This window comes from Rhinolophus sinicus, chromosome 6 (assembly GCF_057876585.1).
Source record: "Rhinolophus sinicus isolate RSI-liver-muscle chromosome 6, RSI-T2T, whole genome shotgun sequence".
NCBI classification, from domain to species: domain Eukaryota; kingdom Metazoa; phylum Chordata; class Mammalia; order Chiroptera; family Rhinolophidae; genus Rhinolophus; species Rhinolophus sinicus.
In genome coordinates, this window is record NC_142506.1 from 13547685 (window position 1) to 13619773 (window position 72089).

A 72089-nucleotide genomic window follows, 5' to 3' on the forward strand; every position below is an offset into this window, starting at 1 on the left:
TCACTATAAAACTGCCTTAAGGAGCAATGATGAGCACTTACGGACACATTTTTTAAAATGGAAAGTTTCAAACAAGAGAAAATTTCAAAAAAGAAATAGAAGACACAAATAAAATGGAAATATACATTTTAGAATTGAGAACTACAAACCAAAATAAAGCCATCAAAGGTAAAGTTTCAACAGCAGAATGGAGGGACAGAGGACATAATCCATGAACTGGGGAATAGATCAATAGCTATTACTCAATCTGGAAAAACAGAAAAACTACAGACTGAGAAAAGGAAAAAATTAGCAGAGCTCCAGGAACTTGTGGGACTATCACAAAAGATCTAAAATTTGTGTCATTGGAGTTACGAAGGAAAAAACACCAAGGGCTGAAAAGCACTTTGTGTCTTCTCCCCAAATATCAGTAAGCACAAGCCTCAGCCATCTGAGAGGATAAATTTAACTTATTACCCATGTCATGACTAATAATTTTAAATGAAGGCTAGGAGTTCTCTGTTTATGTCTCTCTGTTTATGTGTGTTGTGTGGTATTTTCTGCCTCTAGGAGGTATTGCTAATTTGTAAAAGAGCTCTTTTTAATTGGCTTAGACAAACAATCAGTTTTGTAACAATTCTCAAAAATATAATAGAAACTAACCCAAATGTAAATGGAAAAGTTTACTTTCATGTTGCAAAGTTCGAGGCCAGAACTAAGGAATTGGGCTTTTGCTGAGTTGACAATGGAAAGCGGTGATATTTTAGAATAGGAGAACGGTGTACTCAGATTGCACAGGGGAACAATTTAGCCTTATATGGAAGCCCTGGCATGGTCCCTGGCAGTGCCATCCTTAAATCCAAGTATAAAAAGCCCTTGTACTGAGCCTATTTCCAGGCCAGCATAAGCTTCTACCCTGGGTTTAGAGGTCAGGGGCCCAAGGAATGGTGCAGTGGTGCCTGATTTTTGTCAGGGGCCCAAGGAATGGTGCAGTGGTGCCTGATTTTTAGGAACTGTGGATGAGCTTGGATGTGCAAGCTGGTGTCTTTAATGAATGTGTGCAAGGCCCATCACATTATAGAAGGTAGCCAGGGGTAGGAAAAAAAAAAAGGAAGCACTGAGGACCAGAACAGGAAACTGGCACTAGAATGCTGGTGGCTGGCAGTATGTTCTTGTACTAGACACGTTGAGGTATTAGAGAATTCTCAATTTGAAACTGGACTTAGACATTTTTATGAAGGTATATTTGTCAAGGTAGAAATAACTAATTTTATTGAATACTTAGGCAACTTGATTTATGAATATTAGGCTAAATTTAGCCCGCTAAAATTCAGAACTGCTAAAAACCAAAATTCAACCAAGTAAATTTGAAGGTCTAATGTGCTTTTTAAAGTGATTCCTGAATGGGGCAGCATCCCAATTAGCTACTAGAAGAGTGCTCTGAGGGGTTTTACAAAATGGAAGGTTTTTATAGGAAGAAGGGTGGGTTATGGAGCTATTAACAAGAGAAAAGAAAGGATTATTTTGGGGCCAGGACATCCTTTGGGGTGTGGGGGGGAGAACAGAAAGGTTTTTTTTATCATACAGATTGTCTCTTCTTTCTCTGGGGAATGGAGAGGGTCCCTATGAAAGATTACCTTACTGATGCTTGGCCAGGAAATTCCAGACTGGTGGTTAAGATTACATTTCTGGGAAAGGTTGAAATTGCAATTAGATTATGTATTAAATCTAGGTTCGATATCATGGGCTTTTAGCACAAGCCATGCTCTTTTGAGCCTGTGTTTTTATCTTTAACAAAATACATGGCATGTGAGGGCCGGCCCGGTGGCTCAGGCAGTTGGATTCCCACATGGGCCACTGGGCTCTCAACCACAAGGTTGCTGGTTCAACTCCTCGAGTCCCGCAAGGGATGGTGGGCTGCACCCCCTGCAACTAGCAACAGCAACTGGACCTAGAGCTGAGCTGTGCCCTCCACAACTAAGACTGAAAGGAAAACTTGAAGCTGAACAGCACCCTCCACAACTAAGACTGAAAGGAAAACTTGAAGCTGAACAGCACCCTCCACAACTAAGATTGAAAGGACAACAACTTGATTTGGAAAAAAAAGTCCTGGATGTACACACTGTACTCCAATAAAGTCCTGTTTCCCTAAAAAAGAAAAAGAAAAAAACCATGTGCCCTGTGTCTCATTTAAAAAAAAAAAATACGGCATGTGAGATTTTTTTTAGTTCTCTTGCACTGAGCACTGTACAACAACAACTTGACTTGGAGCTAATGGGCCCTGGAAAAAACACACTGTTCCCCATTAATCCCCACTTAATTTTTTTTTTTTAAATTTTGGTGAATGAATACTTGTCAGTAATGAACACAATGACTCAAAATGAGGAAAGATAGCAGAGAGGCGACCAAATTGACGAGAATTTCCAAGAAAAAACTCTTCTGCTATACTCCATTTCAATATAGTAAATCAAACAGTATAAATTCAGTTATTTGGAAGAGAGTTGGGTAGCCACATTCAAGTTATTATATTTAGAAATTTAAATTAAATTAAGACATGAAAAATAGCAAATGTATCCTTCTCTTTGTCCTAAAAGCAGAGGCATAAGGATTTATTTTTAGTTAACTATTTATTTTTGGACATTCCTACCAAAGAAGCTTGCAAGAAGCCCTGACACAAGAATACTTGATTCAATCTTCCATGAATCACTGACTCCTTGTGTGTGACCTGGGGCAGGTCATTTGACCCCTGTGCACCTTAGAGCATTCAGCTGGAAACTTGGGTGTAATGGAAGAGTGTCCTGAACACCAGATGCCCCACCTAAGTTAGTTTCCCTGGGTAAATACGTTATGAAAGAAAAAGAACATTCAACTCTTTCAAAGAAGTATTTTAAAATTGACTTTTCATTCTTCTTAAACACAGGACTTTCTATAATTTAGGGAGATTTGGTGAATACTCATATAGCAAATTCCTTCTGACGTACATACTGCTGGTACTCAATTAGTACATTAAATGGATTTTATTTAGAAAATTTTTAAAAAGCTCGAGCTTTTAAGTCTTCAGAAAGACTTGAACAGTTTTGTTGTTGTTTTTTAACTTTTGAATACTGAGTGTAGAATGAACTTAGAGTCAGGAGGCTTTGCTAGAAATAAACGATAAAGATTTATTCAAGGGCCTTAGGGTTTGCAAAGTGGCAATACTAGTAGGCAATACCCAGAGTGTTCTGAAGAAGAAAGAAAAGCTAAGAGTTCTTATAGTAAAATGTGCATTCTTGAGAAGATTAAGTCTTACCTTTTTAACCTCTGGATTGGTCTGACCTGGTAATCCTCAAGCCAACCGGTGGTCTGGATAATGGATGTCCATTATCCAGCCTGGATATATGAACACTCTTTCCTCAGTCTTTCAGGGGGCAATCAGAGGGTATCTGGAGGTTTGATCCAGGCATGGACACAGGACTGGAAAGTTAAAAAGTTTAAGTTCCCAGGCTAATTAAAACAAGAACACATTTGTTTTCCCATACTTCAAGTTACTTGATTCTAGTAATTTAGCAGCTTGACTATAGTGACTCCATTTTATTTCTTTACTATATTCCTGATGAGCATAATCTATAAATATATAGTAGCAAGAAGGCCACCAGAACAAGGGAAATGGAACATCTCCACAGCAACCAAAGAACTGAATTCTTAGGCATTTGTTTTTCAACCTAGCAATGTTTTCAACAACACCAATAATGATGGTTAACATTTATTGTACACTTACCAGAACTTTGGATGGATAATTTTATTTACTCCCCACATGAATTTCTCAGGTACGATTTTACTACTATTCCCACTTTACTAGAGAGAAACTAAAGATTAGCAAGAATAAGCAATTTGTCCAAGACCACACAGGTAATAAGTGTAGGGGTGACCAAAATAGGGAGTTTAGTCTAAAGCCTTTACTTTTATACTTAATATTGCCTCCCCTGTGGTAGAAATCACTGGATTAATATGCCAGCAGATAATCTATTGATTATATAAACTTCAACACGTGTAAGACAAACATGAGGTCTGACAATTACATTCACGAACTTGTCCCCATGTGCTTACATTGGCAGCATTGTACAAACAGTTGGGTAAGGTTTCATAACCTTGGTATATCAGTGTCTCACAGCTGTGTTTGTGTCAATGTGTGGCGGTGTCTTGCTGAGTGGTGTTCATTATTGTTGTTGTGTTTTTGTGTGCCATTGCGAGAATGTCTGAGTTTGAATTAGAGCAACTAACAAACATTAAATTTCTTGTTAAACTTGGCAAGAGTGGAAGTGAAATTGGGGACATGTTAGTCCAAGTTTATGGGGATAATGCCATGAAGAAAACGTCAGTGTACAAATGGATTAAACATTTTTCTAAGGGAAGAGAATGCATCACTGATGAAGAGAGGTCAGGGTGGCCAGTAATGAGCAGACCTGATGAAACATTGCAAAAATTCGTTGAATTGTGCATCAAAATCGTCGGCTGACTGTGAGAAGCATAGTAGACCAAGTAAACATCGATAGAAAAACAGGTAGAAAAATCTTAACTGAAAATCTTGGCATGAGAATGGTGTGTGCAAAAATGGTCCCGAAGGAGCTCACCGATGAACAAAAGCAGAGGAGAGTCAAAGTTTGCCAAGACCTTTTGGAGAGGCAAGATGATGTTTTGGATCATGTTATCACTAGTGATGAAACATGGGTGTACCAATACGATACTGAAACAAAGCATCAAAGTAACGATGGAAGTCAGCCAATTCTCCACGACCAAAAAATTTCCGTCAGTCCAAATCAAGAGTCAAAACGATGTTGCTAAACTTTTTTGATATCAGAGGCATTATTCCTTATGAATTTGTACCAACTGGACAAACAGTTAACCGATTTTACTATTTGGAAGTGCTGAAAAGGCTGCATGAAAAAGTTAGATGAAAACAACCTGAACTTTCCACCAACAATTCATGGTTCTTGTATCACAACAATGCCAGCTCACACAGCACTGTCTATGTTGGAGTTTTTAGCCAGTAAACAAATAACTGTTTTGGAACACCTTCCTTACTCACCGGATATGGCCCCAGTGACTTCTTTTTTCACCCAAAGATAACGGAAATACTGAAAGGAAGACATTTTGATGACATTGAGGACATCAAGGGTAATATGACGACAGCTCTGACGGCCAGTCCAGAAAAAGAGTTCCCAAATTGCTTTGAAGGGTGGACTAGGCACTGGCATCAGTGCATAGCTTCCCAAGAGGAGTACTTCAAAGGTGACCGTAGTGATATTCAGCAATGAGGGATGTAGCACTTTTTCTAGGATGAGTTCACAAACTTAATTGTCACACCTCATACTGTCATTAAACAGAGAAATTCTTTGGAATTCACAATTGCATTTTGCAAGAAATGCATGGTTACTCTGTTGGCATCCAAGTAGATTTATGGACTAACTTCTAATTTTAAAAGGCTATGAGTAAAAAGCCCAGGACAGTAATTTCTTCATCTACAACATCTCTAAAGCAAAAGTTCTCAAGCTTCAGAGTGCATAAGAGTTACCTGCGGAAGCTTTCAAAATAGGCATTTCCTTGTGACTCACCATTACAAGTTCTGTTAAAATCAGTCTGTGGTTTGGACATGCAATCTATTTTTAAAAGCAGCCAGGTGATTGATACAGACGCCCCCCCTAAATCCACACTTTGAGAAACACAGCCTTAAATTTCTTTTCACCTCTGATACTTGGAGCCACCTGGCATTTCAAAACAAACAATGAGATGACTTCCTAAATTGTTTCACCAGAAGCCCAAGCATCTTGCTGTGAACAAACAACAGGTGCTGTCTGCAAGAGGTGAGTCAGGAACAAAATCAAAATATGTCCTGGATCTTGGCTTAAGGATAATATATAAATGGAATCATTGCGTACTACATCCTAAGACCCATGCCAATCTGGGTTGAACTCTGAAACTTTGAAATACTAGAAAGAAAGTGCTATGGGACAGGACATTCCTGTAATTCAGAAAAATGTAACTCCTTTGACTATCACAATTGCTTGCTTTTATCCCCAATTTACCCAGCCATCCATGGTAGGCAGGATGTGACTAATGAAATGCATGGAGTCACACTTCTGAATGGCATTTTTAGGACTGAGAGTGGCAGTACCAGCCCTTAGGTGCCATTGAAATGGTAATTCGGTCTTGGAGTTAAGCCTCTCTTGGATAAAGGTAAGAAGTCTCACTTTATTAAATTGGCTTAGGGTTTTCCTCCCAAGGATTTCACCAATTGTGTGTATTTGAAGGCAGGCTTCGTATACTGAAAGGTTGGAATAGTTTGAATTTTCTTGTCCTACAAATACTAAATCAGGTTTCAATGCCTAAGGAAAGCGAAATGTAACGGATTCTTGAAAAATCTTATATTCCCAGATTCCTATTCCCCTTGGATTGCCTTCTCCAAAATGGCTGATTCCCTTCATTTGAGATCCCCTTTCCCCAAATGGACTTTAAAAAAATTAGTGTAAGTCATTAGGGAAAATAAAAGTTTTGCTTAGTTTTCCTCTGTTTTTTCTTCTTGTAAGTATATGATGTGGTTTCTAATTAATTAGGAAGATTTAGACTTTCATAGTATTTCCCAAGACTGCATAATGCTTCTCTTGGGAAGGGAATTTTTAATCTGTCCTTGAACAGGTTTGGGGGAAAACAATCTGTGAACTCCCTGAAACTGTATGGGAATTTTTAGTGTATATTCACTTTTCTGATAAGAAGCTCATTTAAAAGAAACTATCAAGAAAGGATCCCTCTACCTGGAAAAAAAAATTAACAACTACTTCTGCTAATGAGAAATAAATTAGTTTCCAGAAATAAAGCATATTTTTTATAAGGTTTTAAGAAACTGGAAAGTTTGTTAAGCTTTTCAGGAATCACATGAAATGCCACATAACCTTCAAGGAAGTTTATTTAAACAATGTAGTTACTGAATCTCTTTCTACAATCAAGACTATTGGCAACCGCTTGTGGACAAACATTTCAAAATCTCCATCATTGCAATTGAGACTATTAAAATATCAAAGATCAATTAGATTACAGACTTCCACCTTCAGTAGCACTTCTGCTTTTATTGATTTGTCTTGTAAAATATAAACCCTTGTTGACAAAAGCTGTTGCCATTTAAATAAAGGATAATTAGGTTTGTCCTTTTCTGTAATCTGGGTCAGAAAAAATGCAAGTGATAAACATGTCATTTTGGCTATGTAAAGTAACGTTTCCCTCTCCAATCAGCAACACATAGATCTAGAGATAATTCTTAAAATTTACATAGTTCAATAATGCGAAAGTAAAGTTCCCAGAAATTTATTTAGTGATTTAAGGTAAATTTCCAAAATATAGGGTTTTCTTTTTCTTTTAAAATAAATCATTGAGGTGGTTGTGTTTGTGGGTTTTATTGTCAATCAAATCATAATCACTAATCTCAGGTACTTTTGAGTTTTCCACTTTAAGGTTTAGACTAAGTCATAGTATTTTAAAGTTAGTTTTCTAATTTATGGAGAGATGTTGAAAGACAAACAGAGAATGTCTGATGATGACTTTTGGCCGTTTCCTTTCACTTGGGGTAATCTTTAAAACATAGCTCTAATAATATTCAGAATCCACTTTGAAACGATCAATGATTGATAAATTTACTCTATCTGATATAGCAAGATCTTCAAAACCTATAATGAGAAATAAAATTATCCTTTCTACCTAAATCAATGAAGTAACAAGTACGTCATTTGATCTCTTCCAATCTGTTCATTCTACTTTCCTGGGTGTCTGATAGATGCTTCAATATCTCCCTCTATCCACATCTTCAAATCTAGTCATAAACATAGCCATGCCGTCTTCAAAACTATGTCTGAATTAACCCTAGAACCTCAAGAGGTCAGCCTTGGAATTAACACTAAGACAAGTAGCCCACTCTCTCACGTGGCCCTGGAAAGCCCTTTGCATCATCCAAACTGGGAACTGGAAAACTGAATTCCAGGTCAGTCTCCTTTCATCTTTGCACAGCTCAGACTCTTACAAAATTCTACCATTTGTGAAGCTGAAATACGATGTGTTTTAACCCTCACTGATGTATAGTCTTCGGATCATAGAGAACAGGTTAAATCTCACATGTCTATACAAGCCCTATGTTTTCCATTGCCTGTTAGGTTCTCTTGAGTCTTCTCTGTGTTATTCTAAGCATTTCTATTTCCTATAATCATGCTTCCTATGACAGCTTTACTATTGATATTCCTCTTCTCACGGCTAGATCTCAATGTGTAACAGTTTGTCTGCGTTCTTCTTAAAGTAAAACACCCAGATTTGCCTACGGCTGTATTTGGTATGTTTAACATAAACCTGTATTTTCCAAAGTGTGATGTGTAGACCCTTGGGGACCCCAAAACCTTTTTAGGGCATCCACCAGATCAACACTATTTTTATATAATACTAAAAAAGTACCTACACATTTTCCTTTGTTGACATTTACATTGCTGGTGCAAAAGTAATGGTGAATAAAGCTGCTAGTACCTTAGCATGAAATATGGCAGTGGCACCAAACTGTATGCTTTATCCCCTCACACTCACAGGGAGATAGAAAGCAAATTTCATTTAAGAAAGTTCTGGACAAAGCAGTAAAAACTACTAATTTCATTAAATGTCAACCTTTGAGAAGATGTCTTTTTAATATTCTGTGTGAAGAAATGGAAAGTATACAGCTTGCTGTCCACCAAGCCACCTTGGTTGTCTGGAGGCAAAGCTTTCATGTAATTGAGTTCTGGGCTGAGCCGGCCGCTCTTACCGTGGGGTACCATTTTCACCTGAAAGGACAACTGACAAACTACTATAATCCAGACTTGGGTATTTGGAAGCCATTTTAGTTTATTGAAAAATGAATTAAGTGAACTTGTCACCACACACACACACACACACACATATGTGTGTGTGTGTGTGTATATATGTGTGTGTGTGTTAGTTTTTGTTGAAGTATGTATATATATAATATAATTGGTTGAAGTATGTATATATATAATAACTATATTATATATATACATACTTCAACCAAACAATAATTGAATGAACCAGATACAAAAATCAGCTGACTTCTATTAAGCCAGATAGCAGAGATTTGCAAAAATGAAAAAAATGCCACATTTCATAAAAATATGTTAAGTTGACAAATCACTGCATTTCTTACTATTTTACATGAATTAATAACTACTATTTCAAAACTTTTCAGTCAGCTTTTATTTTTAACATGGTAAATAATGATAGCTATGTCTTTTAAAAACAAGTTTTTTGAAGTCCTCAAAAAATTTTAAGAGTGAATAGAAGTCCTTTATGCCAAAAAGTTTGAGAACTACTAATACAGAGGATTATGAAGGCATTAAATTCTTGTTCTGCATACTTTGTCTGTCATACATATGAGCACTTGTGTTGTGTTGTGGGAGGGAGGCGTGGGAGTTAAAAAAAAATTCTTTTCCGGCCACTTTTTAAGTTCTATCTGGGCTAATAATCAAATTGACAGATTAACAGGAGAAAATAATTTTAATAAGTGTGCATGGGGCATTCACGTAACATGAAAATTCCAAAGACAGGCATAATAGGATATATATATGCTATAATATATAATTAATATTATATATATGTATATATCTTTTTAGACAAAGGAGAAAGGAGTAGGAGTGATGGGATTTCAAAGGCAGTAAGCAATTTACAGGTAGTTGAGGAAGGCTGGAACATACTGGCAAGCAAATTCTTGCTTCAGTGGGCCACAGGGGGTGATCTAGTTACCAAGCCCCTACCTGGAGCCCTTTCACCCATCATACTGAATTTAAAAAAGGCTAAAAAGGAATATCCTAAGATTTCCTTCCTGAGGCAGGCCTTTCCATCTGAATCTCTGAGGCAGGAAAGAGAGGAGAATCACAGGTTCTTTCTGAGTCTCTTGTTTGTTAGTGACCTAAAATCAATACCCCCAAAAGCAGGCTCAGGGTGACAAAACTTTGGTTCCCTTCAGCAAATACTAACTGCTAGCTCACATGGATTTACTCCTATTTCTGAAGTTCTGTGCTCTGTTGTCTCGTATAGTTGAAAACATAATAGGTATAGATTGGAGAAGGTATGTCTTAGGATATCAAAACCTGAAATATCTGCCATCTTCTGATCCAAACAGCTCATGTTTAAAATAGAAGTTATAATTTAAATTAATTGTGGAGTGTTATTCAAGTGGTTGGTGCCGTAGCTTGTCTGTGAAGGTGGATCTCACGTCTCCTAATTTGTTGCTTATGAATCAATACTAGATGGCTAATTAGTAGTCGTAATTCAGGCCTGGGACTCAGAAAGGAATTTCGAGTAAGTGTGATGGTTTGAGGTGTAGCCATGGGCACACAGAATACGTCAATCTATAAGAGACAGTGAGGTCAAATAAGAGTACAGGATGAAACCTTAGTTAAAGCTTATCAAGAATCATTCAAGGAATAGGAAGCGAGGAGCAAGGCACTCAAGTTTTTTGAATACCTAAGAAGAACCATTGCATTACAGTAGGAAGCTCTACCTAAGCATAGAGCTTCTGCACTATGCTAGTCTCTTAACATAATTTAACACTTCTATCATCATAACCGCTCTGTAAAGCAGGTATTTTCTCATTTGTCAACTAGGAAATTAAGGTCTAGAGAGGTGAAATAGACTTCCAGGATCACATAAACACATCCCACACCACATAATCCCACATCAAAGGTGGGATTTGAATTTCAGGCTTCCCCCAGAAAATGTGGTAAATACAATATTCTGCCTTCAAAGAACTTTCACCTATGGCTTTAAATTGTGCTAGTTGCTTCCCTATTCTCTTTTTGGGGGGTGAGTGGGTGGGGTGTGGGGAACTGATAGAAATGCATGGATGTGTACTTAGCTTTTATATTCATCCACAGTCAGGGACCATTTTACTTTGGCTCTATGGGCCATGAATTACAAGTACAAGGGGACAAACAACAAATGTGTTTTTGTTTAATAAAGAAACCCAGTTTTTACTAAATGTTCTCATTGCTTGAACTATTAACACAGGAACAGTTAAATGCAACCAAGTAATAACCCTCGATCCTGCATTACATATAATATTCATGGAAGTTTAGAGCTGAGGTTAAGTGTCCCCTTGGGGTCCCACAGCTAGACACTTGACACCCACAATTTCCACTGTACCCCTAAATCAGTTTAATCCACATGATATGTAAGAATATGTAAGTTAGATAATATATTTTAAATTATAACTGAGCATTTAAAAACTACCATAAAACTAAAAATCAAGAAGTAGGAGACTGATTAAGTGGGATGGAATTGTGCTCTGAAATTTAAGCCAGTTGCTCAACAGTTGAACCACCTAAGGCAAGGTTCAAACAAAGGCTGAAGCCTTGAAGGTTTGTAGGGGAAATTAGTAAGTGGGTCTCCCCGGAGCGGTGTGAAGTCATCAGGCCAAGGTAATGATTGCCAGAGGTGTAACCGCCCTGTCGGGGGTGGGGGGACGGAAACGCGTAGTACTTTGCAGGTCGGCCCCTGGGGACTGGGTAGGCTTACTACCTGGTATTTCAATAAAATACTTGACCTGTAATCACATACCCCCAACACCACTCCCGCACAACGTGTTGAAAAGCATCGCTCTCAGTTTCCTCAACTTTTCTGTTTTGACTTGTTCATTATTGTCTAAGACACGTGTTAAGGAGCAAGAACCCAGTTTTCAAGGCTTAATAGAGTTCGAAAGAAGTCCATACCTTAGAGGAAACTTGGAAAGGAAATAAAGGAAGAAATCTCTTTTACCCTGTAATAATTTCAGCGGTATCTCCAAAGACCAAATTAGTTATTTGTAAACTCACTCTCATTTTTTCCTAAACAGTGCCACCTACTGTCCATTTTAAGTCATCAGGCGGCTTGTTGACGAGGACCAAAGAGAAATAAAGGGGAAAAATGTAACGGAGAAAACGAACTCTTTTCAGCCTTGGGGCAATGGAATCAAGATGAGAAAAGACCATCTCGTAGCAAAAATAAGTATTTTGACTTATTATCGTTTTAGAAGGCTCGCAAGACGCCAAAGCTATTTAAGCCAATCCCTTAGAAATGGGTTTTTTTAAGCACGCTATTTTCGAGTACTCCTGAGGATTTTAATTTTATTTATAATGCTTGCTGTTTGCGTATTTTTACATTAGGGGACCAGGCTAAGGGAAAATATACAATTTACCCCCCCACACACACACTTTTTCCGCCCACCCAGAGTGGAAACATGTGTAAGGGGGACTTGAACATTTGACATCAGAAACTTCTGAGTTGGAGGGAAGAAAGGGTTAATGGACCAGTCGCCGACTTTTTAGTGGCAGCCGGCTTTGCGAGGGTCCCGGCCGCGCACACACACACACCTCCCAGCTCTCTCAACCCCGGGTGGTTACTTAGCCTAACCATCTGGCCTTAAAGCAAATTACTTAAACACCAAGGGGAGTTGATCCCCAGGAGGGAATCCTGGTAACTCGGAAAGAAGTTCAGGGATGTCTACAAAGCATGGCTTCCCGGCTCCACCGCTGGAGACAGGAGGGACTCAGGTGGTGGCCAGCTTGTGTGCACTGCATCTCTCTGCACACGTTAGCAATCACGTTAATTGAATTCATTGGAGTTTAGAACCGGCCTCGAGCTCAGAGAGGGCTTTGAATGGCCAATTTCTCTCTCTCCCTTTCCTCCTCCCCGCCTCCGGCCCGCCCGCCCACCCGCGCTCCCAGTTCCCTCCCCTTCGGGTTCCCCAGTCCGCACCTCCCTTCTCCACTCCCCTCACCCCCCACTCCCTTCTCCGCCCTATTAAAACACCCACCAGCTCACTAGTTAAGACCCCCTTAAGTTGGAGGAGGCAGAAAGGCAACAACTGCGAGGAAGGAGAAGTCAAGACGTCTGGAAAGAATTACCCAGTCCTGGCTTCCAGCAGCCCATTGAACCAGGGACGTGAATCAGCCCCAGCCAAAGACTTTCTCCCGATTCTGCGCTTCCTGGGTTCTGCTGAGTCTTCACCCGTCTTTCTTTTTTTTTTTTTCTGACACGAAAAAGAGAAGAGACTTTACGATATCAGGGGAGAGGGACTGGAGCAAAAAAAGAAAAAAGAAAAAAAAAGAAAAAGGAAAAAAAAGAAAAAAAAAGAAAAAAGAAAGAACAACACTCACAAAATAATAATAAATAAGAAAGTTAATTTATTTTTAAAGCACAGACTTTTCTTTTAAGAATTAATAGACTGAAGTGCAACGGAAATATCAAAGAGAATAGTAGTGAATTTTCCTTTTAAAGTGGGGGAGAACCAAACCTTGAAGACGCCCCCATCCTTTTTAAATGTTGTTTTTAAATTTTTTATTTTTTTTGGCCGGTCGTCTCAAATTCATCTGATCTCTTATTACCTCAATTTTGGAAACTGCCCGCCACCGGCCCTCCGGGACCACACAGACAGGCTGAGGACAACTTTATGACCAAGAGCTGAACAAGGTACGTTACACTGGCGCGATTTGGTGAAGGATGAGGGTCCTCCAATAGGCCAGGGAGAGGGAAGAAATTATCAACGTAAGTGTTAAAAATTTTAAAGTTAGTTTTCGACAGAAAAGTTTGAGATCAGAAAATTTCCAACAGACTAAAAATCAGGGAACTTCAGACCACTGTCAGGCTTAGCAATTTATCTTTTACCATCCCTGTGGCGCTCTCCAGAAATCCGCTGCCTTGCTAGGAACACAGGTAAACTCTGCCCGGGAAAGACTGCACGTCCCGGGATGTACTTTTCCATTCCGCATCTTCCGGAGCTACCGAGTTAGGGAACACGAATTTCGACTGTGTAAAGAAAATGTATTCCGCATAGCCGCTTCCTTCCCCCTTACCTTCCCATCCCTTTCCTTCTTTTTTTCCCACACTCTCGATGTGGGGAGGAAAACCCTGGAACAACCCAGCGCGTTTTACTTCCAAGTGGGAAGCCTGCTTCTTACTTGTAATGCAAAGGGTTAAAGCGATCCGGGCTCCCAGCTTCGGAGAGCTGGGACCCCAGAGAAGGAGGGCCCTCCGCTACCTCGTCTCAGCTACCGGCCTCGCTCGGCCACTCCCCCCTTTTTCTCCCGCCTCCCCTCTTTTGCACTGCCTGCACCCCCATTAAAATGTCAGGCTGGGTCTGTCCGGGCTCAGCTGGGCTCCGGAAGCCTTATTCGGGCCAGGGGTCCCTGAGGCCAGCGGTGGCTGTCGCAGACTTCAGCAGGAGGAGGGCGCGCATCCCTGCTCCGCTCCGGGCCCGCCCGCCGGCCGCCCGGGGGCAGGGCGTGCCTGGGGACCGCGCGCGGCGCGCCGGCAGCTGCAAAGTCCCGGGAGCCAATTCCGACGTGGCACCGAGCACGCTGGCGCTTCTTTCCGCAGCTGCAGCGCCAGGCACAGCCGGGTGGGGGGTTTGGGGGCGCCGTTCCGAGAGCCCAGTCCGGGGTTGGGGGCGGGGGTCTGCGGGAGCCAGGGGTGAAGGTGGGAGGCGAGCCAGAGGCTGGGTTGGGTGGGATGATCAACACCTTGGGCAGAATTCGTCACGCTGGTTCCCGCCCAGCTTGAGCCAGGACTCTGAAATGGGTCCATGTGAAGCGGAGGGCGGGTCTGAAAGAAGGGTCTGTGTGAGGGCGAGAACTGGGAGGCGAGGGAAGCTTTTTCCTCCGGCCAAGGAAACGCGCTGAAAGGATAATTAAGGCTGGAAAGAGGATCTGGGAGCGGAGAGGCGGTGCCTGGGGAGGAGGCTTTACACGACCCGGCTCCTATTACACAGCCTTAGGTGCCAGCTTCCCCTGCGCCTCTCCCTCCGTTCCCCAAACGCCGGCGCGCAGCACTTGGACTCTCCGGCCCCGCGCGCCACCGGAGCCAGCGAGCTGCTAGAGCCGCGCTCCTAGGAGGTGCGTGTAAGAGCCCTGTCGGCCCCTCCCTGCCCAGCTTCCCACCCTTGGGGACCGTTGCTGCCGGGTGTCTCCCGAACAGCTGCGCAGAAAAGCTACTCTCCTCCAACCCACGTGGCTAGCTTGGGGATTGCCTTTGACGTCACGCTCAGCGGGGAGGTGTGACGCAATAGATCGGGAAGCGCTGATTGGCCATGAAGGGCTTCCCCGAACTCGAGGTCTGATTATATAGAGTTTCAGCTCAGTGTCAAAGTTAAGGTAGTTCTTGGTTGGGCTTTGCTGAAGACAGTGCTGCGGTTGATAAGAAAGAGAATTTACCCGTTGTAGATTTCAAGGTTCCCCTCCCCCGTTTGCCCCTCTCTCCCCGCAGATTACTCATTACAGAGAATGCATATGATAATGTATCCTTGGAGGTGTTAAAAGGGATTATGAACTTTTAGAAAAGGTCATTTTAACAAAAAATTTAAAAGGTCAACACATTCAAACATGCCAATGAAATGTTTAAAATTAAAATGTGTATTTATATAGAATTGGCTGGAACAAATATATGCCCAACAAACTATTTGTAGACACAACTTTAAATTTTACAGAAAAGAACTCCTAAATTCTAAACTTTTTCATTCCAATGTGTGCAAGCTGACACATTCATTATATTAATTTTCACTGCATTTTTCTAGAGGCTAAATGCATACCTCATACAACCGAGGTAAAGTTTGTTTAATACCCATCATAATCCATCAAAGGTTTTCCTAGTATTTTGACTATTCTTTTACGTTTTTAATAAACGTTTAACTCTTTAAAGTACCTGTTTTAGGATGTATGTTATGTTGTATATGTGTTTGCAATTGTGGAACAAACCAGAATTCTAAATAGACATTTGTGGATTACAGCATTGTAATTAGGATATTATCACTCCTCCTTTTCATTCATATATTACTTGACTTGGGTGAATAGAAAAATGTATTGTAGACGTATTGACAAATATATATTATCTTGAGTTGCTTGTATTGTTCCTAGAACTGAATCCTCACTTTACCAGAGAAAGTTATGCAGCTTACAAAAATTCAAGGCCATAAATTGGTGGCTAGTATCAAATTAGAATGTCACTCACCACAAAGCAGAGATGATACTTGGCCAACTACCTTCCTGGAAAAAAGGAATTGTGCAACAAATGAATAAGAAACTTACTAGAAAGTAAGGCAGATTGGGTAATTCAATTTATAGAATAACCCCACAATGTTGAATTTCATGAATACTTCCTCACACATGTTTTCCATACCAGTTAAGATTTCTTTCAAAACATTTTTTCCCTTGAATTTTTAAACACACACCTTTCCCTGATTCATTTACTTTCCATTCATTGGCACTGTGGGGTAAACGCTTATCTATGGATCAATGTGAAGATCCCTTTTGGCAAAGTCAGTTACATTTTAAATCTAAGGACAAGTAGTTTGTTACATTATTAGCTTCCTGACTTTCACGTGTGGGAGCAATGAGTTAATGAAATGGGAGAATAGAGCATAAACCCCACTAGCCCTCCCTGGGTTCTCTTTTTATCCATGCACACCCAGGCTGTGTTCCACCAAGAGGCTGAAAGGACAGAGCCATTGGCAGCTGGTATGACAGCTGAATGTGGGGACAGCTCCCTGAAGAAAAATCACTTCCATCACCCCAGCTTAGTTTTAATCTTTTCCTCTCTAGCAGCAATCTGCATAGAATAAGTAACATCTTATTGCATGTACCTTAAGTTATCCAAGTCTATTTTGAATGTTATTTAGGTAGACATACTATATACTGCCTTGCTCACAATCTAGAAAGATATATATATATATATATATATATATATATATATATATATATATATATATATATATATATATATATAAAACAAGGTTATACTGTTAAGTATTTTATTATTTAAAGAAATATTTATGAATGAATGCCTCTTAAATGCATACAGCTGTACTGCAGATTATTAAAAATGAGTAAGATGCAGTTCACATTTTAATGGGATTCATCACACAAAAAGTGTACTCAAGTCTTCAAATAACCATAGTGTAAGGCAAAATAGGTTCTGGCCCATAAGAAAAGTAAAATAATAGCTACTGTTTATCACATGTCTAATATGTCTTAGACAGTGAGTTAGACACTTTCCATACATTGTATCTAACATCCTCACCCCAACCCTGCCCTAGAAAAGAAAACTTTATAAATAAAGGATCCTTGCCCAGAAAGATTAAGCAACTTTATCAAAGTCACAGTGTTAGGAATATGTGTGGATGGAATTTAATCCAAGAAACAGTGAATGCTAGAATGCCTTTGAACTGGATATGTATGCTGCAGCTGGATTAGTCACGTTTTATGGAGTCCCAAATAGACAAGAAATCACATTTGATTCAGAGAGATCAGGAAAGACTCATGAATAGACTTGGCATTGGTGGCACCTAAAGACATCGTGCCCAAGAGCCAGTGGAGGAAAAGACAGAACTAAGATTCCATGTCAAGTCTTTTTGTAATGTTTCCCTTTGCCACACTGAAACTTTTGGATGAAGTTTAGCTAGTGAAGTTCAAGAACCAATAGGGCAGTTAGGAGAACTGGCATCCTAGGAGTAATTGACTCATATTAATGGTGCAAATGAAGAGAAATCTGAAACCTAAAGCTCTAGATCCAGACACAGCTGGGGTGACCAGGCCTTTGAAAGGCTTTATCACCTGACCCTGCAAGCTTGGCTCCAGCATCTCTGCTAGGATAACTGCAGTGAGACTGGAGAAAAAGGCCCACTTCAAAGTGCAGAGCGTGGAAACCAGAGTGTACTCTTTCCAAAGGTCAAGCTGAGCTGCTTCAGTATATTATCTTAACTGGGCATTCTGATTTCTGGACTTTTAAAATCTGTGCTGACTGATCTGGGTGGGATTTACTTTGAAAGGAGTCCTGTGTAATATCCTTGGTTTTCTTGATCTGTTATAAGTAATCAAACATACTTTAGACACCGCTACATTAATCATCCCTCCCTCTCACGCCTGAATTCAACCTTTGTAATTATGGACTACTTAGCATTTGACTGAAAGGTTTAAATGTTTAAGTGAAGGTAAGATTTTTTTTTTCTTTCTAAATTTTACCTAGAACTTAAAATTGGGCACGAATGAATCAAACAATGTATGGTTAATAGTTTTACTTAATCCTTGAGCTTTCTGTTAGGAAAAAAATTGTGACTAGTTGCTTAATTTTGTGCAAATATCTATAGTGCATATGTGCACACAGTTGCTTAATAGCAGGTTATCTTGAAGGATCATGCCGAAATATTAAAACAAAAACTTACCAAAAATGATAAAATGCAAAAAACAAAAAGTCCTAATGTTCTAAGATAGTGAAGGAGGAATGAGAAATGTCTGTTTTGAAAAATAAAATACATGGGGAAAATTGTGTCTGAGGGTAAATTTTTATTAGGGTTCAACTAGTTGTACCAAGAGGCTTGTTAGCTGCCCCAAAGTTACACTTCTGTCTAGCATAGTAAACTGGTATCATCTCCCACATTTATAAGCATGTTTTTATTAAAAGGTGTAATAAGGTGTCGTGGTCAAGATCATAGTCTCCATGGTCAAATAATGGTCACACTCCTTGGTGTGAATATCAGCTCCACCATTAAGCCTTTGTGTATTTTTCTCTGAGCCTCAGTTTCCTAATCTGTAAAATGGAGCAGACAGGAGCTCCTCAGTTTGCTGTGAAGATTAAATGAAATGTAGTAAAGTGCTTAGCAAGATGTCTGGTATGTAGGAAGTGTTAAATAAATATTGATTATTATTATTTCAGAATATAGATGCTAAAGACAATTTCCTAATCGTATCATCATAGGATATTATGATATTTTAAAAATCCAATTTACTTAAGTTAAAAACAAAAAACAATTCACCCACTTCTCCCACCTCCAATCCTCCCACCTCTGTCAAGCACCAGTCTGTTCTCTGTATCTGTGAGCTCAGCTTTTATTTATTTATTTACTTACCGATTTGATTCCACATGTAAAAAGTCACACAGTATCGTCTCTCTGACCCATTTCAGTTAGAACAATTCCCTTGAGGTCCATCCATGCTGTCACAAATGGCAAGATTTCATTTTTCTTTATGACTGAATCACACACACACACACACACACACACACACACACACACACACACACCTCTATCCTTTTATCTATCAACGGACACTTAAGTTGTTTCCCTATCTTGGCTATTGTAAAGAATGCTACAATGTACATGGGGGCACAGATACTTTTTCAGATTAGTGTATTTGTTGTCTTCTATTTTCCTTTTCTAGCTTTGTTTTCCAAAGTTCTCCTAGAATTGATCTGGTACTCAACCCTCGCCCCCATTATCTTTAGATACCTGAGCAAGAAATTATGGAACTGTTTTTTTTTAAAGAACAAAAACTGCTGATTGAGGGGCACTCTTAATGGCTCTTATATTCACTGCAGCAAACATAGGGGAGGGATCTGTGCTCTGTCAGTCTGCGCGGACTGCCTGAGTCCAGATGGACTTACTCATTTACTCAGGATGTATTGTTGAGTATCTACTATGTGCCAGAACCTGTTTTCATTTTTTGGTACAGGAATGCACAGTTGATTGAGACTCACAAGTCCTATAGCCGTACAGTGTACATAGTGCTATTTAGAAAATCAAGCAGGATCCAGGGGAGAGAGTGACAGGGAGTGAAGATAAGGGATTGATAAGCTAAGAGGTGTCTTTTGGACTAATGTCTGCAGCCTTTCCCGGATGCTGACTCTACTAATTTGAATTCACGTCAGCTTCCCCCAGATCCAAAATGAAAGGACCACTTTATGAAGCTATGGGGACTCGGTTCTTGCCACTGCACTAGGGCAGTGAGATCAGCTGTCATTCTCTCTCATCCAATATTTGCCCTCTGGTTAATACGAGAAGGTCAAGGGGACGGAAATGGCTCTGATGCCCAATGACCCATAGCATCCTACTTGGGGTATATAATCTAACAGCAAGTCTTGTATCTGCTCTGTGGGTGGAACCAATGGAAACCAGTGCCTTTATTATTGTAAAATAGGATTTGGGCAGCACTGCTGTTGCATAGATGGACCCACCAGCTTCCTTTACGACAACCTCATTCCATGTGCCTTTTGGCTATACCCATATAGAAAATTATACGAGCTCAGGTATCTTCTGAGTAGTGGCTGGTTTTTGTCTGTACCTTAGTGCGTGTCAATTCATCATTTTTCATAACAGCAGAAAGACAGTTTTCAAAGTTCTTTTCTAATCTTTTTTTTGTTTTTAATTTTATTGGGGAATATTGGGGGACAGTGTGTTTCTCCAGGTCCCACCAGCTCTAAGTAGTTGTCCTTCAATCTAGTTATGGAGGGCGCAGCTCAGCTCCAAGACCTGTTGCCGTTTTCAATCTTAGTTGCAGGGAGCACAGCCCACCATCCCATGTGGGAATTGAACTGGCCACCTTGTTGTTGAGAGCGTGCGTTCTAAGCAACTGAGCCATCCGGCTGCCCCTCTGGAAGCTCAGCTGTGACTCGTTGTCTGCAGTCTAGTTGTGGAGGGCGCAGCTCACTGGCCCATGTGGGACTCGAACTGGCCACCTTGTTGTTGAGAGCTTGTGCTCTAACCAACTGAGCCACTCGGCTGCCCTCTAATCTTTTCTTATACAACACGTTTTACTTATCCAGAAACGAAAGGATGCTGCCTATTTTGTGATGAGCGTTCAAATCTATTTAGCAAATATTTACTGAGAATATTCGAATCACCTGGCATTATGCCAGCTTGTGGATACTACTCCTGGTTTTGCGACTTTGAGCAAGTTACTTAAATACTGGGTCTTGGTTTCCTTGTCAGATGTATATGTTATTTGTAACATGAGATTAACAACCTATTTACCACTTAAAGTTATTAAAACTAAGTAGGATCATGCTATTCAACAAAACAAACAAAACTTGCTCCACTGCCTGGAACCTAATGAATGATGAATAAATATCAGCTGACATAACAATGATGCCGATATGGTATTGATAAAGTTATATCCATTCATTCAGTAAATACTTACTACGAACCATAAGTCAGGTTGGTAGTCAGTAAATATTTATAAAGAATATAACTCAGGTTTTTGTCCTTGGGACACATTAGTGAAAACAGATAAAAAAAATGCCTGTTGGCTCTGTGGAACCTACATTATAGTACACCAAGCCGTTCTTTAACACTTGGTTTGGCTTAGAATTCTGTGAAGAATAGTACTTAGTGAATAACTGTTATGAGGGCCAATAGCAACCGAAAAAAAAAATCAATGAATAAGGGAAAGTCTACTGGTCCAAAACAAAAAAAATCCAAGCTTTATATTTTAAATATGAAAGTTAGATTTCTAAATCATCTTTCTATCTAGCAGTAAGGTCTTATGATCTAGGATGAAACTAACCAGATTTTCCAATTTAACAATAAAGCCATATGTCTGACATGGAGAGTTTGCTTATGAAACAGAGTGTTTGAATTGGGGATTGTCTCAGAAAGTCTCACACATATGGTGCCCATATCTATGAAATCACCCAGGGGAAATTATAAAGAAACACATCCTGTGTGTCCCTCCCTGAGATCAATGTATTCCCTCAGTTAAGCCGGCTCTGAAATATGCCATTTACCCTTTGGCCTAGACTGAGATGCTGTGTGTGTGTCATACTAGGCAACAATGCGGTACTGCGCAGAAATAGAAAGGTTTGATTCTAGCCACATCACTGCAAATTACTAGCAACTTTTCCCAGGCTTCAAAAGGACATTCTGTAGACTCCTATGATGTAAGAGGGTGTTCCCACTTCAGCTGTGGCCAGCAGATGCTATGTGAACACTCTCTGTCCACGTGCTGATAAAAGCAAGGAAAATGTGAATAATGGAAAAAGAATAGCAGGCAGTTCTTTTGCTGGCTATGGTGATTTTAAACACAAGTGAAACACACACTTCAGCTTCTCCCTGGCAGAGGGTTTTAGTCCCCTTGAAAATTTTCACTCTTGTGCGAATGACTCACGTCTCAGACACAGAGGAGTTCCAAGTCTGGTGCTCCCAGCACCTTTAGGCATTGGTTAATGCACCCTTTGGGAGTTTTCAGCATCCCGCCAGCTGTTTTCATTAACAAGGGATGCTGTGCTCTCTTGCCTTTCACTGAAAACTCAGCAGTTCACCACTCCCCTAAGCCTGAACTTTTCCATTTGTGCTGCGATTAGCTTTATCAAGGCTCATGTGTTACGTATTATGGTGTCCTATATAAGAGCTAGAAGTGGAACACACATTTTTTTTTTCTTTTTTAAGGAGGGCGCAGCTCACAGTGGCCCATGTGGGGATTGAACCTGTAACCTTGGCGTTATTAGCACTGAGCTCTAACCAACTGAGCCAACCGGCCACCCCTTTTGTGTGTGTGTGTGTGTATTTGTGTGTGTGTGTGTGTGTGTGTGTGTGTGTGTGTGTTAGCTTCCTTGTTAGCCGATTCTTTAAACTACATTGCATTTCTGATTTTTAAAAACACTTTCACAAACACTGATTTTGCTCCTCCCTGCAGCCTTGGGTGGGGTCATTGACAAGTACTACCATATCATCTCTACTTAACAAAAGAAAACAGTGTACACAAGCTCAAGTCCTGGTCTCCAGGCTATGTTGCATGACCTAGGTTATATACATATATATTTTTAAGATTTTATTGGGGAAGAGTGTGTACTTCCAGGACTTTTTTCCAAGTCAAGTTATTGTCCTTTCAGTCTTAGTTGTGGAGGGTGCTGTTCAGCTTCAAGCTGTTGTCCTTTCAGTCTTAGTTGCAGAGGGCGCAGCTCAGCTCCAGGTCCAGTTGTCATTGCTAGTTGCAGGGGGCGCAGCCCACCATCCCTTGCGGGACTTGAGGAGTTGAACCAGCAACCATGTGGTTGAGAGCCCACTGGCCCATGTGGGAATCAAACTGGCAGCCTTCGGAGTCAGGAGCATGGAGCTCTAACTGCCTGAGCCACCGGGCCCGCCCCAACCTGGGTTATATTCTTAGGGTATACTAAACCCAAAATGCATGATGGGTAAACAAACAACAACTCAAATTATTTCTTGGTGTCAGAGTCTAGGGGAGGAATTCCTGATTGGTGGCTGGCTCCTCCCATGTGGCAGTTCAAGAACCAAGCTCCCTATAACTGTGGGCTGTGCAATCCCCTAGGACCTTGTTGATCTGAGCATCAAGGCTATGGAAGTCAAAGAGATTGCAGGAGGCCCACTCTACTCTCCCTTTCAAAAGTCTCTATTGAGAGTGGCCCATCTCCAGTTTGCCAAGGCTGGACCATCATGGCCACATTGACTAGTCTGTGCTCCAAAGGAAAGAAAACAATTGGTGAGCAGCTACACTAAAGTATTCAGATTCACTCAGGACCCCTTCAGTGTGTGACCCCAGGGATGAGAAGGTGAACGTTGCCTCTTGGAGCTGCTCAACTGGATGGTCAAGTAACAGCCAAGATCATACTAGGTGCTATGTGGACATTCAATTTGAAGCCTTAATGTGGAATAGGACAATATAGATAGCATATCCAGCAAGAGATTTTGCAGAGATAATTGCTTAGCTAATGTTTCCATTGAAAATAGATTTACTTAGCTTTCAAAAACTAGTTGAATTAAAGAAAAAGATTAAGTATTCATTATCTGTAAAGGTGACAAAAACCCTGAAGTTGCTGTGAATGATTGAAGATGGGGACACTGCATTTGTACCAATTATATCCCTTATTATAGTTCAGTCTTAGAAGAGGAGGAAAATAAGCTTTAGGGGGAAAAACAAAACCGTGATCATTGTGATTTATAATAAAAAAATATACAATTGAACCCTTGACTAATTCAAGGATTGGGCTACCCACCCACTCAGAAATCCCAGTATAATTTAAGTTGACCCTCCACATTCAAGGGTAGAAAATCCATGTATAAGTGGACCCACACACAATTCAAACCTGTGTTGTTCAACGGCCAAGTATATGCTTCTAAAGTCTTTGGAATTTCCTAAGTGAGGAGAGCCATGGAGGTGTGTTTTGTTAAGTTAATGAGGTGACTTGGAAAGCACCTAAGGATGAGAGAAGACTTGTCAGTGGAGCCAACCATGTGATTGGAGGATATAAACTTCCAGTCCCACCCCTAGTCCTTTTGGGAGAGGAGAGGGGTTGGAGATTGAGTTCAGTTGCCAACGGCCAATGGTGCCTATGTAATTGAAGCCTCTGCAAGAACCCTGAAGGAGAGTGTTTGGAGAGCATCTGGGTTGGTGATCTGGAGAGAGTAGCAAACTCAGAGTAGGGAAGCTCTGCACCCTTCCCTACACATTGCTGTATGAATCTTTGGCTGTTCCTGGGTTATATCCTTTTATAATAAACCAGTAATGTAAATAAATGAGTTGCCTGAGTTATGTGAGCTGCTTCAGCGAATTAACTGGAGCCAAGGAGGGGTCTTGGGAAGCTCTGATTTATAGTCAGAAGTACAGGTGACAATCTGAGCTTGACACTGGCATCTGAAGGTGGGGGGCGGAGGTTGGAGCTGCTTTGTGGCACTGAACCCTTAACCTGTGGAATCTGACACCATCAGGTAGATAGTGTCAGAATTGATTAAATTGTAGGACACATAGCTGGTGTCCAGAGACTTGTTTATTGTATGTGTGGGAAACCTCCTCCCCCACACACATTGGAATTGGGTCCAGAAACCCAAAAAGAAAACTGAAAAGAAAGGTCTACCAGACATCTCCTTTTTTTTTTTTTTACACTTAATGTTGGAGATGCTTTAATGGTCCTCCTAAAGTCCAGTTGTTCAAAACCTTAATCAGGAGATACAAAAACTGTAGGGGGGAGTACAAAATTGGCTATGAGTAAGAGCTGAAATGTGTTTCAGGTTTAATGTTACAGCTTTTAAAAGGATGGGAAACTTACCTATTGAAGTTAAGCATGATGCTACTTTATGACATCTTTGTGCAAACATTTATTGTGTGCTTTCTGTATTCCAGTAAGGTTCCTTCTCCCCAAGATCTAACCATCTGGTGTTAGTGATGGTGGATGGAGGGGACGGCCCTCTGAACAGAATACTGCAATTCAGAATTGCAGGGGCTTTGATAGATGACTATGGGATATCCAGGCATCAAGCCTTTTCATGTCAGCAGAGACTTTGGAAATAATCGAGTCTAAACTCCCTCAGTTAACAGATTAAAACAATGGAGGCCCAGAGAGGTAACCTCTAAAGCTTACATAGCTAGTTGATGCAAGAGCTGGTACTAGAATCCAGGTGTCCTGATCTCCAACCACGGCTGGCTGCATGGAGAAAGGGTGTGAGCTGAGGGATTTGCATTGGAGATGAGATGAAATTACACACGAGCAATTGAGCAAAATCTCCTGTGGATGTTTTCCTGGTCGGTATTGGGGGTGAGGAGACAACATGGTGTAGGAAGAAAGGTTTCCTTGATCACTAGGGGAGTTCGGATCTACACCTCCCTAGCTCTGACGACATACGTAGACCTCCCGAATGCTCCTGCTCTAATACTGTTCCCACGATACCATGTATATAACAAGTGTGGGACGAGAGTCGTTCACCAATGTTTTGTTTGCTTGTATTACAGATGCATTGTGAGAGGTTTCTATGTATCCTGAGAATAATTGGAACCACACTCTTTGGAGTCTCTCTCCTCCTGGGAATCACAGCTGCTTATATTGTTGGCTACCAGTTTATCCAAACCGATAACTACTATTTCTCTTTTGGACTGTATGGTGCCTTTTTAGCATCACACCTCATCATCCAAAGCCTATTTGCCTTTTTGGAGCACCGAAAAATGAAAAAATCCCTGGAAACCCCCATCAAATTGAACAAATCTGTTGCTCTTTGCATCGCTGCATATCAGGAAGATCCTGACTACTTACGGAAATGTTTGCAATCTGTGAAAAGGCTCACCTACCCTGGGATTAAAGTTGTCATGGTCATAGATGGGAACTCGGAAGATGACCTGTACATGATGGACATTTTCAGTGAAGTCATGGGCAGGGACAAATCAGCCACTTATATCTGGAAGAACAACTTTCACGAGAAGGGTCCTGGTGAGACGGAAGAATCACATAAAGAAAGCTCACAACATGTCACCCAGTTGGTCCTGTCCAACAAAAGTATTTGCATCATGCAGAAATGGGGTGGAAAGAGAGAAGTCATGTACACGGCCTTCAGAGCACTGGGACGAAGTGTGGATTATGTACAGGTAGGTTTCCGAATTGCTGCCAGGGCAAACATACATTTAAATAAAGCAGCTTTTGTATCTCTCCAGTCATATGCTTATATCCCATCCGTGTCACTTCTGAACACAGTACTCCTTTCAGTTCATTTGAAAACAGCATGACTGTTGAAAAGCACATTTTGAAAGAGAGGGGAAAAAAATCTTGTAAAACTGTTAAGACTATCTATGAAAATGCTTAACTTGTGCAGTGTTATTGGTGGGAAATCAAGATTATTTTGAACAGGAGACCCTTCCTTCTTTTCTCTCCCCTTCCCTTCCCTTCTCTGCCCCCTTGTTTCTGCCAAGTCAAATCCAACGTCATTTTCCACACTCTTAAAATCTCGAGCCTTGTAAGAAAATAGTGTCTGCCGAGCAGAAGGGTCTTGAGAAAATCTGCAGCCGGCCCAAGGGAAGGCTATAAAATGTGTTTCATGGAGACCCAGCAAAATGGGGGGTGATGAGAACAATTTTGATTGAAAAGGGTAAGGAATTCAAAACTGAGACAGAGAGAGAAAGAAAAGGAAGGAAAATGAAAAGGGGAGAAAGAAAGAAACCTTCCCAGAGTAAAACCCAAAGTAATGTTTATTTCACTCCCCAAACAGCATTACCTCACTCACTGCAACTTGACCTTTGAAAGCGTTTGTGATGGTGTTTGCTTGCATGAAAATTAGACAGGCTGGTCTCATTAATTTCCTGACTGCTCACTCTAGGGTTTCTTTCTCCTCTCCTAGTTCTTATTGAAACTTTCTTCTTTAGGATGTTAGTAGGGTCCCTGTGAGTTTTCAAGGTGTAAAAAATTTTCTCAAAATACTCCTACTTTAGTTAGATTTTGGCCGTGGAGAAGGGAGAAATGTCTCTGGTTAAAAAAAAAAGAAAGAAAAGAAAAAAATCCACTGGGACACTTGTCCCTTTCTCTTAAAAGTGCAATCCTGCTTTTCAGAAGCCCCATCCTATACCTTGGGGACTTTATTGCTGCACAGTCATGCCCAGTGGGTCTGTCTGTAATGGGATGACAACGGGCGCTGGCTTTGGAGTCAGTTGACTGAGGTTCTAATCCAGATACTCACTGGATGACTGAGCAGGACCTCCTCCAATCTCACAAGGGGTTTGAGGTAACAATTTCAAAAAATGTTAAGTGTACAAAAATTACAAAGGTAGCATAAGTTGTTAATGATGGTATTGTCCATATTATGAAAACATTTGCTGTTTATTTGACTCGAAAATTTTTGTCCAGGTTCATCATGACCACAGAGCTCATTTTGGTTCATCTAAAGAGTTTTGAGGCAATTCTTCAATTGATACCAATCTGCATATTTACTGATCTCTGTTTTAGGGAGTTTATAGAGTTTCAACCCCAAGTTTCTCCTAATTTCTACAACTTTCAAAATTAAGGTAGTTTCAGTTAACTCAGGACATTTTTACCTATGAATATAGTGCCACTTCAGGCCCAGAGGAGGGATGAAATGACCCATGTAAAGGAAGGGGTGACTGGAGAACTTACAGAGAGGATTTGAAGAAGGCAGCTCTGGGCCTAAAATGAGAAACCATCTGTTTTGATTTTTTTGCTTTTAATTCCAGTTAAAACAATTGCTGCATTTGTCATTTCTCATCAAGACAGTGATTTTGTGGGTGTTCTTCTTTTTTTTTTTTTAAAATCTGCTCCTCCCAAACCCCCTTTTCTCATCATTCTTGTTTTGAACTTTGTTTGTATCCTTGACAACTTGACATTGTGCCTGTCCAGGAAAAAATAATACAAAATATAAAATACTGGAGTAGGCTTTCTGCTGGAGCCCTAATTAGGCTGGAGAGCTTTCCTTTCTTCAGGCTGAAGCCTCTGGATAGACTGATGGGAGCAGCAGCTGGTAACCCTCCTGGGACTCTCAGTCTATTCCAAGTGCTCAAACAAGGGTGAAAAATCTTGTGGCATTCTGTAACCAGAATGTAATTCCACCCTGCCATCCCTCATCAAATTCCCCAACATTTAACGATGTGTGCCCTATAAAAATGGCAATGTTGTAAGGTTCAAACTAATACACTATCATCTAACATTCTGACTGACCCAGGGTCTGAGGGTTTCAGAGAAGAAGCCACAGAAAGATAAAAGAGAGCCCGTTGGAAGATGTTGGCCACTCAGCATTACAAGCGATTGAGAGACCAAATTTGGAGCTCAGGTTGATTAGGGAAGGAAGGAAGCAAAGTTCAGGTGCTAATACACAAGAGGAAATGGGGGCTACAGGAAGAAATTGACCATCTGGTCACATATTTGCTAACCTGGCTGGAAAACACTGCTTCACTGTGCAGAGAAATGGCCAAAATGATTGGTTTCCAGTTGCAGCTGGGTCTTTGGCACCAGTCAGTACTCTTTTTACTTGCTCCTAAATAGATGTCTTGCTTATTGCTCTCATGACCTATTATTTCATACCTTCACCACTCTTCCAGCTCCCTACCCAAACTCCTCCCTGCTTAACTACTAACAGATGACCTTGCCTCTTATGAAAGAGAAAATCAAAAGTACTGGTTCTGAATGCCATCAAGAGCTTTACTCTCTCCTTCTTACAGTGTCAAGGATTCCCAACCTCACGTCCTATCTCCAAGTTAACCTTTCCACAGACACTCCTGGGACTTTGGGTTGCCTCCCTCTGGTCTCCTCCAGAACAAAGCTTTACATCAATTACTACCTCTCCCTCCATCTCTTTCCTTTCATTTCTACTTCTCTCTGACGACTCCCTTAGCTTTAAAGTCCTTCAAATAATTAAAGCTGACATGGACTATGGGGAGAAGCTTTAGTCTAGGAGAAAGCCAGTGAGTGTGGTATGATGCTAGTGGCTGCTTTTAGAGATGGAGGAGCTAGAAAGACAGAAGAAAAACAATAAAATGAGAAAAGAAGATGAAGGAAGTGAGAAATAAAGAGCATGAGGAAGATTTTCTTAGTTTTGAATCAAAGTATTTTCTGGGCAAACTTACTTTTTTATTTCACAGTAGGACAGATCCAGAGCTGTCTGGATATGGCTTAATTAAGGTAGGGCATAAGTCTTATTTTTTTTTGCCTTTGAAAACAAACAGTATTTATAATAGCATTTTATTAACCAAAGTAACACGTTTATGGCAGTACGTTTTAAAACTATAGAAAAAAGCACAATGAGCTAAATTAAAATGAGCTGCATCACAGACATGACCCACAGATTATCAAATTTAATACTCTCCAGTGTATACATTTCTATTTTTCCCTTATTTTTGGTATTATATTATATTGACATTTTTGTGGGGGTTTTTTGTACTTAACAATATCGGGAGACTTTAAGTATCCTTTGATGTCTAGATTATACAATTGCTTTATTCATATCTCTTATCACCGAACGTGGATAATAAGTGACCAACATAAGTGGTCACCATGCTGTGCGACAAAGGACAAACTAATACCCCTGATGTGTACATTAGGGATTTTGCAGGTGGAAAATGCACAATACGTATGAACATTTTCTAAAGGGAAGAAGGCAATTTTATTGTTAATGTTAATTTAATCTGGCAGCATCCTAGGTACCCAAGATTCTTTGAGCAGCAGAAAGGACTAAATCATTCATAATAAGAGTTGATCCTTGTTATTCACGGATTCTGGATTTGCAAATTACACTCTTCACTAAAATGGATTTGTAACCCCCAAATCAATACTTGCAAGTGCTTTTATGATCATTTACAGACATGCAGCGTGGCAAAAACTTGGATTCAGTCTAGGTGCATGTTCCTAGCTGAGGCCAAACAAGACCAAGCTGGGCCTTCTTGTTTCAGCTTTTCTACTGTCACCAAGTCACTTCTTCATCGTCTATGTGGTATCATATTTTTCACATTTTGGAGATGTATCTGTTTAACATGGCTCCAAGTGTAGTAGTGCAAGAAGGCTGTGATTGCCTATGGAGAAAATGTTAGAGCTTTGTTTAGGCTTGAGTTACAGCGCTGTTAGCCATGAGTTCGATGTCAATCTCACACACACACACAGTGTATAATATTTATATATATATATATATATACACACACTATGTACATGTATACTATATATTATATATACTATATATTATATATTTAATATATAGTGTATTAAAACAGATACAAATAAAACAAGGTTAGGTATTGATCAGCAGACACAATTGTTGTGACCCAAGGCTCGGAGGAACCTAACCCTGTATTTCTGCTAGAAAAAAGTTTTTGCTATTTGCTAAGTCAGTGTTCACAGAAACTTAGTAGAACATAACTACTGAGAGTAATGAGAGTCCACTGTATGCAATATTTGATTGGTTCCTGTTCTGTATAGGAAGCCTAAGCAATGGGAAATATTCTGAGCACCGATGTTGAGAGTGTTATATGTCTCTTTGTATCCTTCATTTTAGAGGATAATATTAAGGGCACAGTGAAATAGAAATGGGGAAATATGAATTCTAGACGGAACTCTGTTGTTTACTTGGTATAGAATGAATGCTCTCTGAGATCGCTCCCAGCTCAGGACTCTAATTCAGGACTCTAACATTTTAGTTTCTTTCTAGTAACACACTGTGTTTCCCCGAAAATAAGACCTAGCCGGACCATCAGCTCTAATGCGTCTTATAGAGCAAAAATTAATATAAGACCCGGTCTTATATTATATAATGTAAGACCGGGTCTTATATTATAGTAAAATAAGACCGGGTCTTATATTATAGTAAAATAAGACTGGGTCTTATATTAATTTTTGCTCCAAAAGACACATTAGAGCTGGTTGTCCGGCTAGGTCTTATTTTCGGGGAAACACGGTAGTCTAATTGTAGATCGTTTCAGACACATTTGAATTTGTTCATTGTGATAAGAGAATTCTCTATAGGTAATCAATTCCCATGTTCTTTTAGAGATTCTACTGGGTCATCTATTTGTAGTAAGGGTCATCATCCATTAGGTAGGTGTTTACTTAGGGAGCATAAAAATGTAAAGATTATTACCTAAGACTAGTGGCTACTTCTACAGTCCCTTGTAATTTACAAGGTACTTTTTAGGCTTTGTCCCATCCAGTACCATGATGATGGTAAGTGGCTTGTTCAAGGTCATAGAACTAGTGAGATGTAAGACTCAAGACTTAATTGAGGCCTCTTGATTCTGATGGCATTTCTTATCATACGCAAATCTTGGCTAAAGAAAAACATCTAATTTATTAATATTTTATATTTTTTTATGCAGTTACTATTTATAACATGGAAATGGAGATAACCTTTAAAACAATCTATTAGAATTGGGGCCTAGAATACATTAATCGCAACTTTTTTTAAATTTGCTTTTTATTATTTTACCTTTTTTTTTTTCAATTTTAGGAAAGAGATCCCTGCTCCTGTAACCAATTATTTTAGTCCCAAGGTTGGCAAACTTTGCTTGTCAAAGGCTTGGTAGTAAATATTAGGCTTTGTAGGCCATGCGGTCTCTGTTGCAAATTCATCAACTTTGCTCTTTTAGTGTGAAAGCAACTGTAGATAATAGGAAAACGAATGCGCATGCCTGAGTTCCGATACAACTTTATTTATGAAGATTGAAATGTGAATTTCATATTTTTCATGTGTTACAAAATAGTCTTTTGATGTTCAACTATTTAAAAAGGTAAAAACCATGTTCAGCCCAGAGGCCTATCAAAACAGGTGGCAGGCTGGACTTGGCCTACAGAACTAAGTTTGCCACCCACTGTTATTGATAGGAAAGGAGAAGCACTGAACTCTTGGCTAGGATAGTGAAGGAGGAAGAGCCATGGTCTGACATACTTTCATTGATGATTTGTTGTTAAGAATGAGGTGGCTGGTTCCTCCCAACAAGCTCTCTTTGCCTTTACATTTTCCACTAATTTTAGTCAAAATTTGGTGACTTCGTTTCACTTCAGAATCTCCTAGTGAGAAATCTTAGGACTAGTGATCATGTGGCTTAAGCAAATTCCAGTGACAACATTCAGTGTGGACAGAAAAACGTTTTGATTTGTTCTCTGCTTCTGGTGTGCAAATCATGTCCTGTAGTTTCTCTCCATGTGAGGTTAAGCTCTGTGTGAACTGGTGGATATCCCCCCACAGCGTCTTAGCCTAGAGCTAAATAATCAACCAGCATTCATGACATTACATATTTGTTATTAATTGGCGAGGAGACAATTAAACATCTTGTTCCTACTATACTGACTTTACGAGGAGCTAAAGTTACTCTCTTTGCACACTAAAATGTAAATACTATTAGGTTCATGAACATACATGCTTGTACATACTTTCAAAGATTCTGGCTTTCTAGTTGGCATATTCAATCACCAAATAACATCCAGAAATTGAACTTCACAAAGCTCTTTAAATCCACTGTCACAAACCCCTTCCCAAGACGTTTCTCAGAGCTTTCTCTTCTGACAGTTAAACTCCCTATGCAAACAGTCTCTCTCAGAGAACTTCTGGTGAGGGGCAGGGCTAATTTAAATATGCGGAACCTCAGAAGTTTGGTTCAAGTTCAGTCATTTGTAAGGGGCAGTTCCCTTGGTCTGCTTATGCTCACAAGCATGCGGGGTTATTTGAACATTAATTCTAGATTGCCCCCTTCCTGTTGTTTTTAGACTTATTTTAGCTTTCTGGTTTTACCTTTCCCAGCTTGAGTCAACATAAGTGGGTGTGGCCATGAACTCTCAGGATGTTGGATTCTAAAGGTGGACTGAACTTCTGCCTTTAGTTTCTCTACCCTCCTCACAACTCTGCCTGCTCTGTAGCCACATTCAAACCAGTGATAGACAAGGCATGGCAGAGGCAAAACATTGCTTTGGAGGAATTTCTTTAGGCTTCTGAGGCTTGAGATGCTTGGGTAGAAATCCAAGTATTAGTAAAATCCTATTTTTTACTGTGAAAAACTAATGCCTAGCTGCTGTCAATTTTTTTTCCTTCCCTAAAAGAGACCATGCTGGACCAAACTAGAATGCTGAAAAATAAGAATAAGTAAATAAACAAATACATTAGTACATGGGTTTTTATTTAGAAAATGGATGCTTCTAAATAAGTTAAATAAAATAAAGAATTCAGAAGTTAACCCTAAAATTGATATAGTTAAATCCAGAGAGGCGATAATTTCATTTTTTATAATTGGATACCCCATAAACTCCAATAATGCATTTAAACTGCTGTTTTCACAAACATGTATACCCAACAAAATGTATACACATTTTAAGAAAGGAAAAACCTGTGTTAAAATTATAAAACTCAATATATACCAATAACAAAAGATGAATACAAGTCTACGTGTATACATTTTTTGGACACCCCCGGTATATACACTTTTAAACAGATACCAGAAATTTATTATTCTTCTTCTTAAATTTTTCTTATCTGTATTACCCCATTATAGAAAGATCTAAATGTTTTATTTTAATTTTTTTATTAGATTCACGTGTACAAAACAACCTAGTGATTAGACATTTATATACCTCACAAAATGATAACCCCAATAAGTCTATTACCCATCTGCCATATAGTTATTACAATGTTATTGACTATATTTCCCCATATTGTACTTTATGTCTCTGTGACTATTTTTTTAAAATTACAGTTGACATTCAATATTATTTTGTATTAGTTTCAGGTGTACATATAAATATAGTTTTCCAGAAAAAATAGCTATTAGTAAAATTTAGACAGGCACATTTTTAAAAATATTGAGATTCCCTAGCTAATTATGTGAAGGACTCTATATATATCTGTATCCCCTTCAACTCTGAGAGTTTCTTTTACAAATTGTTTTCTTAGTTTTTTGTTTTCATTTAAAACTGGTGTATGAAATCCCTATTTCTATAATGCAGTTGAGAACTGTAAAGATAATTCCTTTTGATATAAATAAATAGCATAAATCTTGATTAAATCCATCCAGTATAGCCAGAGTTGATGGTAAAATAATGAGAACTGCAGATTACACCTCAGTTGCTGCCAATCATGTCATTTATTGTTTCCATGGGGATGTTAAACTGGTTCATTGCATGTCAACTTTGAACACTTTATATCTACTAGGGCCTTGCTGCATTCCCCAGAAAAGAATACTATGTCTTATTAGTATCAATCAGGGAGAGCGAGGTAGCAGTACTTTTCCTACTGCTGATTTCTTTGATCATGTGGAAGAACCTCCATCCACAAGTATAACTCACCTGTGGGAAAGGTAGTAGCCGTTCCCAGTTGTCTCATTTCTCCCTAAGAGAAGTGACTTAAACTGATTGGTGAGTATGGAAGGAGTAAGGGGTAGCCCAGCTCCTGCTTCCTCCTTCCTTCTGGGAGTAGGCTACCACCAAGGTGCAAGCATCTGTGATACCTTCTGCAGGAAGAGGCTGGCCCCTTTGGATGCTATTGAGAATAGATAACTAATACTGGGGAACATAATTATGAAGCCCGCTACTCTACAGAAATAAGCCCTGTTCTCCACATCAGCTTTATGAGTATACAGCTGAGATTTTGGTTTCTCATCTCCTTTATTCTATCTCATTTTCCAGTTGGTTCAGAAATCAGCCTGGAAAGACAAGTACTGATTATAACTTTGTCCCATTGGGCCACCAGTAGAAATGCCTGTCGCAGGTTCGTGGGTATAGACTAATCTGAATAATTTTCTTGAAATCCTAGTTGATTTGGTTTCATAATTGCTTTTTTTGATTCATATAAGCATTGTACCATTAGCATTTCTAGAACAGCTTAAGATAATATATATCTGCTTTTATAGTCAAAGGGCTAGATGAAACTTAATGCTCTAGAACAAAAACATGAGCTGAGGGTTCTGCTAGCTCCCTTTTTGATGCTTTGTCATCTGCCAAGGTCATATGGACATCTCACTTCAGAATTATACAGCCAGCTGTAGGAGATTGTTCTGTCTTTTACTCATCATATTAAAATGGGAGGGGGAAATAACTTTTCAATAAACCTCCCTTTTAGTACAGTAATAGCAGTTTTTCTATCATTATTCAGACCTGAAGGACAAGTTGCCTAAAAGCCTTATTTAAGCCAATTGAAAAAAAAATAAAATCTAGGGGTGACCAAACCAAGATGTTTTCCAAATCCTAGAAAACTGGGATGTTACTGCGACATGAGACTTTTCATTGCCCAAATTGGGAACATCCATGGCAAACGGGGACATGCTGGTCACCCTATAAGACATACCTAGTGCCTACATTCCAGCAATGTCATGAATTTAAATAAGGAGCTTGCTGTAAACAAGCACGTTGTATGGGCCGTGATATGTAACAAACTCTGTCATCCCTGTGATACGTCTTATTGAGGCCTTGTGACAATAAGGCTGAAGGCATAATGTGCAGGCCCAATTTTGATTGTACAGAGCACACTCACAGTTCTTCCATTCCTTTAACTCATTTTCTACTTTCTTTGCAGGTTTGTGATTCAGACACCATGCTTGACCCAGCCTCATCTGTGGAGATGGTAAAAGTTTTAGAAGAGGACCCCATGGTTGGAGGTGTCGGTGGAGATGTCCAGGTGCATATGGCTGCACGTTTTTCCCGAGTCACTTTTAGTAGCACTTCTTAGTCATTGACTTGATGAACATATATTTACTACTCACAGAAAGCTGTGCCAGGAATCATTTTTGGTGCTAAAGATACATAAGAATGTGCTTTGGACTACTTTATTGCCTCTTCTATCAAATTGAAATAATTTAGGATTTCTTTGCTTATCCTGGGATATAACCCATGTCTGTAGTGCCTGATAAGTTATATATAACATACTGTAAATGTGTAATGATTTCCACCAGATCTTCTTGAGCCATAACTTCATGTTCTGGAAGAATCTGATGTTGGAGTTCATTTAGTTGCAAATGAACTAAATTATGGCAGGAAATGAATTCTATATCTTATATATTTAAAAGCTGATCAATATGTGCTTGATGAAAAAATACAAGTTGGAAAACAAAAGGAACAGAAACTACAACTCAAATTTGTACTAATAAGAAAGGCAGAGAAGCAATGAATTAATAAGTGGGTTTTCCAATTATTATTTACTTCTCACTAATTATTACTTATTTCCCATTATTTGCTATCCATGGAGAAACAATTAGTGCAGCAAAGATTAATGAAGGCGATTTGCAATTTGTGGAATGGGAAACTGAATACGTAAAAATACGTCAACAATAAATTGAGTCCTTTGCTAGTGTGAGATCACATTTTAGCCAAAGGTGAAAAGCACATTGAAATTTTACTTTAAAGTTTAGGTGTTGTGTTGCTGTATGATGCATTTTGTATATGCATGATGAAAGTGAAGGCAAAGAAAAGATACGACAATGGATAAAAAATAACCTGGTGATAAAAATGAAACGTGCAGCACCCAGATGAACACTGAACAAAATTGAAACAGGGTAGAATTTAGAAATATTGCCAAGAAAAAGCTTATAATTTTGAATATTCTTTACACGAGCATTATTTCAGGATTCAAGTTTTCGGGGGAGGCCAGAGCAAACCCTTTTATCACTGGCATTGCAAAAAGCGGGGAAGAAGGAAAATTTATAGCCAAGGGTTGGATGAGTCGGAAATGAACCAGAACAGACGGGAACAGGCCTTAAACCCTTCAGATCTTAGATGGTAGAAAAGAGTGGCTGGGGAGAAGAATTGAGGGATTGAGAACTAAAACCTAATTTAAAAAAAAAAACCAACAAAAACCACCTCAGTGTTATAATAAGAACAAGAACAAAAAGCATAGCAAGAAGAAGTCAGAGAGCGATGAAGTAGAAAATAATGTCGGAGTCCCAACACATACCCCCAGCTTATCAAATTAATCTAGTAATATAGACTCAGAGAAAATAAAATATAATCATGTCAACAAGAAGAAGGGAGCCAAAATAATAGGCCAAAATAACAAACCTCTAAATAGTAAGTAACCTCACAACAGTACAGATTTTGTTGGTATTTTAAGCTAAGGTTTATCTTTTATTTACTTATTTTTCCCTTTTTGCAGATTTTAAACAAGTATGATTCCTGGATCTCCTTCCTCAGCAGTGTGAGATACTGGATGGCTTTTAACATAGAAAGGGCCTGTCAGTCTTATTTCGGTTGTGTCCAGTGCATTAGCGGGCCTCTGGGAATGTACAGAAACTCCTTGCTGCATGAATTTGTGGAAGATTGGTACAATCAGGAGTTTATGGGCAGCCAATGCAGTTTTGGGGATGACCGGCATCTAACGAACCGAGTGCTGAGTCTGGGCTACGCAACGAAATACACGGCTCGATCCAAGTGCCTTACAGAAACGCCTGTAGAATATCTCAGGTGGTTAAACCAACAGACCCGTTGGAGCAAGTCGTACTTCCGAGAGTGGCTGTACAATGCCATGTGGTTCCATAAACATCACTTGTGGATGACCTACGAAGCAGTTATCACTGGATTCTTCCCTTTCTTTCTCATTGCCACAGTAATCCAGCTCTTCTACCGGGGCAAGATTTGGAACATCCTCCTTTTCTTGTTAACTGTCCAGTTAGTAGGGCTCATAAAATCATCCTTTGCCAGCTGCCTTAGAGGAAATATCGTCATGGTCTTCATGTCCCTCTACTCAGTGCTGTACATGTCAAGTTTACTTCCCGCCAAGATGTTTGCAATCGCAACGATCAACAAAGCTGGGTGGGGCACATCTGGAAGGAAAACTATTGTTGTTAATTTCATAGGACTCATTCCAGTGTCGGTTTGGTTTACAATCCTCCTGGGTGGTGTGATTTTCACCATTTATAAGGAATCTAAAAAGCCATTCTCAGAATCCAAGCAGACAGTTCTAATTGTTGGAACGTTGCTCTACGTATGCTATTGGGTCATGCTTTTGACTCTGTATGTGGTTCTCATCAGTAAATGTGGCAGGCGGAAGAAGGGACAACAGTACGACATGGTGCTTGATGTATGATGTTCCCTTGTTTGACATTTGCAATCACACATGCAGACACACAAAACCTGAGTTCCTCTAGGGACTGTCCAATATTGTGGCATCAGATAATGCCACCAAAGGAGACATATCACTGCTGCTGGGACTTGAACAAAGACATTTATTTTGATTCTGCCAAAGTAAAGTGATACACCAACAAGAAGAAACTCAGATTTAACTTGTTATTTCTATGAAAATGGGAAGAATTCTTTGTTTATGCACTTTTTTCCTTACTGTACATCTGCCTAACAGTGTTTTGCCCTATATACCTCACTAGCCATGCTTTATGTGGGTTATCATGGAAGAAAAGGATTTTGGAAACTCAAGGAAAAGTTCTTACAACATATACAACCTAACTTATGGACTGTGTTGATAGCTAATTTTTTTTTTTAAAGGATTTTCTGTTTAACTCTACCAAATGAAATGCCAAAGGAAATTTTAAAGGCCGTTGGCTGTGCTGTATTTTTATATAATTGTACTGTGTTTTAAAATTTTGTATGCCAATTTTTAAAACAAATTCTGCATATTCTATATTTTACTTCTCTGCCAAAATACACCTGTTCTTCCTCCTTTTAAAAATAAAATAGGTTCTAAAAAAATTCAAACTTATAAAAAAACCTACCCAAAATGTGAAGCTTGGTTGACTGATGTTCATGATAGAAAGAATAAACTGTTTTTCTCTCTCTCTACCTTTTAAAATCGAATAGTTTATTTCTGTGAAAAGTATTTAAACGTTCAATATTTTAACTTTTTTTTCATTCTTTTAGAAAAGGCCAATATACCTGTCACACTTTGGGAGTAAAAATACATACTTATATGTACAAAAAAAATAAATCATTGAAAATCAAGGCCAAAGGGGTAGAAAAGTGCAATTTTTTCATAAGATTAATAAAAGGGAATGCTAGTCCTCAAAAGAAAACACTGGGCATCCAGCACTGGACATAACATACGTATCAAAGATGAATAATCGATGGAGATTCTGGCAGTGTTTTCCCAGGCTGAGTAAAAAAGGAAAGTGGAAAAAATTATCTGTATAATTTGGACAAATACAATGTAGTTCATCATTTTGTTCTGTGGCCTGAATTCACCAAATCCTGTCTATATATTTAACATTTTATACCTGTCTTTTTTTTTCAGTTTGCCAGTTCACTTTACATGTTAGTATGAGATTTCCATGTTTGAGTTGGATAAATTATAATAAATATAAAGCATTTAGATTCAAAATAGCAGATTCATGTTCTATCCTTTTACTTTCTAGGGAGGAATTTTTTTTTCTGAATTATACAGATAATTTCTTCATCTCTTCTGTTCTTGGCCTACGTAGATATGTTTACATAGCAGAAATGATATCAAGGTTTAATAAGTGTATCAAGAATTGGCACATAAAAAATAAAAGATGAACCAGGTACCTGTAGTCCAGCTAAGCTTGCTTCTCCAGAGCCTTGGTTATCCATTTTGACCTTTGACACGACCCATCTTGTCTTGTAGCTGGTGCCATGCAGACCTGTGTTTTAAAAACAATCGAACACATGAGTAGTTGCAGAAAAAGTATTGTGATGAAGCAGTCATGCGGAGAAGGGTTGGACTCTGTTTCCTGCCTTTCTGCTTCTTTTCCATGCAGACCTCTATGTTCCATCTATCCTGCCTAAGAAAAAGCTGCACATTCTACCTTCGGAATACAAAAAGGTACATAACATTCTGCGACTTGCTGATTGGAGAGCTTGTGGGAAACAAACACCATGCCAATAAATGAGACGAAAACTTGAGTTTGCCTTTTTAACTATTTATGTTCTAAGTTAAGCTTTGATAACATTCAAATGTCAAATTCGCTCATTCTTATAAAAGATTGAATTAATTGCCTGTATTTATTTTAGCAATTATTCAATGTATTTCCAGTATAGGATGTAGAGTATAATTAATTTTTTTTTGTAAATAAAATATTTTTGATAAGATGATTGTGTTTTTTTCTAAGGGAAGGGGGGAATTTCAAACAAAACAAAAACTTTTGTTTTCCTTATATATGGATTTAAGTATGGGATGTATAAAAAACAACAACACATGGTTGGTCAAAAATAACAAGTAATTTAATTTCACTAAGAAGGTAGAAATCTTCAAAATTGGTGTGGTTGGGGAATTAGAAACTGGAGACTAGTCTTAACACAATCTTTGTCTCTAATCTGATTCTACTTTTCCTTAAAAGCAGCCAAATTTAGACAAAGTTTGTTTTATTACAGTCATTTATCATAGCTGGAAAGATTCACAGATTTTCAGAAAAATCAGAAGCAAATTTGTTATAGTATTTACAAATAATTAAACCTTCAAATAATAATCCAGTACTGAGAACAACAGTTAAATGAACTACGGCATTTCCAAACAATGGAACATCATTACCCATTAATGTTCTCAGAGAATAGGGTATTAGAGAAATGTTACATGAAAAATATATATAACCAATTTGTACGGTAACATCCCAGTTTTGTAAAAACATGTTTAAATGTGGTTACCTACAATTGGGAATATGGCTGATTTATATTCTGTGTACATTTTTGTATTTTCCAAATACCATAATCATGTATGACTTTTATAACCAGAAATAGAACAATAAATATTGCTTAATAAAAAGAGGGTTGAGGCATCTCATAGCATTTCCTGGTTTGAGGAGCTTTGGTGATAATTTTTCCATTTTACCACATATCCCTCAAATTTATTTCCCAATTCTTTTTATTGGTTCTTAAGAATCCTTCACTACTGTGGTATAGTTATATTATCAAAAAATAACTATAGCCACCGAACAGTATCGACACTCTAGACACTAGAAATAGCAATGGTTCTAGTCCCAGTAATTCACTGGTAAAATCACTTGGTGCTATATTTGAGGTCAGCAACCTTAATGTAAAGAGCCACATAGTATCCATTGTAGGCTGTCGTGGCCATATGGTCTGTCGTATGACAACTCTGCCATTGTAGCACAAAAGCATCCATAGGCAGTATGTAAATGAATGTGTGCCTTGTTCCAGTAACACTGGACACTGAAATTTGTATTTAATATAATTTTCACATGGTACAAAATATTCTCTTGCTATTTTTCAATCATTCAAAAAATTTTAAAACATGTTAGTTCATCAGTGTTATGAAAGTGCCCGATGAGTCAGATTTGGCCTGCAGGCCAAAGTCTAATGACCCTTGTTTTTTAGGAATCTACTGGCTTCCTTGTACTATTGTACACTGACAACTAATTTTGAACACATATCATTTGTCAGATACTGCCAGAAGTACATGTTCTAGACCCTCTATTTTAGTTCTCATATCAGTCCCATTGGGGTTCCTTTATTAGTATTACCATTTTACAGGCGAGGAAGCTGAGGCTGAAAGAGCTTTTGTACCTTGAGATCATAAAGCTGGCTAATTGTGGTGGAGTTCAATGCAGGCTACCTGATGTCAGACTTAACCCTTTAAACGAATGTACGCATTGCTCCGTGCCACTGTCCAGCTGCATCAGCACCTCCTGGGAATTGGTTAGAAATGCCAACTTCTGACCACTAATCAAATTCTCAGGCTGGGACAAAGCATTTGTGTTTAATAAGATCCCCAGATGACTTTTACCCACATTAAAATTTGAGAAACATTTCTAATTTAGTCTCTTAATTGTTCCCCTCAGACTAAGTACAATTTCTATGATAGCTATTACAGAACAACTCAAATATTTGTATTTCCCTATTGAAGTTTTCTACTGTTAGTGTCACCTATGGATATTGGCAGATATCTGGTTTTAAGTTTACTGAACACCTGTTAATGAGCAAGAAATCAAGAGGTGTACATTTTCTCTATATTCAAAGGGCTTGTGATTGAGTCAGAGGGTAAGACAATTACACAAACACTAGATGCAAAACGGAATATGAGGTGTAAAGAGTGGCATGAGGATATAAAAAGAAGGAAGGAAGTGTACAATCAGCACTGTAAAGATAGGCTTCAAGATAGTGTGGGGTTGGGGTGATTCTTTATGGATGTGCAAATTTAGATGGGAACTAAGGAACTAAGAGGTGTGATTTTGATATGACCTTTAAACAAATGAATAGGTTTAAGTATGTGCGGTGTTTAGCCAAGAGTTCAGACTTAATGATAGAAGGTAAATTTGAAGGTGGATCAGAGAAGACCATCATCCACTGGGAGAAATACAAGAATGAGGTGTTTAAACTAAAATTGATAGATCACAGTACATGTGATACTTTTGAATAGGGTGCCACCATTATTGGATTGTCCATTATTATAAACGGAGCTACTTTATGGTGGTTTGCATTTCAACATCCCACGTAAACAGTCATATTTAGAAATATGATTTGGTTCAAGTGCGCTTATAATAAACTGGTATTGTTCTTCTGGCACTTGACTACTTTCATCATATTCACTCCAAGCCTGCTTCCTGTTTCACATCCTCAGTTAATGAATGTCATCATTTCCTGCCAGTTGCCCAAACATTATCTTCAGCTTCTTTTACTTGCCATATAACTTGCTAGTCACTATAACCATGTGATTCCACCTTTACCATGTCACTCAAATTCATCTTTCACCCTCTGAAGACATTCTGTTCAAAACACCTCCTAAGTGCCTCTCTTTTCTCCATCTCTGTTTCATCCACCAGATTCTCTACACTTCTGTCAAAATGATCCTTCTAACAGTTAACTCTGAATACAGTCAACTCTTCGTATCCCTGAGTTCTGCATCTGTGGACTCAACCAACAGGGGTCGAAAATATTGGAAAAAAATGTTACATTGTTGCTGAAGTACACTAGTATTAGGTTGGTGCAAAAGTAATTGGAGCCTTTGCAATTATTTTTAACCTTTAAACCACAGTTACTTTTGCACCAACCAACTTTTTTCTTGTCATTATTTTCTAAATAATACACGATAACTATTTATATAACACTTGCATTATATTAGGTGTTATAAATAATCTAGAGATGATTTAAAGCCTATAGGAGGATATGAGTAGTTATATGCAAATAGTATGCCATTTTATATAAGAGACGGGAGCATCCTAGGATTTGGTACCTGAGGGGGTACTGGAAACTGCCTTCTGGACACCGAGGGATGATTGTACAAAAGTTTAACTTCATCTCATTGTCAACAAGTTAAAAGCATTAAATCTTTAAGAACATTCTCAAAGCTGATCATCTATTTATGTCCCTTTTTGTAGGTCTTCATCTTGCTGTTTGTCATGGTCTTACTAGATTTTTTTGCTCTCTTGTACACGTTTTACTCTTCGCCTTTATCTGTGTTCACATTTTGCTTTCAACCTAAAATGGCTTTCCTCCTCTCCCCACCACCCAACTACTTGTCAAAATTCTTTCATTTCCTTCATTCAAGGTATAACTTTATCACTATCTCTTTTCCAAACAACTCAAAGAGATCTCTCACTCCCCTTCACTCTCATAATATTTCGTTTTATCTCTGCCATGCAGCCCAGATTTTTTCTTCTGCCCTGTGTTATGACTATCCGTGCACATGATATCCTGGTTAGACGAAAAGGTTTTTGAGCCTGAGGCTATGTTTTCATCATTTCTGAATCCTTCGTGGTGACTGGTACAGTCAGCTGCTTAATAAAATTTGGTGAATAAACAAACAGACACATCAAAGAATAAGGAAGGAAGAATAGACTCAAGTAATGAATCTCCTTTCAGGAAAGTTTACGGCATTCTTGAAGCTTTGCTGCAGGAAAAGCTTTGGGGTGTGAGGCCTCTACTTTCTTTCTGCTTTGGGCAATGGGCTGATGCCTCTGTCTACCAGAAAGAAAGTACCCTGGCACTGTCTCCCGAGTTAAGGCATTCATTCAACAGACAGTTTTGGAGTGTGATTATGTACCAGACTTTGCTGGCATTTAAAAAATAAGACATTATTTTTTAATAATGTCTTTAATAATAAGGAATTCTTTTAGTTTCTCTAGCAAGCCATGCTCCTACCTTCCCGTGGGCATTTCCAAGAGCTCTTGCCAACCCCACTTTCTTCCCACCATCACTGTTGCCTAGTTAACTCCTAGCGTAGCTTTCAGCCCGTTCCATCACCACTGCCTCAGGGGTGCCTTGTACAACTACCACGACCGGGTTCATTCCTCTACTGCATTCTCTTAGAGAACACCTTTAAGGCTTATTTTTTATTTTCATCTCTGTGACTCCTTGTTAATATCTGTCTCTCTCCTTAAAGAATAAGCTTAAAAGGGGAAGGAAACATGTGAGATTGTGGTGGCATTGCACCCTCTGATCTTGGTACACAGTTTGTCAGTGGGTGGAAGCTCCATACAATTTTGTGGACTAAATAAATGGGCGAGGGAATGAAACTCCCAGTACAGGTTGACAAATAGAGTCAGAGTGATATGAAAAAGTCAGACTCCTAGCTTTTCATTTATAAATGACTCCTTCATCCCTGGCTAAGCTTATTATTAATGATGATAGGAAGAGAAGGTAGAGATGGTGGAGATTTCATCAGTTTAGGGAAAGGACAATATGGGGAGGAGGTTGTCTTTCAGTCGTGAGAAAAGTGGAGTGGCAGTTCACTTAAATTCCTATAATGCAGATGCACAGACCCTGACAAAAATTACAGTTTTAATTCACTAATTTAAGTGTTAAATGCTACAGTTCCTTTTTCTCTTTGTGGTTCATGGTTTCCTTGATGTAATTTGGATATGTATTGTTGACACATGGTCCCATGTTATTTTGTTTCCTGGAATATAAAACTAGTGCTCTCATTGAACAAAAGCATTTCTGATACTGTTGTTTTGTCTTCCAAATATAAAATATATGTGTATGTATGCTTGACAATCACTTAAATGCAGCACATGGGAAGCCTTTTTTAAACGTGCACATCACACATCTTTTTGGAGCCACCTTTTATTTGTCATTTAAGTCTCAACTCAGATATCAGCTTCTCCAGAAATCTTCCCTGCCACTCCTGCTACCTGTATGCCATAGCACCTTATACTTACCTTTAGCTATCTCTCTTCCACATAGATATTGTGTTACCATCATCGTGTTCTAGATTCTGAGATCCTCAAAACATAATATAAGTAGGGCCTCTCACATAGCAGAAGCTCAATAACCATCAGTTGCGCGATGCTAAATGTGTTTCCATAAGAAAAAAATATTTACAGTACAAGTCTGTGCATAGAAATGTGCATATATATGCGTATATATATATATATATATATATATATATATATATATATATATCCTAACTTATATGAACTCATTCACTCATGTACTTAGTTGATTTTCAAAAATACTTATTAGGTGTCTACTATATACCAGGCTTTGTGCTTGGAAGGAAGAACTGTTAATACAGTAAGTGTTTGCTATATCATTACTCCAGGAGGTTGAAAGTTTGTCCACGACACAGAAGACTTAGGCATGTGTAAGAAACAGAGCACATCAGGTTCTGTACTGCAGAAATTCTCAGAAACCTTCAATGTTCCGATGAGCTTTATGAACTTGCAAGAGGCCCATCGCATCGAGATACCCTTCCATCTGGATGACTGTGGTCTCCTTTCCACAGGCACATTGGTTAAGATTTAGATGAACATTATCCTGCACTGCATAGCTTAGGTAATGGCTGGTATATAATTCCTGACACTACAAGTTGAATTTGTTTTCATTCAAGATCTAAAAACAACACTCTCAGCGTAACCTCCTTATTACTTGAGTAACCAGCTCCAGGTGTGGAAACCACAGGGTGAGGGGAGAATCCTTCATTTGGCTCAGTCTCTGAGCTCCGGAAACAGGCTCTTCTCAAAGGAATTCAATTTACCCATTTGCTGTCAGGAAGCACTCCACACTGGAGCTTAGGCAAACTGCAGTGACTTGTGTTTAGCTCCGCTATTCGGGCGACCAGGAGTTTAATCCTGATATGTTGGGGAAACATACAATGAGTGGGTGAACCTAATCTTTGAAACAACTTTGGCAATGCATGAGAGCAGTGACTGGAAAGAAGCACAATTGCTTTATAAACTAAGGGAAAGGTTTCATTTTATTCTCTATCTTGGGTGGAGCTGGTTGTTGAACCAGAAAGTCAAATGCAACCATGTTTTAATCAGGTCAGGATAGCATCACAGTGCACATGGTGGCTCTCAGAAAGAAGAGAAGCACAAGTATATCAAAGACATTACACATCCCACCGCTCCAGACAGCACATGACGTGTTTCTACAAGTAGAAAGGAAAAAAAAAAAAAAATCCTGAAAGTTTTAAGGGAATAAAAATCCTGGAAGAAGGATCTTTGGGAATCAAAGCTGAATGGCCATTTTCAGGAAGCTCTTAGCAGAATCATGGGGAAAAGGAAACTTAAAGTTCATTTAGTCCAACTCAGATGCCTCAAATCCTTGCTGGAATGAGTCAAGATATAAAGAAAGAGAGACAGAACAGAGAAAGTCCAGGCTCTTTATCTCAAAGGAGTAAATTGCAATCCAGTTCATTTTAGAGCCTTGCTCAAGACTTCACAGCTCGCTACAAACCCTGGGGTCTTTTTTACCCAGATGTTTTGAGCCTGCTTTATAATGCAAAAAACCTCAAATTTGCAATTTCTGGGCAACCCAACATATTGAGACTATGCTTAAATTTGCTCCCTTCAAAACAAGTTGTAAATTACAAGCTAGGAGGCTTAGGTCTTTCATATTTGGATTTTAAATAAAAAGCCACCCTAAATAATCTACTGGAGTACCTGAAAATTCCAACACCATTTAGAAATACCATAACATGTCAAAAATGAAGTGTCTATGGGGTGGCCAGATGGCTCAGTTAGTTAGAGCGCAAGCTCTGAACAACAGGGTTGCCGGTTTGATTCCCACATGGGCCAGTGAGCTGCACCCTCCACAACTAGATTGAAGACAATGAACTGCTGCTGAGCCACTGGTGGGGGACCCGGATGACTTAGATGGTTAGAGCATGGGCTCTCAACAACAAGGGTGCCAGTTCAATTCCCACACAGGATGGTGGGCTGTGCCCCCTGCAAATAAAGACTGAAAATGATGACTGGACTTGGAGGTGAGCTGCACCCTCCCCAACTAGATTGAAGGAGAATGACTTGGAGATGATGGGTGTCATGTAGGGTCTCTGGTCCTGCTCCCTGCATAAGAACGCAGGATATGGTAAGGCTAAAAAGGAACACCAACGGCCATAGATAGAGGAGTCAGACCACTATATTCTCAATGACGGCAGCGTTGGAGACACAGGAAGCAGGAGCCACACTATCTGCAACCTGCCGTCCACTTCTTTGCCAACCAACCAACCAAACCCTTGGTAACTAGCTGAACCACAGCAGTTATATCAGTGGCCAATGGCTAACTGGTTACAGCTGATGACCATCTACCACCCAAGCCAGCACCTTTCCACGTGAGGCCGAGAACCTGGAAACTGCTCTCTGGGACTCCATCCCCACAATGGGCCCTAGAAAAACACACTGTTCCCCACTAAATTGGAAAACAACAACAACCACAAAAATGAAGTGTATAAAGTTCTTGCCCTAAAACAAATTGTTGCCATATTACCCACTTGGAACATGCATGAGGCCAGAACAAGTTTGGAGCTCTGACTCGGTATGTATTTGGCTTTGGTTGCAGAATTACTTAGCTGTGTAAACTTGAAAAAAATTAGTCTTCTTTGAGCCTTATTTTTCTCATTTGAATAATAATGGGAATGACAGTCACCTCTCAGAGTTATTGTGTCCTCAAGAGAGCATATGAAAGTGCCTAGGAAAAATACTTGCCACTTAATAGGAGCTTAATAACATTTTCTTCTCTTTCTTTCTCCTTCCTAAACAACAAACTTCATTAGGGTTCCCTTCTCTTTTTGTTTCTTTTATTCATTTGTTCCTTCCTAAATTTTTTGTATTTTAACTCAGTGGACCACTGGACCAAAGGATGGGACACTTAACACAAATACCAAGGGGGTTTACTTCTCAAAAATGAATTTTAATGGACCCATTTGTTGGATTTTATACAGCCTTAGGACTTTTTCTAGGAATAGGTGGACTTTTACTCCTTTAGACGTAGAGCAGGTAAACTGTTGTAATTGATCAATATATTCTGACTTCCAAAAGAATACAACTCAATACAGAAAATTTTGTGTCGGACGAAATAAGAGCTTTGAAATGTCTAAAATGTGTTAGGTGGGCCAGTAGGAAAAGCATGGCGCTGTCATCAGATGAACTTGAGTCCTGGATCCACTGTGTTCTGGTTGACTCTTAGTAGAAACTCCAATTTCTTCGTTTGTAAAAGTATAAGAACGCCCTTGCTACAAACTTCATAGGGCTGCTGTCAGGGGCAATAAAAATAATAGAAGGGAAAGGCCATTGGAAATTTTGGAAAACTCTTCAGATCTGACTTCCAATTACGAGCACTGAACATTAGAAGGAGACAACCAAAGTTTTACCATGGCAGAGGTCAGCTTAGTAATCTGAGTCCTAATAAATACTTCTGTTCTTCCTTATTACAAACACCCTGGCCACACCACCATCATCTTCAGTCAACTGTCAGAGACATCTCACTTCTTTCACTCTTGTTCTTTTCCCATGGAACAGTCAGTGTGAGATTGTGTCACTTGTCTGCTTAGAAGCTTTCCAAAATCTTCTTATCTCAGGATACCGTGCTCCACGAGGTCCTGTAAGATCTGACTTCTGTCTGTTTCCATGACTTGTTGAGTTTCTATCTGTCTTTCTTATTACACTGCACACTGATATCCTTTCTATTTCTCAGCCAAGAGAATTTTGTTCCCACTTCAGGATTATTACCTGTTGCTCTTTATTCTGCCTAAAGCACTCTTCTCCAAGAACTTAGCATGGTGGCTTTCTTCTTGTCACTTAGGTCACCTCCTCTGAGAGGCCTTTCCTGACCATGCTATCTAAAGTGAGATTGTTATTTCCCAGTCACTTTCTATCACATTACCCTGCAATTTTTCTCAAAGCGTTATATTACTGGAAATTATTATATGTATTTATTGGTTTACTTGATTGTGGTCTCTCTCAGAACCTGGAATATAAGTAATATCCAGAGAACAGAGACAGCCTGTATCTCAGAACATAGAACAGTGCTTGGCATATAGAAAGTGCTCAGTGAATATGGCAGAATACATGCAGGTATAAGATATTGGTACTAAATGCTCAACTTTTGTAACGCTTCTATCTGCTTATCCAGAACTGAAAAACAGGACAGGCCACAGAGAACATCAAGAATTTAAAGAACGGCACATTTGTAATTCAAACTTAGAAAGGACTCCCCCCATCCCTGCTATTCATTCTCACAAATCAAGAACTTACCCCTACAAGTTAGACTCAAGAAAATATTTTAAAAGGTATGGCTTTGTTATTTATAGACTATGAAACTAGAGTTTTCTTCCTTTTAAAAAAATGTGTTAATCAATATTTCATGAATGTGTACTTAAGCACACACACCAGGGTTTTTTAAATCTTTCTTTGATAGATGACATTTGTTTATGTCTGAAGATCTGGAGAAGATAATTTAAGGAAGGGAAATATACTAATTCTGCACGCAATGATGACCACAGCTATTGTTTGTCCAATTCTCAACCCCACCCAGGAGAAGTCCTACCCAGCACAGCCAAGAATCCAGGCACTGGATGATGATTTGGGGCTAGTAATCGTCTTCCCTAAGTAGATTTTTGGCAGAAGAAACATAGCTAGAGATGAGGGAGTGTAAAGAGGCCTGAAAAAACTTCCATTTACCTTCCAGGACCATGCCTAAGGCTGCTTATGTTGTTGTGACCCTATTAAATGGCCACCTCCCAAATTTTTCAGAACTTTTCTTCTGAGCATATCGATCTCCTATTTTGCTACATGGACAGAAGCCCAGCCTGGGCAAGGTCCAATTAAGAAAGCATCACCGTGAGAATGATACTATCTGGCCGGAGACAAATAAAATGATGCCATAGGTATTATCTCTTTCCTTTTCATGCTTGAGTCATTTACTTCATAGACCAGATACGGGCCGTCTACAGAACTAAGATTGGGTGAGAATTTGGTATAAACATTGACATGGTTTTTCAGAGTTTATCTAACCCAGCTGAACTTTTGGAGTCAGATAAATATGAGCTCTTACAGCTCTAGCCTCGTCCTCTCTTTTCTTCTATCATTGTGAATGGGAACATATGGACCGATTTTTTTACTCTAAACCCACTGATGAAATCTTTTCTTTTTTTCTGTTTAAACTAAGCTGACAGATGTGAATGATACAGCATAGAAAGGCTTAGATTTGGAGTAAAAATTAGGAGATAATCATTTTACTTCAATAAGTACCAATCCATGTACTTGTTAATTTCTTCACGTTTCAGTCAAATTGTCACATTACCCTACAAGTCCCAGGTGAAATAACAATCTCCTCTCTGAAGCCTTTCTGGAAGTCACTAAGAGTCAACGATTCCATCTTTTATTTCCAAATGACACTTGTATTTTCCAGTAATAATGCTCTTAATATACTATATTTAATTGTTTAAATTTTCTCTCTCCCTCTCTCTAATAGACTGTGATCTGTGCAGAGAGGACTATATCTTACTCCACTTTGTAAACATATTACACCAATATGAAATGCTTATTGATGCCTCAGGACTCCATACTTGTTTATCAAATGAGTAAATAATTTATTTTATTTATTATAATTTAGCAAAAAAAAAATACAGAGCGCAGAGATCAACATAAAGTAAATATTGGTTGAGTGCTTACCAAATGACAAGCAGTTTTGAGTGCAAGATTTAATTTAACACTAAGAAAGCTTATAAGTTAAGTATTAAGAACCCCATTTTAGGGGTGGCCGGATGGCTCAGTTGGTTAGAGCATGCGCTTTCAACAACATGGTTGCCGGTTCAATTCCCACATGGGATGGTGGGCTTAGTTGCACCCCTTGCAACTAAGATTGAAAAAGGCTACTGGACTTGGAGCTGAGCTGCGCCCTCCACAACTAGCTTGAAGAAGGACAATGACTTGGAGCTGATAGGCCCTGGAGAAACACACTGTTCCCCAATATTCCCCAATAAGAAATTTTAAAAAATGAACCCCATTTTATAGATGAGGGACTTGGGACTCAGAAGCATAAGAAGTTTTTCCAAAGTCCATTAATACATGAAGGCAGAATTCGGCACATATGCGTATTTATTTTCTTTAAGTCTGATGCTCTTTCTAGTCTCTCACAACCTCTTCACAATTGCTTTCTTCTATAAATTCTAGTGGCATTAAATTAAATCATACCTCAATAAACACATTTTTGCAGGGTGTTAAAATAATGGAGTCCATATATGTTACTTTGATTACTGAACATCAAGGATACCTATATTTCTAACAATATGTAGCTTAGAGACCCTAAAAGATGAATGAATCCAGGGTTAGAGTGGTTAAAAGCATTGGTTTTGGGCTAAAGATGTGAATCAGAATCCAAGCTCTTCCATTTACAAGATGGGTGTTGCTGGGCAAGTCACATACACTCAAAGAACATTACCTATAAAGAACATTTGTGTGAGGAGTAGTGGTCCCCAGTCATAACCTTTTGAAGGTAGGTGGGTCTAGAGAGATTGTCAAGCCATCATCATTTTTTATCCCTTCACCCACTTATATTTCAGAGGAATAAATTGAGAATCTTGAAGGCCCTTGATTAGAACTGCGAAACAAAGCAAGCTGGTGCCATGGCCTGGACCTGAATTCAGGTGTCCTGAAAATACAAATCCAAGAATCCTGACTGCCAAGCTAGTCATGACTAAACAAGGATAACTCAGAAGAGCAACAAAGCAAACCTGGGCAGGAAAATCCCTCGTGGAGCAAGATGGCTTAATCAGTTCCCATCTCTCTTACTTCAGAAAGTAGTCAAGAGATTCCTTTCCCAGACAAGATAAATCCTTTTTCTAAACGGGATTTGATACTAAAGTTAATAAAAGCACGACTAGAATGACCTCACCCATCACCCACGAAACATTTTTTTTTTTTTTTTGGAGCCAACATTTAAAAAAGTGAAACGTTTCATTTTAAGTTAATTATAGATTCACATGCCAGTTGTTAAGAGCTCATACAGAGAGATCCTATACCCTTTATCCTGTTTTCCTCATTCCCCCAATGATAGTAACTTGCAGAGCTGTATTACAATATTACAATCAGGAATATGACATCGACACCATCCACCAATCGTATTCAGATCTCCCCAGTTTTGCTTGTACTTGTGTGTGTGTGTATGTGTGCACGTGTGTGTGTCTGTGTGTACTTAGTTCTCCGGAATTTTACCATCCATGTGAGTTCATGCGTCCACCACCTCAGTCAGGACACAGAACAATTCCATCACCACAAGAATCCCTAGTGTTGATTTTTTAAAACCACACTCATTTACCTCCTGCATATACCACTTCCCTAAACCCTGGCAAATGCTCTGGTTGCTGCAGAGAGAATAGACGGCAGAGGGTGACTATAGAGGCAGGACAGCAAGTTAGGAGCAGTTGCAGCCATCCAGTTGTCACCTGAAGGTGGTCAGACTGGGATGTTTGTATCAGAGTGGGGGAAAGCTAGATTTAGAATAAAATTTGACAGTAGAATCAATAGTATTTCCTGGCACGTTGGATGAGGGCTGTGAGAGAAAAGGAGGAGTCAAGGATGGCCCCAATTTCTGTTATGAGTAACGTGAGAAGGAGGGAGTTGCTATCAGGGGAAATGGGGGAGACCGTGGGAAGATTCGACTTTGGAAACAAGATCCGACATGTTGATTTTGAGATTTCTATTAGACATCCACGTAGACATACTTAGTGAGCAGCCGGGGTTTAGGAAACAAGTCAAAGCTGGGAACATAAATTTGGGAATCATCAGCATATGGATTGTATTTAAAGCTTTAGGACTGGATAAGATCCAGCAGTGAAACGAAGGCAGTGCGTGTAGATGGGGAACGGAAGATTAAAGTCTGGATCCCAGAACCCTCCAGTGTTAACTAGTCAGAGAAAAAACGAATAACCAGTGAAGAAGGCTGAGGTCTTATTTCCCTTCTTGACTTAACTATACGTTCAGTTCTCCACTTGATTATCTTCGTATTTACATGCATCCTACGTTCCTCATGTGTTCCTTTCTTGCTTCCTGCAGGAGACTGAAATTTAATTTAAGAAAAACTACTATGTTCTCTTTTTCTTTTGCCAGGACACATGTATCAGTCTGGGTCCAAGAGAGAGAAACCACACGGTAATTTTCACAGTGAAAGTTTATTGTAAGTAATTATTAACGATAACTGGGACTGGGGTAATAAGATATAGACTAGTAAGAACAAAATAAAACTGCAAAAAATATAAAAATAGCAGAGGACAGCCACTTCTCCTTAAGCTGAGCTAGAGCCCTAAAAGCACATACCTCTCTTTACCCCCTAGGCTGAGATTCTGAATTTATTGGAAAGGACATGGCTGTGTCTCATCAAATGGCTGAGAAGTCACTGTGATGCCACAGTTTAGAACTCGACAGAAATCAGTCCTCTACGGTGCTCTGGGGAGCTGTTCATTAGGAAGTATCTTGCCAAAGGCACTCCTCTATGAAACCACTCAACGAGCACGCCAGGGGAAGCTGCCAGATGATGGATTGGCATTGCTGGCTGTCATGTACTGTAAGAGCTGGGCACTGGAAAAGCTCTCTGACTCCATGATGAAGGGGTCTGGTGCTGAGGAAGTCACATGCACTGTAGCAGCCAAATGCTGGAGAAGCCGCCGGTGTTGCAGGAGTTGGACGTTGGAGAAGAGGCTCATGGAAGATGCCTAATACTGGAGATGCACTGTGTAGGAACCTTTCAAGAGAAGCATGCCACCATCACCTCCCTCTACTCCTGAAATGGTTCTACTGAGCCACAGCACCCTCTACCCACAAAGCTTAAACATCATTCCAATAGGCAAAGGAAAAACATTTCCAGGGCCTGGATTTGTTCACAAAGCAGGATAATGTCTGAATTTAGAGCTCATAGCCAATAAATCAGTAGCTAGCACAGTATCTTATTCAGGTCCAATTCTGAGCTCATCAGTATTTACTGTTTAAAATTGACATTGAAAGGTAGGAAAAGAGGGTGACCGGATGGCTCAGTTGGTTAGAGCACGAACTCTGAACAATGGGGTTGCTGGTTCAATTCCGAAATGGGCCAGTGAGCTGCGCCCTCCACAACTAGACTGAAGACAATGAGCTGCTGCTGCTGCTGAGTTGCCAGTGGGGTGGCCAGATGGCTCAGCTGGTTAAAGCATGCACTTTCAACAACAAGGTTGCCGGTTCAATTCCCGCATGGGATGGTGGGTTGCGTCCCCTGCAACTAAAGATTGAAAACAGCGACTGGACTTGGAGCTGAGCTGTGCCCTCTAAATTGAAGGACAACGACTTGGAGCTGATGAAACACAATGTTCCCCAATAAAATTTATTTAAAACAAAAAGATAGGAAAAGAGAGAAGGGGGAAGAAAGAAGAAGGAAGACAGCATTTAAAGGGGGAGGAAATTGGAAGGAGGGCGAGAAAAAAGAGATAATCCTTCGTCTTTAAGCCATAGATTGTTTACCACTAATAATGAGGAGGAACTCATGATAAAATTCCAAATATTCTTCTTAAGCATTAGTATTATTGCTCTCTTACAGTCGTACTTCTGAGGAATTGCTCCGACATTCAGAATTCTAAAAAGTCCTACGAGAGTGATCATTAGTTGGGAATCAGGAAGAAGTCTAAGGGCTCTGTTTCACCTCCTATGTTTTCTTATTTCTACTACCGTGTTTCCCTGAAAATAAGACCTAGCTGGACCATCAGCTTTAATGTGTCTTTTGGAGCAAAAATTAACATAAGATCGATCTTATTTTAATATAATATAAGACTGGGTCTTTAATATAATATAATATAGAATAGTATACTGTAGCATAGTATAATATAATATAAATATAATATAATACTGGGTATAATATAATATAATACCAGGTCTTATATTAATTTTTGCTCCAAAAGATGCATTAGAGCTGATGATCCGGTTAGGTCTTATTTTCGGGGAAACATGGTACTCTTCTGCGGTGTTGAGAAAGCTCCTTTGCAGGAAGGAGGCACTAAAATATCAATCACAGAAACACAATAATTTCAGAGTCAAAAGAAACATTGGGTATAATTAAATTTAACACCTATATTTGAGAAAAAAAAATTCAGGGGAGAAAAGGGGCTTGCAAAGGATATTTTGTAACCATAGGTCTTTATCAGTTACATGGAGAATTGGGAATCAAAGGCCAGAAAAATGAGGTAACTTTTAAAATCATTTTTTCATACATGAAATTCTTCAACTCAACGTGTGCCAGGCTCTTTTGTGGGCCTGAGTCATGGCTTGTGCACCCTGAAGGTCAGTTGTCAGTGTCAGGGGCCAGTCTTAGGAGCAATGTACAAACACAACACTAAGCCAGTTCTTTGAATTAAAAAAAAAAAAAAAATCTGGTTTACGAGTTGTGGAAAGGGAGCCAGTGAAAGCTACAGAGAGGTGGTCTGCGGGAGAGATTAACACTATCTGATTTAACTCCTGCAAACAGGAATTTCCATTGTTCAGAGCTTAGGCAAATGGGTTTCTTAAAGACACTTAATCCTCTGTTTTCTTTTTTTGTGTGGAAAAAAAAGTCCCAAATTAAAAAAAAAAAAAAAATTAAAGAAGCCATGTGCCATGTACACAGCTTTCTAGAAGCTTAGAAGAGAACATGACATTCTGGAACACCTAATTGAGTGCCCTGAGCTCCTTATGACAAAGAGGAGGGTCCCTGGACACCTGCCCCATGACGAAGCTTGTGCTGAGACTTTAGTCTCTCCCAGGGCTGGCCATGATCATTTTCATTTAGGCGTGGTTGGGCCCCCCAAGTTGAAGGCTTGGAGATCGCTTCTGAATCAACTTTGTCTTGCAATACTTGAGGTGCCAGATTTGAGGGGGGGAAAAAATAAAAAGCAAAAGAAGAAACACTCTTGAAATCCAGAAAAGCTTGGCTCAAGCTTATGCACGTAATAAAAACTAACAAAGAGGGAAAAAGTGTGTTTGTTCTTATAAAATATGGAGCCAGTGCTTTAATTTATCATTAAACTTCGGTGTCAAACATCAGTCACAGCTGTCGCTAACTAAGTGCATCTGAGAAAGAACTGGGAGGTAAATGCCTAGGTTGGGATTATATGAATCGAATTGCTGCTTAACAAAGCTGGGGATTTCAACACCCAGGCTAATTATGGGGGGTGGCTGGGGAGGGGGTGCAGCCCAACCACTGGCTATCTTCAATAGAGAGACTGGATTCCACATGCATTCAGTTTAGTAACTTAAGCCACCCTGGGTGTCCAACTGCTATGTCAACCCTCACTCAGAAAAGGCTGTCCTCAGGCTTAGTCTATGGAACCCAGGAGGAAAGGGAAGGCAGAGAGGAATTTGTCTGCTCTTTAAAACTCCAGCTGAGCTCTGGTCTCAAAAGACAAAGGAGAGATTCCCATATCCCAGTTCTTGACCTTTTCATCGATTCAGTCTCCAGGATTTGAAGGGTTTTAAATCAGCGGGTCTCCACCCTGTTTGGAAAGTGTTATGGAACTCTCCAAACAAAGTTGTATTGCACGTTTACTCCAGCCTGTGGGGGTGTGGGGTGAGCCCCTATCATGTGTACCTGTCCCATGCCTTGACGTTTATTGGCATTGAGCTTTCGCTCTGATGGCTGCCGGGTTCAGTGATAAAACTCTAGTCACAGGTGGAGTGTAGAGGTTTTGAATGTAAGTTGTAGAATTGGATTGCCTATGGTCCAATCTCAGGGCCACTGTTTCAAAATTGCATAAGCTCAGTCTTGCCTGTTCAACCCAAGTCTGTTTCCCCATCTAAATGATAGAGATAAGAAAAACAGCAAACACTTGTGGAATTCTTATTTGCTTTCAACTCATGGAGTATTTGCATTTCTATGAAACAGGTATTCTTATCATAATAACCACCCCCATTTTATTGAGAATAATAGAGCACAGAGTGATTAAGTAACATGCCCCTGGGGACAAAGATTTAAATCCAGCAAGTTTAACTCCGGTGACTAACTGCCTAATTACTACACTATATTGCTTCTCCAACTTGGATAGAAAAGAATAGCGCCCAACTCAAAAGGTGATGCTTCAATGAGCTCTTCACACGCAGGTTTTAGCACAGTGCCCAGACCATGGTAAGCACTTAATAAGTGCTAGCTCTAATTATTACTGATGAGGGTGATGAGAACATGACAGTTATGAGAATGTGACGATGGTGATAATGATAAAGTTTGAGAAAATATATGTCCATCCTTCTTAAGCACGTGTCATCTATTGAGGGCAGGACTCCAGGACAGTGGAGTTTTTTGAATCCATTTGAGCTGATGGAAATGGAATGAAGTTCCAAACTCTTTAAACATAAAGCCTAGGGAGGGCCCCACCATTGATGGGTGACAGTGAAAGGGCAGGGAAGAACTAAAAGAAAGGAAGGCATCAAAGCAAGAATTTCTCTACCTTCCTTCCTCACATTTGACCTATATGTCAGGTCCTGTCCTAGGCGATTCCCACAATGAATTTGCTGGGTGGGTGTTATTTTACAATTTAACAATTAAGAAATGTGAGCGTGAAAGAGGCTAAGAAACCTGCTGAACTCCACAAGCAGAAATCTCTGAGCCAGTGATGAATTCAAGCCTATGATACAATGTGACTGTGGTGGTCATCAGTCATTATCTATGGAAAATAATTGAAATAAACTGTATCGTGTCCCAAGGTAAGAATCACCCCTGTTTCTTCGCAGCATTCTCTTACTTATCTGATCGCCATGTACTGAGCATCTTACAGATGCGAGGTCTAGGTTGCCTGACAGCTTCCACCGGGCTCCGCACAGCGGGCATTCAGAAAGTGTCTGGTCAGTTGAAAGCAGGGCTTCAGAGCTGTGATAGCAGGAGGCAATAGTTCAGGAAGATATTAAACAAGGACCCCAATTCATAATTCCAAACAGTTGGCAGTCTGTTGTTTTAAATACCCTTCAGCTCCTTTTTCAGTTCTCTGTAGGTAAAAATAGGCTCAGTTGCCAAGAAACCTATGAGGGATGATAAGTTCTCACTAAACAGATGCACAAATTTGTTGTGAAATGAAACTCTAAAACATTGCTCTTGAAAATGTCAACTTATGTTTCCACAATATAGGATGGGGCTATCATAATACCCTAAAAGTGTGTTTTCATGTTTAAATAACATAAATGAAGAGAAGAACACACAAACATTTAGGGACTAAATACCATCCCTATCATTCCCAACTCAGAGTCATGAATATTTTTCTATTCATCTGTATGCTCAAAGTCTGTTCATAGTAACAAGTTTTTATTTTATTTTTTTAAAGCAATCAAGGTCAAATGAATCATAGATTTAACTGTAAAACATAAAACTACAAGCTTTAGAAAGTTACATAGAAAAAAATCTTCAGGACTTAGGGTTTGGTGAAGAGTTTTTAGATATGACATGAAAATCGCCCTCCTTAAAAGGAAAAACTCATAAATAGGATTTCATCAAAAGTAAAAAATTTTGCTCTTAGAAGGACCTTATCAGAGAAAGTATTTGTAAACCTTATATCTGACAAAGGAGTAGTACTCAGAATACAAAAAGAGCACATAGTACTCAACACAAAGAAAATTATCCAACCAGAAAATGGGCAAAAGACATGAATAGAAGAGGATATATTTCACCAAAAAGGATATTCAGATGGCAAATAAGCACATGACAATTTTTTCACTATCACTTGCCATTAAGGAAATGTAAATTAAGACCAGGAGATATCCCTACACACTTTTAGGAAGAACCAAAATAAAACAGTGACAGCAACAAATGCTGGTGTGGATGCAGAGAAACTGGATAGCTCATATGTAGCTGGTGGAAATATAAAATCATACAGCCTTTTTGGAAAACTATTTGGCAGTTTCCTAAAATACAAAAACAAAAGCTAAACATATACTTGTCATAAAAACCAGCAATTTTACTCCTGGTCATTTCCAGAGAAATGAAAAATTAGGTTCACACAAAAACCAGCACGATTGTTCATGCTAGCTTTATTCAAAATAGCCCCCAAATAGAAATAACCCAAATGGGTGAACAATTAAACAAACTGTGGTACATTCATACTATGAAGTACTACTCAGCAATAAAAAATGAACTATCAAGATACATACCAAGCTGGAGGGATCTCAAGGGAATTATGATGCTGAATGAAAAAAAACCAAAAGCCATTCCCAAAAGGTCAAATGCTATATTATTCCATTGACATAACATCTCTAAATGACAAAGTTATGGAGATGAAGACCAAAGTAGTGGATGCCAGGGGTATGGGATGGTAGTGGGGAGGTATGGGTGTGATTATAAAGAGATCTCTGTGGAGATGGAATAGTTCAGTATCTTGATTGCAGTGATGGTTGCATGTGTCTACACATGACAAATATGACATGCGGTAGAACTATACATACACGTTGTAGTAATGTCAGTTTCCTGGCTTTCATATTTCACTATAGTTATGTAAGATATAACCATTGGGAAAATTAGGTCAAGGGACATGTCTGTACTATTTTTGCAACTTCCTGTGAATCCATACTTATTTCAATATAAAGGGTTAAAAGCAATTCAAAAATAATAGTTTGTATTCTAGGCGATTTCTGGACTCTATGCATCATCACCCCATTTTCTCACACCCACATAAACCTTGATTTAGCACCTACTTTTCTTTGAACTGAAGCTTTCATTGTGGCCTGTCTCTTCAGTTCCCTTCTCTACAGAATGTAGTAAGTGAGGACAGAATGTAGTAAGTGCTTCTCAAATCAGAGTTACCTAGAGGGCTTGTTAAAACACAGATACTGGCCCCCAAACCCAGATACTCGGATTCAGGAAGTCTGGAAGAGGCCGATGATTGACATTTCTAACAAGCTCTCAGGTGATGCTGATGGGGATTATACTTGGTGCCACTGGTGTGGTGATTCCAGTATAAGGCTGACCGTCAAGACACATACCTGGAACCTAGTCTCCACCTTAGATGATGTTCATAAAGACACTTAATCTCTGAGCCTTGGTCTCCTAAAATGTTAGATACCCAGTGCATAAGATTATTGCGAAATACATGAGATATAGCAAGCTAGTGAAATAAGCACTGGGAAAGCTCAGTATATTATAGTTCATTATTATCATTATTGTTTTTATTAGCTATTTAGAATGTCGCCTTAGCATATACAGTGTTTGTCAGTGTCTCTCTTAATAAAAATATCAGTACATCCCAAACCCACATTTGCATTATAATTGTCCTGTATGTACTAGGCAAGTATTATTTCACATTTCTCTCTCTCTCTCTCTCTCTCTCTCTCGCTCTCGCTCTCGCTCTCGCTCTCGCTCTCGCTCTCGCTCTCTCTCTCTGTGTGTGTTTTGCAGGGTAGTAGTGGTGATAAGGGAAAGGTCATTTGCTTCAATGTGTTAATTAGTTTTACAGCTAATACAAGTAGCTTTGAAGATATTGCCTAGATTAATTATTATCTGGGATTATTTTACAAAGAGTTACAGTGGGGATTGGGGCACAGAAAAGTGAAGGGAGGACTAAGGTTACAGGGGTAGCCAGGGGCACTCAGGCCTAAAAGTCAGATCAAACTCTCAACCTAGGGCCCTATCCACCACCTCAGGCCATCAACTCCATACCTCGCTAAGATCCCTGACTTGCTTATACAACTCACACTGCTTGTAATCTCAGCTAACTCAGTGCTCACATCACCCCACTCGGTGAATCTTATTTCAGAAACTACCCACTAATTTAGCTTTACTTTGGGATACGATCTTGCCTCAAAAACCCGCAAGGGGAACCATGAATCTGAGGAAATTTCAAGATGTGTATTGCCACATACAGTGTATGACTTTAGAGCAATTGCTGCTTTAAGAAACAATATCCTACTCGAAACTTTTGTAATGGACTGTAAATCAGGAGACCTGTGTTTTCTAGGTCTGGCTCTGCCACTGAAGGCTCTCTGGCCCTGGATAAGACACCACCTCTCCCTCGTCCTCACCTCTGGCATCTATAGACTAAAACATTTGACTAGCTGGCCCTAGAAGCTCCAGGATTTCGAGTCTGATTTTACCAAAGAGATTTCGTGTTTTTTTTTTTTTTTTTTTTAAAGCTTATTTCCTCAATCTTTCCCCCACCTTGCTGATTAATAGCAGCAGTGAGGAGCAGGGGAAAAAGGATAGATTTGAAATCTGATTCAAGTTCAAATTCAGGTTCTGCCTCTTGGCTGCAATGGAATCTCATTCAACTGACATAATTTCTATGGACTTTTGTCTCCTTCTCTACCAAGTGGAATATAATAAAACTTATCTCATAATTTTGTTCCTATGATTAAATACTACAATATATACAAAAGTTACAGGTGAAAGCAAGGTAGCATTCCCTGATCTTTCCACATGGCCTCTTCTTACTTTTTGTCTCTCTCACCCTCCCTTTCTTTTGTCTTACGTTTTTACTCCCAGAATTTTCTTTGATGTGTGAGCTGGATATACATCTTCTGGTACTAAAAGAACAAGGCACTATTCAGTAATTCCACAAATATTTCATTAGTACTTCACATATGGTTGGCAAATTTTGGGATCCATGGGCAGTAGTCTTAAAAAAATACTTTCCTATTTTTCCCTGTCCAAACTCCTTGCTGCAATTGATTCTTGAATTTATCACTGTATTCTCCATCTTCGTTATGTAGCCACAGCATAATAATTTCCTGGTATCTGAGAAGGGAAGCCAATCCCAAATCAGGAAGATGACCAGAAACCATTTGAGTTTTCAAAGCAATTTTATATTCATTATCTCATTTGTTGTTCGTATAAAAGCAACCCTACCAATATGCTATCCAGGGTTTTAACTCCATTTTACAATGAAGAAAAGTGAAGCACACAGAGATGAGGTCTCTTAACCTTCAGCTGTGTGTGTGTGTGTGTGTGTGTGTGTGTGTGTGTGGCCAAATTAGTTCACCTCTGTTGCAGAGACTAGCTAGTTATTCACCCAAACCACTTCCTCCTCTTCCTGCCCACTCAGGCAATATTTCTCAATCTCCCGTACAGTTAGGTAGGATCACCTATTTGAGTTCTAGTCAACGAAACGTGAGTGGGAACGTGTTGAGCGCTACTTCTGGATCTGGTTCTAAGAAGTTTCCAGTAAGATCCTCCATGCATTATGCATTTTTGTGTTTGTTACGGCAGCTAACATTACCCTAACTTACTGTCATTTCCTGTCACTCCTCTGTCTCTGTTTCTCCCTTTCCCCGCACATTCTGGGCCTATGCCTTCCTTCCTCATCATGTTTTCCTTCCAGGAAATGCACTGACCTTTGATCTATCCTTCAGGGCTTACATCATGAGACTGTGTGCTCCCTGATACCATCCCCACAAATCCCATAAATACCCATAGTATCAACAATCAGTATTATACATGTTGATACTTGATTAAATTGAAGACTGTTGGTCATGTACATTGGGTTTTACCCAAATTAGATTGTCTTAATTTACCACACACCTTAGGAAATCCCATTGGGCACACAGTAAGAATTTAATAAATTTCTGCTGAAAGTAACTTTCTTAATTGAAAGTTACTGGTTGGATAGGCAACATTGAAAATACCTGGGCTATTTATTAATTTTTAATGATTTATCGGGTACCTATCATGAGTTTGGCAGAAACTAAGACCAAAGTACGCACACAACCTCATTTATCCTCCTTTCAGAATAAGCGACCTTTTACTTTTTTACAACTTAGAACTTTTCTCCTAGAGTTGGCTGCTTTCTATGCATTGGTGAGAATAGCTGTATGGTTGGTTGAGTACACTAGGCCTTAAATCCAGACAATTTGAGGGTCAAATCGTGGCTCCTTCGTTTACTTTCTGTGCAACTTGGGACAATATTTGTATTCTATCTGTACTTCTAGTTCGGCCACTACAAAACAGAGAGGCATGTACAATTACAGAGTTGTTATGACAATGAAATAAGTAGCACATGGAAATCCAGTGCCTAAATCTAACTAAATGTGGCAGATGTTCAGAAAATGTTAGTCCCCCTTCCTGGGGCTCAGTCATTTGGGGAGAAGCAGGCATCTTTCCCAGGGGAACATATATATATAGACATTTGGAATTACATTTGAGGAGGAGTAGGTTACCAGCCTTGAGGGCCTAGAGCGTCTCTCTGCCTTGTGTTTAAGAATTTTCCGAAGTTCCTCAGCTGAGTCCTTTCCAGAGAAAACGTGGATGCCGAGAATTTGTTTACTATTTTTATTCAGGAGGAGAACAGAGAAAACTATTGATTTATTAGATGTGAGAGGTTGGGGGAAACTGACATGATTTCTAATTTTTTGCAGCTCTTTCTAATTGGTGTAGTCGTTTAGCCATGAAGGGCAAATTGCTAACAGTTTAAGCTTGTTTCATCCCTCTGTCATAACGATGATGCAGTGTGTGAAATTTCCATACTTGTAAATGAGACACTTTTAGGGGCTATGAAAACACAGCATTCAGGCTCTGAGAAGCACTGTACCAGGCCAGGAGAGGGGAGATGTAGCTAAACAGCTGCACGTGTGACAGGGATTATTAGCAACTTCGGTGGATTCCAGCCCAACATGAGTCACCAGTGTGTCCAGGCTGCCAAGAGGGTAATTTGATCTGGGGCTGAATTAACAGGACTGTAGTGTCCAGACCAAAGGGAGTGATTCTGCTGCTGCCTCAACATGAATCGGACCACACCTAACGTGCTGCAGCTCTTGTTCACCCCGGGTACCCCATCCATTTCTTTAGAGTGTGAAAGAGGAGTTTACCGTATTATGGAAATGGATCGTCTAACACCTGTACTAAAAACCTTAATTCTTTATCTGATCGCTACTCCAGAATTAACCACAAAATTAGTGCTGTTACGTGTATGTGGATGTGTGTCTCTTTGAGGGCTAGGAACGTCTTTCTCTTTTGTGTGTCTGGTTCTTCCTTTTCAAGAAAGTGGATCAGCTTCTAGAAGCAGTGTCTACTGTATTGGGCTTGAACATTTTAGTCTAACAGACCTGAATTCAAATCCTGTTTCAACTATTATGAACAAGAAAAATTAGGCAGCTGCTCCTCTCCTGCCCAGTTCTCTGTATTTTGGGGTGAGAGTGCTTTTCCTCACACTTCTCTGTACCTCCAACCTACCAGACACAAATCAATTCACATATACCATCCTTATCGTCCATTTATAGAAAGCAGGAAGCATTGAATCCTGGGAGTTGTATCTCCATAGCAAAGGGATTTGGGGAGTTAGCTTGGTAGGGAACAGGGCAATGCAGAGATGGGAACATCCCTAGTCTCTGGTAAGATAACATACTGGAGATTTTAGGCAGAATGATAAAGAATCAGACAGGAGGGATCAGAGAGAATCCCTTTTCAAGCCAGCAGACTTAAAGCAGATGAATTCATGCCTGGAAATGGGGTCAAATATAAATCCCATTAAATGATCCCCCACCTTCCCTTTCCACCTCAGCTATTAATCTGAAGACAAGATTGACTAATAGCCAAACGAGCAGTAAGAAAAGCCAAAGGCAATTCTCACAGAGATTTGTTGGCAAATATCAAGTCTGGATAGATCCCTCCTTCTTTCAAAAATTAAAAAAAAGAAACACACAAAAAATCCATTCTCAACCTCAGAAACCATGGGGCCAATAAATACATGGGGAGGAAAAATCATATTATTCTGAAGACTCAGAATAAGGAACTACCTCTAAAATGTATTTTATATGGGAAGCAAAAGAAATTTTAAAATAAAACCTTGAAAACAGTATGTGAGATTCTTTATAAAATAGGGGCAAAAATTCTAGGGCAATAACATCTGAGAGAAAGAAATGGCAGAATGAGAAAAAAAAAAAGACCCCACTCTTAGATAATAAACGAAACGAGATGAAATATGCAAAGAAAATAAGGATAGTTACATTAAAACACTATAGAAACAGTCGAGAGTAAAACAAACACTCGGGAATTTTGTTTGGTCAGAGAGGTTCTGATTAGGAGGACAAACGTGAGAAAAGCTCTTAAAAGGAAGAAGAAAAAGGAAAAACAGTGACAATGATGAAGATGATGGCTACGGAGGACAAAGAACACAGACCCAGCATAAGAATTACAGATATTAACACAGAAGTCCATAGAATGGTCTTAGATGAGTTGAAATAATCAATGATACAATTGAAGGAAAATTTCCTTCACTGATAAAGGACCTGAAACAAGTACTTTAAAAGAGATCACCATATTCCAAAAGAAACTAATTTTTAAAACACTCTCACATACATATATCCTGAGCAAAATGTTATGTTTCAAGGATAAATAAAATATGAGAAAATATATTATTGGTTTATAAAACCCACGTTAAAGAAGATTTCTCAGGTAAACCAAGTTGTTAAAAGCCTATGGAGGAACTCTACTGAAAATGAGGAGTTTGTATGTAGAATAAGATACTTAAGGAAAGTAGAAAATAATTGAAAGACCTACTGTGAGGAATGAGAGAAAGGCCCAGCTAGCTAGAGATACATAAAAGGCCTATTTAAATCCTCTGAGTATCTTAGGTCAAATCTACTTATTTGTTTCCATAGCACTGCATATCTTATTTTACATTTATTTAATAAGACAAGTGTCTATCAAATACCCTACCAAATCTTTACAACATTATTGATTATATTCCCCAAACTGTCTTTTGTATCCCCATGGCAATCTTGTGGTCACCTGAAACAAATAAAAAGAAAAGTAAAAACTTAATAATACCTTTGCTATATTGGAAAAATACTTAGATTATTATAGAAAAATGGCTAAAATAACCAGAAGAAATAATTCACAGAAGTACTTCTGGTTAATACACTTTTGAAAATACTCACCACTGTCATCAAACAATGCAAATAAAAACAGCAGTTTTTTCTTTTTCAAATATCAATTTTGAAAACAAAACAAAACAAAAAACAAAAAAAACGTAATGATCTGTAAGTGTGATTGGCACATAATTGCAGTAGGATCTCTGCAGGCTTCTCTGATTGCATGTCTCTGAGTACAAATACTCATACCTTGATCCCACTAATCAAATTTCTTGGAATATTTGTTGAGGAAATGTTGAGATTTTAATAAATGTGCATGTGCAACATCTTATTGTTCACAGTATTCTTTATAAAAGTAAAGAAATAGCCTAAGTATTCACTAACAGGGAAATGGCTAAAGTATGCTATCCTAAGCAAGTATAACCTATATAACTTATAAAAACATGATACCCTAGATGACTATCTAACCTATAATTACATTGGGAATATTCATATGCAAATACACGTATACAAAGCAAACAGGATTATGGCCATCTCATTATCTTCATTATATAATTTGATATTTTCCAAAATGTTGCCACAAGCCTACATTAGATATATAAATACATTTTGTCTATTAGGAAGAATAGATATTTTGAAGAGTATTCCTAGGTAGGTCATTCCTGAGAGAATGAAGCAGCTTTTTGGGATGCAGATTTTTTGCAGCAGAAAGTGGAATAGGAATAAAAAAATCTATGGTAGCTTTACTTTGTAGACTACACAATTTATATTTACATTTTCTGTGTTTATGTCCATTTTTTTATACTTTAACCTTTACTATATCTTTTTTGAAAAAGTCATCCCTCAGTAATTTCCCAACCGGACCGGTATATATGTCCTCATATATTCTGCCAAAGATAAACTTGGCACTAAAAAAAATACTTCCACCAAAAAACAACGTGAATAAATTAGTCCTTCTGTGTTAAGTGCTTTAAAAGAAATGAACATTATCCCCAATGATGTTACAATCCACCTGAGGGAAAAAAAGACAGATGTATAAAAAAAGAGAGAAAATATCTTAAAAAAGTAATGTGTGTGTGGCTCTGATTCTCGACTTTTATTTTGTTGTCTCTTTGGTTTACCCATCATTTCACAAATACTATTCTGTTTATTTTTATTTCTCCAAATTATTTTCTGTAATTCATGTCATACTTAATAATAGCTCCAAACTCTTTTATATGTGGTAGATTGCTTTGTATTTTCTAAATAATTATACCATCTGTGACTCTTGCAATTTTGTATCTTCCCAACTCTTATATTTTTATTTCTTTTTCTTTTTTTATTGCAATGGCTAGGACCTGAAGTAGAATATTAAATTAAAAATGACAGCATACTTCTAATAGTTCATCATTAAATCAAATATTTGCTCTAAAGTTTTGCTACTCTGGAAAAAAAAAAAAAAAAGTAACATCTGCAAATAAGTGATGCAGCCAGAAAGGGCTTTGAAAGATTGGAAAGGGGAGACTTGAAGGAAGGTTTGTGATTCCTACGGATTTGGTTTCCTAGAGGCAAAGTCAGACTGAGCAGGCAGTGATGGCATTGCTCATGCAGGCCTGCAAGGAGTAGGAGATAAGGTTGTGAGACAAAGTGGGGCCAGGTCTCTGGGTTCCCCTCTGGTCCCTAGTTAGGATGTTTCTCTTTCTAGGGAAAGGTCTAGAGATAAATGCTAAGGCTAAGCCTTTACAGTTCACAACGAGATTTCCAAATAACATCTCATTTTACACAAATGACTGAAACAATAATGACATATAGATACAATAGCTAAAAGAAGAAATCCACTTGGAAGGTCAAGGACAACCCAGCACAACAGCTAATGTTTATCCAAGGTTTACAGCACACCAAGCGCCGCTCTGCGATCATTGCGAGGATGGACTCATTGCACCCTCGCAGCAATGTCATGTGCTTACCATTACTGTTCCTACTGTAGGGATGAGAAAGTTGAAGTAAGGAACTTGCCCAGATTTCACACTTTTACATATCAGAGAGGAGGTGGTGCTCCAGAACAAAGGCAGCTCACACAGGGAAGAACCAATGACCTTGAGATTGTTCCACAAGAGCCTCCAGCCAGGTTAAATGGAAGCTATTATTTTAAAGAGAAGTGGTGTTCACAGTCAGAAGGGATACTGCTCCAGGCTGTAGGAAGTGCTGTCTCCTTTAGGGCTGGGAGAACCCAGAGAAAGCTCATTTGGGACCATGACAAAGCTGGGAGGGAGAGCAAGCATTTCTCAGGGAGGAGTCTAGACTAGCCAGATTCAGAGAAACCTAAAATCAAGAAAGTTTCCCTCAATTATTTTTTACCAAATCTGATTTGCACGCTATAATTTTTATAGTTTTGTCCTGTTTTCTATAAAAATAAATTTATAAGTGGTTGCACATGTGACATGGGGGGGATAGCTGACTTTTTACTTGCCCTTAGTGTGTTTCTGTATTCTCTAAAAGACTACGAGGAGAATGTATTGCTTTTGTAATTAGAAAGAAATATTATCAAAATTCAATAAGCAAGGTTAACTATGTGAAGCAAATAAGAAAACAAAATTGTGCAGAAAAAGAAAAGTAGGTATTTAAAAAACTTTTTCCTACTTTCCCTATGTGATCTAATTTTTCTATAATTAGTATGTATTACACTTATAATAGCAAAAAAGTAGACTGGCTTGCATCAAAAATTTTTATTTATGCCTCAAATGAATCTCTAGTTCCAAAATGCACCCTTCCATTTAGATAAAAACTTTCTTCACTATGCATAGATGAGGCAGACTACAAATGAGATGAATGCATTTTAGTCTGATATGTCAACATGCCCTTTTAACCTAGTCAATATTAGTGAGTTTTATCAACAAACAAACCTTTTTTTTCAAATTCACAGCGCGAATGTGTGCACACACACGGGTTTTATTGACAGATCACAGTTGGCTTCTAGATTGATCAGTGGACTAAAAATAAGGGAACTCCTTTTATTGCCCTTTTATATTATAACTAGATTTTTTCCCCTCAACATCAAATATAAATATTTTTAAATATACTGAAAATTAGAAAGATTTTTACAGTGAGCGTCCATAAACCCACTTTTTAGTGTCAACAATTAGCATTGTGCTATTCTTGCTACATCACATATCTATCCACCCACCCATCCAACAATCCTTTATATTTATTTGATGCATTCCAAAGTTAGTTGCAGACATCAGTACATTTCTCCCTAAATACGTACTTCAGCAGGTATATCAATGTAACCAATTTTCAGGTTTTGTGTGTCTTTCTTTTTAAATTGAGACTTTTTAAAAGAGAAGTTTGAGATTCACAAACAAAATTGAGGGAAATGCAGCGATTTTCCGTATACCTCCGATTCCCTAACCCCCACATGCATACATAACCTTACCCATTATCAACATCCCCACCGGGTGGTACAATTGTTACAACTGATGAACCTCTATTATCACTCAAAGTCTATAGCTTACATTATAGTTCACCCTGGTTTTGCACATTTTATGCATTTGGACAAATACATAATGACATGTCTCCATCATTATGGTGGATACATTAAGGTAGTTTCACGGCCTTAAAATCCTCTGTGCTTTGCCTATTCATTCCTTCCCTTTCCCAACCACTGATCTTTTTCTTGTCTCCATAGTTGCCTTTTCCAGAATGTCATATAGTTGGAATCATACAGTTTGTAGTCTTTTCAGGTTGGCTTCATTCTGTTAGTAATATGCATTTAAGGTCTCTCTGAGTCTTTGTCTGGTTTGATAACTCTTTTTAGTGTAGAATAGTTTTCCTTTGTCTGGATGTACCACAGTTTATGCATCCATTCACCTACTGAAGGACATCTTGGTAGCTTCCAAGTTTTTGGCAAATTTATGAATAAAGCTGCAGTGACTAGCCACGTGCAGGTTTTTGTATGTTTAACTTTGGGTGAACACTAAGGAGTTGCCTCTGGATCATATGGTAAGAGGAGTTTTAGATTTGCAAGAAACCACCAAACTGTCTTCCAAAGTGGCTGTTCCATTTTGCATTTTCACCATCAATGTATGAAAGTTCCTGTTGTTCCACATCCTTGCCAGCATTTGGTGTTGTCAGTATGCATTCTAATAGGTGATTTTTTTAAAAGGATTATTCATTCTTTCTCTAAAACACAAATCTAAAAATTAGGGGGAAAGGTCCATTTCCTGACCATATATTCTAATTTTAGACTCATTAAACATTATAATTTTGAATAATTTTTTGCTTCTTTTAACTGATGTCCATACCTAAATAATAAGAACTCTTTACCCCTGCCGTAAATAATCCTGGATTATTCAAGAATGCCAGACAGAGCACACGTGGTCATGGATAACTTTCGATATGAAAGGGTGAGGGATTCAAGGGGAAACCAGACTAGAAATGCAGTTCCCACACCTCTGAGACACATCTAGATGCCCCACGCCTCTTATTCTAACTGCCACAGGCCTTTCCTCCCTGACGCTGGAATCAGTGTGTTATCAGGAATGTATTGAGCTGTATTACACTGTTTGAGGGGAAAAAAAAAATAAGTGGAAGGCACAGGGGATTTCAGCCAATTGGGGGAGTATAACATAGAATATTTGTTTGAAAAAATAAAAAAGATATTTAGCAGAGTGAAACCACAGATTAAGGTTCAGAGTAAGGAGAAAAAGCGATGGGTCAAGACGCCCAGAGAAGGCTTCACGGGGCAGGATATAATCTTGAAGGAAAGGTGGGACTTAGACAATAGAAAGGGAAAAAAGGGAAGGACCTTTTGGCCCACAGCTGCAGCATAAGCAATAACGTTATGTATGGGAAGGCAGGTGTGCTTTGCGGCTGGAATGGAGTTTTTTTTGAGACATCATAGCTGCTTAAGCTCTCATGAAGCTCTTCCCCATCAGAAATGCTCAGATCACCCCCATGCTAGTATTTCCTTGGCCCTCTGATCAATCTCATGCTTGTTTTATTTTTTACCTGAGGTTGCTTCATTTATACCATTTCCTTCTAATTGCCTCTGGGCACGGCTTATGCTGTTTGACTTGGCATTGTTTTATTTCATTGAGCAACATGGTGGACATTTACAACACTAGAAAAATCATTGTACAATGTGATTATTGTTGTTAATATTGCTTTTTTTTTTTTTTTTTTTAATCAGAATGCTAGGTCTCCTGAATGAAAGACTTCAGTTGGGTGTAATAAAAGTACACTGAGCTGGGAGTCAGAAAACCCTATCTTTACCTTATTTCCGCAACTAATTTATATGAGACCTTGGTCTAATCACTTAATTTTCCTCTGAGGTTATAACATAAAAGTGGTGAGAAAGGGCCTTCTATAAAATAGCTTCAGGTACCGGACTGAAATGTCATCATTAAAGACATGTTGGGAGTGAGGACGGGAAAACTAGGAACTTTTTCCGCTTTGAAGACTCGCCTTAAAAAGCAACTTTTTCTTCGTGCAGAATGTGGTAGATGATAAAAGCAGCTGATAAAATCAGAATTTCTGAGGATGATTGAGGTCGTGAGAGAACTCCTAGGAGTCTCAAATCGTGTGTGCGTGCGTGCATGTGTGTGTTGGCAAGGGGAGAGATTGGTATCAGGATGTAGCAGTTAAGAAAAGTACAGCTAGTATGTTTTTCCATGTCATTTTTTGGAGAAAGAAGCAGGCAACACAAAACAAAACAAACAAACAAACAAACAAACAAAACAGAAGCGCTACCATAATGACTACAACCAGCGACAACCAGCAGGGAAGCAATCAGCTAAAAACAAAACAAGACAAGCCAGACATTCAGAGCCTCTTCAACTCAGTACCCTCAGAACACCCTTCCATGCCTATAGCAAGAATTTGGAATAATGAGAACCAATTATTAGAAACAAAGCCTATGAGGGTCTGAATAAAAGCCATCCATAGCAAGCAGCCACTGTTAATTGAGCAGTTACTGTGTGCCAGGCAAATTTGTTTGGCGTTGAGGATATACCTTTAAAAAAGTGTACTGACCTTGAGGCTTTACCAAAATTTGCTTTTGGCTCTAAAATACTATGAAAACAGAGACGTTTCCTTCGAATTGCATTTCTGGGTTGAGTTTCCTCCGATGTTCAATGGAATACAAATAGGCCACTCCCAGAAGGCCTCCTCTAGAGAATCTCAGCTGAGGTATGTTCCCGGTGGAGGTGGGGAGAGTACAAAGTTGGCTTTGGAGGCTGGATTGGA

At 39.0% G+C, this 72089-nt stretch overlaps 1 protein-coding gene across 1 annotated transcript; it reads left to right on the plus strand.

Annotated features, from left to right (window-relative positions):
- Positions 1–12810: 12810 nt before the first annotated feature.
- Positions 12811–40008, plus strand: HAS2 (hyaluronan synthase 2). The gene is made up of 4 exons (XM_019713473.3): positions 12811–13482; positions 25515–26141; positions 35537–35638; positions 37109–40008. Exons 2-4 carry the CDS (start codon positions 25515–25517, stop codon positions 38036–38038), a joined length of 1659 nt encoding a protein of 552 aa, XP_019569032.1. The 5' UTR covers positions 12811–13482; the 3' UTR covers positions 38039–40008.
- The last annotated feature ends 32081 nt before the right edge of the window (positions 40009–72089 follow it).

What these genes read in the sequence shown, in the direction of transcription:
- HAS2 (XM_019713473.3), top strand. Translation starts at nt 25,515, where the DNA reads ATGCATTGTGAGAGGTTTCTATGTATCCTGAGAATAATTGGAACCACA. An exon ending in GAAGTGTGGATTATGTACAG is followed by an intron (nt 26,142 to 35,536) that starts GTAGGTTTCCGA and finishes CTTTCTTTGCAG; the next exon opens with GTTTGTGATTCAGACACCAT. An exon ending in GTGTCGGTGGAGATGTCCAG is followed by an intron (nt 35,639 to 37,108) that starts GTGCATATGGCT and finishes CCCTTTTTGCAG; the next exon opens with ATTTTAAACAAGTATGATTC.